The following is a 71,637-nucleotide window of genomic DNA, read 5'->3' on the forward strand; positions in this document are numbered from 1 at the left end:
ACAGAGAGAGAGAGAGAGAGAGAGAGAGATGCTCGAGCCTTCCAGCAGAGATGGCTGCTGCCTCGGAGAAGGGGCTGCGCTACGCTGTTTAAATATGTCCGCTCCAGACCCGCCTGCGTTCCGCACCGACGACTCAGTCACAGCCAATCCGCTGCTGTCCGACCGTTTTCATGTGCACGGGGTGCATGCGACGGAAAAAAGAAAGGTGCGTGTGCAGTGGGGCAGACGCCCCGACGTGCGTGCTATGCTCGTACGATCGCTCGTACCTTCGGCTTACGCGCCCGGCCGGACGACCATGCCACGCGAGTGGTCCGCGGCGCTGGTGGTCCGGCGGCCTCGGTTCTCGATCTCTGCGATCCACCGGACACGGCAGCGGAGGAGGAGAGGGTGCAGGGAGGGGGGGCTGCCAGCAACCGTCCGAGACAAGCGGCACACACGACCGCGCGCCATCTGCCATTCCCCGCTTGCACATGTGACGTCGCGGCGGTGCGCCGTTCTTCCGCGTGGGCGACGATAGCGGCCCACAGTAGTCCGCCATCAAAGACACCCGTGACTCGACAGAGCGATGCTGCTTCACCCACTAATCCACGCACGCGCACACACCTCCCTCCCCCTGGTCCGCTCCGGTGGTGCACGCGACTGAAACGAAGGAGACGCGCCGTGACCCTGCAGGTCACCTCCCCCATTCCTCCTTTCTCCTCCCCTTCCTCGCGCACCCAGGTGTGAGAAACACTATCATGAAAAGTAAGAGCTCTAGCAACTCTGCTCGTGGTAGTGACGGCAGCTTTTTCATGTGGTCGCCACCAGGTGCAGTCTTCCGGCTGCAGTCATCGAGCGCTAGATAAGAAGGCAGCATTTGCATTTGAGAAGGGCGAACTCTTTCAGCGCACAGTATGCCAAGTTATCGGGTCAACTTGTAATTAACCAGTATTAAATAATCCCAGTTAAGCTTCGAGCGCAGCTACTACGCGTTCATTGAAGGCTATCCATCAAACACGGCGGTTCTGATCAAGGGGTGTCTGACGTTCACAGGAAAACGGAAGACCAACTCGGTGTAGCTGCAGTCGGTATGCGAAGTACTTACGTAGTAAAGGCTGAATATTAGAATGACGTCACTCAGTGCATTCGTGGAGTGGGCTATGTCCAGGATTACCCTCATGGCCAAGTGATCTAAAAAAAAACAAAGAAGAGAAAGTTCTTTTGAGAAGAGTCAAATAACTTTCGGAAGCGATGATGAAGGGAGAGGGGGGTGCCTATAGGTGCGTAACTAGAGGCACCGGTTGGGAAACTGACGCTTGGCCCATGTCCTTGGCTGTGCTTGACAGTAATAGCTGCTCCACCTTGGTTTATTTGGCATTTTAGAGTGTGTAATTAATTATTTACTTGCCCGCTCTGGGACATTCTAATTCTTCAAACTGGCTGCATCTTGTTATGATATAATTTCATGGCATCGACGCTATCTTTTTTTATTTACTCCTGGCGTCTGAATATAACTTCTGCTAAATTCTGGTGTGCACGGTAGACTGATCGATTGAACCCAGTCTGCACGCCTAATTGATCTTATACACTGCCATGCGCCTTCCTGATTTGTGTGTGTTACGACCTCTGTGACGACAGGACACGCCCGAATCTTTTTCCACTGTGCTGTTGAAACTCCATACGGCCTTGAGAATTTTTGCATATGGCCGGCCCTCTGCAGAGTAACTTGAGCACGAATGCTGCACAAGGCTTCGATATACAGGAATCACTACGTGGAATTTGCACTACGGGATAAATAACTATTATTTGAAATTTTTTTCTCATGTTGTTTCGGTTTATGTTTGAACAGCCGATGGGTGGCTTACCAAAACGTTGGAATTCTATTCCTGTGAGGGATAAAAACCGCCAGTTAACTGCTGCGTTTTATTTCAATCCTAATCTTAAGTGAATGCCCGGCAAGATACGAAATAACAAATTAGCAAGCTAAAAATATATTTCATTGTTATGAATCCAGTGAACTGAAATTAAAATGTACTTTATAGCCACCAATAGGCTGTTGAAATCGAAACCGAAGCTGTATGAGAAAAGGAATTCAATTACAAAGTATTTACCAGAGGAAAACAAAATCCATGGCAATTCAGGTTAATAATGTCTTGTGCACAATTAGATGACAGAGCACACAACAAAAATGGCTTCTCTGAAAACATCTAGCGCAAGAAGCGGGACGCCAGAAAGAGCTACAGCTCGTGGTGTATCCTTCTTTTTCTGTCATGTCGTTTCTTGCAATGGCTGTTTTCATATAATGACCAACAGGCCCAGATTCACGCCTTAACGAATGGCTCCTCTCTTTGAGCAGAAACAACTTAAGTCACAAAAACACCTTACGTGACATATGTAAGGCAAACCACTGCAGGACCATTCTCTGGGAATAAGAACTCAAACTGTTTCTCTATCTCTCCGAAGGTGGGCATGTACTGGCAGTCACGCATTGATACGGTGAAAAACCATTCAACGAAACTACATTCATGCATTGATGTCAAACTTCACCCGGTAGTGAAAACCCACAAGGTGATGTAGCTCTTCAAATCAGTTCTGCCGCTGCGGTTGCTCGGTGGCTACGGTGTTCGGCAGCTGACCCGAAAGACCCGCGTTCGATTCTGGCCGCGGCGGTCGAATTTCGATGGAGGCGAAATTCTATCGGCCCGTGTACTGTGCGGTGTTAGTGCACGTTCAAAGAACCCCAGGTGCTGGAAATTTCCGGAGCCTTTCACCACGGCGTCCACCATAGCCTGGGTCGCTTTGTGACGTTAAACACCCATAAACTGCAAACTAAACTCATATCTGTTCTGTTGATATTTCATGGCACTAAAAGGATGCAACTGCGGAGTATATGCGCAAACAGCAAAAATCTCGCAGTCTACGCAGCCTTTTTGTTGTTGTTGTTTTTGGACATTGACGACACGCGTCTGTCTGCACTAGGTCCTCTCACTTACGTGACGGTCCTGGAAAGCCTAGGAGCCTCGAAAGCCACGAGTCCGACGACCTTGCAAGCACCGAGGCGCAGTTCCAACCCTGCAAGGAGAGTCAGCGGATCTCGCGTGCGTCGTCCACAGCCAGTACAAAGACGCAGACAAATGGCACTGGCAAGCCGGCAAAAACATTCTCGACATTTGACAAGGCATACGGGGCTAATTACTCATTGGCATCCAAACAAGCATCGCCATACGGCTACAAAGAAAAGCAGAAGCAGGACGAATTTTTCTTTAACTACGAATTTTAACTACGGCTACGAGCTAAGCTGCATTACTTTGCTCTGTAGCCGTACGTCTTTGTCACGCTTCAACCCCGGTAAGTAGGGTCGTAACCAGGTTCATCTGTATAATGTAGCCTTTTCCACGGAGCCCAGTGGACGCATCGCCTGTAATCCGGCTGAACATAATCTCTAAACAGAAAAGATTAAAAAAGGAGTAAAGTTATCCCTTTAAAAAAATGAGTGCTCTAGAGAACATCTAATGCCCTTTTTACTCCCATATAGGTGTATTCGTGTTTGGAGTGCACAGTATTATCGGTGCGGGCCGATGTTAAAGGGGTTAGTTCCACGTAAGATCGAACAAATGTTGGGTGGCCGACCTCTTAAACTTGTTTGAAATTTTCATACATTGCTGCCTTATAGAATAGAATAGATCCGCAATTGGTTTTGCGACAAACTTTTCTCGAAGCATCGGGAATTATAAATTAAGATGTGGAATTACCTGCTAATATGGTCTGCTGTTATGGTCAAATTTGGCTGTGAATTACATAAAGTATATTAATTTCAGGCACATGAAGATTGTTTCAGTAAACATATAGATGCTTTATTTGTGCTCAGTTATTTTCGTCGCTCCGGCAGGTCGCTTTGGGAGTCCTCACACCACCCCTTGCGTAATAGTGCAGCAATTAAGGAATTCGAGACTGCCCAGAGATGGCAAGTGCTGCCGCCGGTCGGGCTTGCGCTACATGGGTTGCTCTTTTCGATAGACCAATCATTAGCTACCGCCTGCCACGGTGGGCAGTTCACTCACTTCCGATGGGCAGGTTTCTCTCGGGACTACCTGCCAGAGCCGTGCTCTTGATTTTGTAGTGAAAGCTACATTGGCCACGAACGAATTGGCCACGAGGAGGGACAGAGACCGACCTAGAGCCACTGCCTAGCAACCGCAGCAGCTGGCGGACGCCGCGCGCTCGCCGCGCCATCTGGCATGACGTCACACCGCGCGTCTCGCCGCGAAGCCGCCGTTTGGTATGACGTCACACCGCTTGCCTCGCCGTTGCGCTCGCTTACGCTGCGTATATCCTGGCATAGCCGAGCTAAGCCCCTGCCAATTTTTTTCGCTCACTGCGCAGACACCGGGAACGGGGCCTTTAACGCTATCGACTTAACAGAATAATTTAGCATACCGGAAACGTACTAGCGGAAAAGTATACAAGTATACCCAGCCACGCCCCTCCACTGCACATGCCCTGCTCCCGTACTAAAACCGGTATACGCCTCCGTCAGTACTTCTCCGGTATGCTAAGCCTATTATTCCGTTCAGCCTAGCTGGACTACAGGAGAAGTGTGCGCGCCCTCTATATCTCGGATAGCTTGGAAACTATACAAGTAGTAAACAGGAGAAAGCAAAACTTTTCGGTTCAAGTATCTAGGGCGCCATAGTCCCGGAAGAAGACCCAAATCAGACGCCATTAATGCCGGTAATCCCTGATTAATCCCCATTAATCCCTCATGGACCTATCGCAGCAAGAAAGAAGCAAGGACTGCAGATTCCGCACTCACGAAGCAGGCTGTGGTCACCAGGGCAACCTTGAGCTGCTCGCGGAAGCGTTCCAGCATCTCACGGCGCCCCTCGTCCGATGGCCGCCTGATGCGGTCGCCGGAACGGCGGCGGTGCCTCCGGGCGACGTCGGTCAACGTCGAGGTCGACTGGTCCGGTCCGGGCATGCGTTGCTGCTGACCAAGCTGCAGACTGCCCAGCTGGTCTCGGTGGCGGCCGGATTTCCACATGATTGAGACGCAGAATTCAAGGTTTTTCGGGGCGTAATCTGCAGGTCGTGTTGTTGTTGTTGTCCTCTAGAAAATGGCGCATACCCACTGCGGGGGATTGGCCAAGACACAGGCGGCAACTGATAGGTGTACAAAATGTTAAACAAGAAAATAATTGTGGGGAAAAATAAAATAATCATGATAATAATAGCAATTAGGAAATAAATGAAAGGATCTCGAATGTGTAATTGAAATAGGTTAAACAAATGCTGTGAGATCGGTGACTGAAATAGAGAACGGGGCTAAATATTCCACGTTTTAGAAAGCTTTCATTCCAGAGAAATATTGATCATGAGAAAGACCAGAGCTTAAGACGGCAGCCGTTTAGTGTCTGTAAGGAAGTTTTGCATGGCGGAGAGCACATTCCAGTTGCTGTGCCCAAGGGTGGAAGCCCCAAGAGACAGAGCAACCCCAGCTGACAGACCAAGCTGTCGTAACGGAAGCTCCAGCAGGCGGCTCCGTAAAGAGGAGAAACGGCGGCAGGTCAACAAGAAATGATCTATCGTTTCGGGTTCTCCGCAGAACGGGCACAATGGGGAGACCGCCAGACCAGATCTATAAAGGTAGAAGTTTAAAAGAGGCACGCGACAACGTAGACGAGTGAAGGAAACCTCAAGCTTGCGTGATCGCCATCCTTTACTGCACCACGGGTAAAGGAGATGCCGGAATTCGGGAGAGGAGGTCAGAGCTGATGCTGCGAATTCTTTCAAGAGCAGATACCTGCGAAACCTGGCCGCGGTAATATATGCGCTGGGTGGAAGCACAGATACGACTGGGCCTTGAAGAGATGCCTTCGCCAGGGTATCAGCAACCTCATTCAAATGGATTCCTCTGTGCCCAGGCACCCAGACCAATCGTAATGAACACACGTGGGGTGGAACCAAGCATTTGAATAACCGAAGTGCCTGAGATGTTGTAGGCGCGGTGAGAGAGGAACACAACGATAATGAATCTGTCATAATTATGACAGAAGACACGGAGCTGTTTAATTTGCGCAACGCTAAGACTACTGCTAGAAATTCGGCCAAATAAATAGGTGTGTAATCGGGAAGGCGGAGTGAGAATGACCAGTCAAGGGAGATGGAGAAAATGCCAACTCCGGCCTTTTCTTCACACTGTGAGGCGTCTGTCGCTATGAGCACATGAGATTTAAAGCACAGCAGGTAATCCTGCAATAAACCGCTGAGCAAATGAAAAGGCATTAACTCTGCATGTTTTGGAAAGATGTCATCGAAGAAAATCTGAATAGATGAGTTGGCGCATACCGGACGGATGTCCGAAATGCGGACGTTTAAGGGGTCCAGGAGGGATTGCACCAAACATATCTGAGGGGTACGGAAACGAGACCAGGTTTCGTTGAAAAATAGCCTAGGCTGACGAAGGAAGATCAAATTGGAGGCATGGAGCGAAGAATCGCACATTCTTACGAACGTTTTCACCGTTAAGAGCCTAAATCTAGAAGTCAATGATGGAGTACGCGCTTCCAGGTACAAAACGGAATTCGCCACAAATTTTGGAAGGCCCAAACAAAGGCGCAACGCCTCCCGCTCCAAGAGAATCAAGGGGCGAAGTTTATACGCTGGTGCACCAGAGAATAAAGCACAGCCGAACTCTAAGACTGGACGGACGTACATTCTATAAATCATAAGAAGTGAGTGCCTTCTCATGCCAGAACGAACACTGCTCAGCCTGCGCAGCATACCGACTGCTCGGACTCCTTTCACGGTGATCTGCTCGATATGGGCCGCCCAGGAAAGAGAAGGATCATAAATTACTCCAAGGTATTTGACACTTTGCACTTGAGGAATTACATGGTTCCGGTAAACAATAGAGATATTAACTGGACGAGAGAGCGGAAAAACCAATAAAGCACATTTATTGACATTAAGGGACAGATTAATGTCTCCTAACCATTGGTCTAGGACATTGAGGTAGGACTGTAAGGACTGGTACAAAGAGGAAATGTCGTTCTCTGAAGCAAAAAAGGCGATGTCATCAGCATACACATAGGTGGCCACCTGAGGACTGCAGGGAATACTGCTGAGTAAGATGTTAAAAAGTACAGGGGAGAGGACCGCCCCTTGGGGCACTCCCTCTGCTGCCGTTCTTCTTCCTCTTCTTCTTCTTATGCTCCGCACGTGGTCCCCGTGGACCAGGATTCTTTTTCTCTTTCGTCGCCTTATTGAAATGGTTTCATGGAAATGGAACAAATATTTGAGTACATAACACAATATTGTTCCTGTTGCTTGTATTGACCCACATTCTTTAGTTAATAGGCAGGACCGTACTTGTTTCCTTCATGAAAGTTGCCTGTATGTAATTTTTTTTAGCCATAACTAGCCAACGGTGGTGGTAGCGGTGATAAAAATTTTATTCTCCTAGAGAATTCTAGGCACGCAGGCCCCCTGGAGTCGCCGCACGACCCCACTCAAGGTCTAAATGTCACGTGGTGTTGGTCCTTGACCTATGCCGCCCGACGGACGGCGATTTTCTGTCAGGCGAGGTCCACTGACCGCAGTGAGGTCTCCCAGTCCTCCTAAGTTTGGAGAGGCACCACCACCGACTACGTTTCAGTGGTGTCCGCGCATTGCACAACGATGACTGCGGGGCACTCCAGTTCGCGTTGGCGCGAGCGCATAAAGGGGCAAGAGTAGCGAAGTTGCGAAGAGGTAGTGGTGGTACAAATATTTACCGCAACGCCAGGTCTTATTAAATGGGTAATTCAGCGCCGTCTTGGGCAAGACTCGTTAAGAGCGGAAGAGTACTAGTCCGTTTTCCCATCCATCTCGTTCGCAACACGATACACAAACTTGACGGCACACTTAAACATCGCATTAAGTGTATTATAAGATATTGTTAAAAGGGTCCCTTCAGTGGCCCGTATCACTTCGCAGAGGCGGACACTGTCCTTTCTTTCCCCATAAAATAATATTAAATCTACCCTTAAGAGTACAGTGCAGTAGCATTGAAGCTCCCTCCCGCGCAAGTACTCTTTCTCTCTCGCCTAGGTTCTGCCTATATGTACAGTCTGCGGCACCCTTAGGTAGAGCTCTGGAGCGGTACAATTACCTCCACAAAACTCGACATCTCATCCTCGTTTCTAGATTTTACAGCCTACAGTTGAGCGCAAGTAGAGCCACATAGGCATGCAAGCAAGATGGGAGGAGCACTTTGCCTGGAAACAATGAGCTGCTTTCTAATTTATTTCATACTGCACACTGCTTGGGCGCTCTACGCAAGGGTGACGTATACTGTACATACATGCGTAATTGACCATTACCTACTTTACATTCATATATCCCAGGAAGTCCTCATACAACTTGGCGCAGTGGTGGGGCGGTTAAACGATGCTCCACTGCCCGGGGAATTGGTTCTTTCAAATACAGCCACAATTGAGGCTTGTGAGCCTCAGGTTGCTCTTCTCAAGCAACCTTTCACGCCCAATCATTAATTTGACTGCTACCTGACACAGTAAGCAGGATGTAATGAAGTGGCAAGATCACGAGACCTAGGTGACAGGTGGGCCATTTACTTTTCTTGAACCGCCGACGACGCCCAGGTTCCCACTGAATGGGACATTTAACGCTATCTCATTAAGCGACAGATCGGGTTCTGCTGGAGGAGATCTCGGAGCCAACCTCGTGTTCTCTAACTCTCAGCTTGTGGCCGGGATTCGGTATGCAGCCACCTCAAGCATGTCGCAGAGTAGGCGAGAACTGAGTCCTCCAGTACAGCGGTCCATCAGACCCGTTTAGATCTTCATCTGTGGATTGAAGATCTGTGGTGTCCGCACAGGCATCACTAACAGACAGCATGAAAATGCAGCTTGGTTCGCACCTAATCTTCGTCATATTAACGATGAGACAAAACATTTCTAGAATCAAGCAGTCAAGACCGATCTCCTGATCGTCTAGCCGGTGACACGAACAGAATAACTTATGATGGTTCCGACGTAATCTTCATGGAACTGGCTCCTTTTTATCTTTCGGTGCGTGAATAAGATGGCCGGGCCGAAACCGAGCAGCTGTTTTAATCAAAATTACCGTGGCCAATTGAGGAACTTACGTGCCAGTAAAGTGAAAGCTTTGAAATTCTTTAACAATTTCTTTTAATTTATATTGCAATTGCATTCCAGTTCTCTTCTAATCACATTCTATTTTTTTGTAGGCAGTCGTGCTGTAAGTACTAGTGCTGACTATTACTGGTCAACATTTCGTGTCTTCCCACCTTTAATGACGTCACATCGATTCTACAATTAGTGAGTTTGTAATGCCGCCAAATTATAGGCGACGCCGGTTTTTAGTGTTGGTGAGCCGCCTAATGCTTCCGCATCAAAAAATGCGCGAGTTTTAACGTATCGAAGCGACACATTGGCTTTGCGAAACGCCGTACAGGACGTATGCAGAACACTTTATTCAATCTACGTTCTTCTATATGCCGTAAGGCTGCGCAGCACATGAATGCCTTTTGCCTTTCGCCTTCATAGAAACGCTGCCACCGCGGTGGGAGTTGAACCCGTGTCTTAAATCTTAACCCTAGCGCGCCAACCACTGCAACAGGGCAGCTTTTTTTTTAAGCGAATAGAGTGTTGATGATTCTGAGAAAACTTCTCAAACCTATTTCCTTCTCCAGGTGAGAATAAGCAACACTGACAGCTACAATGCGTCCTACATCATGCGCATTGTGTCCGCCTCCATTGCCCTACGCTAATGGTCGCCAATAACGCGTCTGGTAATCCTATTACAAATCATTTGAGGCAGTTGGCGACGGTTTCAGCCACTGCAGCGCCACCACTGGCAGCCGTCAGCAGCTTTGAAAGTGCGACCATATGCGCTGAAGACGTGTGGACCCGTAGCATGTGCCCTCCATGGAAAATGCGTATGTTGCGGACCTTTAGCCTTAGCTTGCATTGCCCTTGTCCTTGACATGCTGAGGCACGGCTACTAAGAATTCAAGCAGTGAAGAAGAAGCCCACGTGAGGCGCGTTCTTCTGCGAACGATGCGCACGCGCCTCGCGCTTGCGCAGAAGAAGAAAGACACCGAACTTTGCGGACGTCCGATGGCCTCGAAGAAGGAACGCGGCTCACCCAGCGACACCTCCGGGGCCTCCCTCGCGGAGAACCCCTCCGTCAGCACCGCTGTGACGGCGCCTCCTGCAGCGGAGGTCGACGGCCGTCAGGGCTCCAGGAAAGCACCGGTGGATGCGGCTGATTTGAATCTTGGCGGCAATGCAGTGAACGCCACCGTGCGAGAAGGTCCAGGACCCACTGCTGACAAAGGCCCCGTCCAGGGCGTCGAAGACACCGAAGGGCAGACAACCTCGGACGGGGAGAGTAGCGAGTACAGCCTCCAACAGGATTCGCCGACTGGTGGTCAAGGTAAGTACGGCTCGATTTGAGACTCCTATAGCTTCCTTCAGGCTTGGAGGACTGGCTCTCCGGTTAGCAGGAAGAACAGGACGAACTGCATAAGAAACACTGCTCTCCCTGGTGACGTAAACGCATTTCAAGAGATTTGCACGCAGATGTAACATGGACAAGGAGCTCCAAACGTTTACCTTATCCTAACCTTATATCGCAGGTCCCGTGGCCTATAAAGCCTAGCATGCAGCTTAAAGAGCAGTACGCCATGAGCGGTTAGACGCAGTTTGGCCTAAAATGTCGCGTGTATCAGGATTAAGTGCCGCATCTGAATACGGAGGAAGGTTGGCTCGAATTCTCCTTCCCTACCATTTATCGCATTTTCTCATGCTGTCCGTGGCGAGAAGGCACACTCCACGCACTTCAATTCTGCTCATGGCCTCTATTGACCCGTCGGGAACCGTCAGTGGCTGTTGTAACCTAATGGCGAGTCGAAGTGCACAGAACAAAAACTTGCCCAAGATGACCGCATTTCAACGCCCATGACTGTCATGGAGAGCAATAAAGTTGTGCGCCGGTAGGAACCAGTGCACCTAAGCACGCCATCAAAGGAGTCCATATGTGGGCATAAATGACTTCTTTGGTTGGGATCTCAGTGTTGCCACTCGCCGTAGGTATGTACAGTTAAGACGCCCCTTCCATGTAAAGTGTTGTCATGCTTTGTCTAACGTAGGGCAATGGAAGCATTTCGGGCGCTACATAGTTACGACAGACACGGGTTGAGAAATGACAAAAAAGGACTAGTTACACGGTTAATCACACTCTACCAAATGAAGGTTTATTCCTGATTTGAGAAAAAATGAAAAATAGGGAGGACACTTGATCTACACCTTAAGGGTATGACGGGATAACTTTAATGGGTTAGCGCCCATGTAGGCAGAGTTGGTCATTCGCTACTTCGCTAGCAAGCGTCAGCCTCGGATCTGTCCTTACTTGCAAAGCATCGCACGCGTTCTCGTGCTCCGTTAGCCACTCGTAAAATCAGCTCTCTGACTGCGCGACGTATGAAATTCCGCTTGAAAGGGCCGTCTTGTTAACCGCATCCACCGAGCAGTCCATAAATCTTGTGTCATATCGCACGCCGCACCCTTCATTTGGCTTAATCGTTGCGTTGATCTTCCGGCACAGGCCCTGGCGCTTATTCTGGGCTGACAACATGACATTCTCATTTAATTTGTTGACGATTCTAATGAACATATGTGAGATCCCACCAATGTGAGGCAGCGCAACGAACGGTCGCTTCTTTCCTACCTTGGTCGTTCCCTCGCTCCTTTGAGTACGCAGGCTAATCAGTTTTCGGCTGCACACACTGGAAGGCCCCTTAGGAATCCACATTTGCGCAGATTATCTGTCTGCATGATTGAGGTCTCGAAGTCAGAAGCTCGCACCAGTTTTTCAAGCGCCTGTTTTGTGCACAAATTGTGAAGTGTGCGGCAGCTGGTCTGGGCGCAGACACGAGACATTCCAATGTCATAGAGTCATGTATGAAGTCATCACAATGCGATCAATGTGCTTTTAGTTTCACCGATGTTTGTCTCTCCGAAGCCTCTCTTCGTGACCTTGAGGTTAGCAACCTTGGTCTCACAAGCCCCAGCGGTGGCAGAACCTACCATCGCAGAAATGTTGGGAATCGCCTAACCGCTGCACCACTGCGCCAGACGTGGTATGAGAACTCTCAGCGGTCTATGAATGTGAAGTAGAGGATTACTAATTCCTCATATATGGACATCGTCCCATTGACGCTATCGCTTAAGTCTGATTTCACCGATCTTTGTCTGAACCCTGCTTGGTCTCAAAAACAGAGCCTCGAACTAAAGCCAAAGTGAAAACCGAAGTCAAGCAAATTCGCTTTTGGCCAAACACGCCCAATCGTCCGCCAATATTTGCCTTCCGAATCTACCACTGCTTATGTATGTGCTCTTATACCTTCTTTCTTTCTACTGAAGAATAATTCTCCACTTGGTAGTGTGCGCTTAAACGTGTGATATATGTGTTTTTCCAGTCGCTCCTTAACCTGTGTTTGTCGTAGCTTCGCAGCCCGCTCAAATGCTACCATTCGTGAATAAACCTGCTGCCCGAACACAAGCAATGCTAAGACATATATCAAGTATTGTGGATGCCATGCAAACGCAGGTTCATCAGGAGATGAACGGAAGCGAGTTCAACCCTACAGCGAACTCGACCTCCCGAAGACAGCGACCAATCCTGCCCCGTCAACGACCGAGCGACAACCCGACTCTTCTGAGCGGGCAGTTCCAAGACGATCCGAGAAGGACCACGACAACATCGTCAGCATTCTCGAAAATAATGTTCGCCCGACCGTTCTTGGAACTACGCGCCCTGGGCAGTCGCCACTTCCACCTGGAACTGATGGACGCAGAGTGGACGAAGGGGAAGTCCGGGCCATGCCGCCATCAAAGCGACTCGAATCATACCACACCGCGACGCCGCCTTCGGGGCAAGGCAGGCCTGAATTGAAGGTTGGTGTTCTCTGCTTGGTTGAGCTAGTGCACGATTGCAAAGTAGAGTTACAAAATATAGCACAGTTAGACACAAAGAGCCTTCACACCCCAAGCGGCACAGGAAATCGGCCCAATATTGGAAATGTATCGCTTCACTGTGTTCCTGCGTAGTACCAGCGTTTGCCAATACGTTGCCAATATTAGGCCCATTACCTGTGCTGATTACGACGGTACCTTAGGAGGGGCATTAGCAAAACGAGATTCAATGTCTACTGTAAAAAAAATGTGTTAAATGAGCTTAGAAAAACCGGTTCATGTGAGTAAAATATAGAGCTTAGCGCACCACCACAGACACCTACATGTATGTATCTATTCCTCTACGAAGAACATATCGATAGTTCTGCTTTGTAATCAAGAACGAACTCCCGAAAGAAAGTTCAGTTGGCATATCTTCCTTCAGAAGCAGGCCTTTCTCTTTGTGTTCCAAGTGTTCCTCTGATTAATGGTTAGGCTTTGTCTCTACCTTTCTTATTTGCCCATTGTCCCTCTTTTTTGCGTTTAGGACTAAAGGAACGGCTCAAACTATTCTTCATCTTGTGTAAGAAAAAAAGCTTGCAGAATTTTAATCTATACGTACTATCGCGGACAAAAGTGGTATACCCCACGCGGCGGGAGACGGAGAAACGGAAAACTGCATTGCAACGCCATCTACAGATGGCATCTTTGATCGAGAAAGCCAATGCGTGACCTTTATTATCACCAGGCTTGTAGCTTGGCTCGTTTCAATGTTTCTTGCTTTAGCTCGCCAAAATGCCGCAGTTTTCCGTTGCTCCGGCTCCCGCCGCGTGGTGTATACTACTTCTGTCCCCGATAGTACCTTGCTGGAAAGCGGCGAAAGTATTTGCAAGGACTGCTTTTCTTAGAGCATTTTTTTTCTTGTGCTTTAATATTTTTTGCAGGTTTACAGAATATCGGTACCACGGTTTGCGGGAGAGAGCACATGCCTTGCAGGGATGGAATTCGAGCCAAGCGCAACGCGGATGACAAAACACTGCCGCCCCGCTTCGGGAACGCCGCCAGACACGACTGCTGTTGAGGCTTCGGGTGCATCGAAAAGACCAATAAACTCCGGAGGTGGACTCCAGCCTCAGAGTCGAGCTTCGCCCCGATCGGTCTCAGCGTCTTCGAGTTTGACCTCAATTGCAGGCGGTGGAAATCGGATGCTGTGCATCTCAGAGCGCGGCCAGCAACTGCAAGAACTGCAACAGCCACCCGAACCTCCCGAACGTCTGGCCACCAGCTCTGGAAGGGACGCGCTCAGTACGGATGCGCAACGGTTCCGCTCGTCTCCAACCTCGTCCTCCCCAGAAAGTTCTCACCGTTGCTCCATTGAAGACACTACTCGCGAACGCGATGAGAACAAGAGGACTGGTCGGCCTTACGGCAGTCTGTCAGGCTCGCAGCATTTGTCTCGATCAGGCGTTGGAATTTATGACGAGCCTGCAGTGTCAGAAGATGACAAAGCTTCTCACGTGAAAACGTCCTTATCCGGGAGGTCGTTGTCTTCCTCCTCAATACGGCGCCGTGAGACCCTCGAACCGAGCAGGGCGTCCGAGCTGAGTTACGGGACACACTCGCCTCGACGACCGTCACCGCCCATGTCTGTCGCCTCACCCGAGTGTACAGATTGTCGCCGACAACACCAGTCGCCCAATTTCGGGCCCGCTTGGAAGAATAACCCACGGAAGGTCGTGCCGTCCCGCTCGGTTAGCAGCGAGAGCCACAAGGCATCCTCGCAGGCGTCCCCAATGTGGACCAGACCAGACTCGCCACTTTACCAGGCTGGGCATCGGCAGAGCATCCATCCGGCGTGCGTGGAGGCATCGCGAAACGTGATGAGCGCGCCACAGTTCGCGTCGACCACAACGCAGGGCTTCTCCGCCAACAAAGGCGTCAAGGTCTGGTGATCCGGCTCTCAACGCAAGCGGCGCAGATAACGGCCCAATACTGGAAACGTATTGGCAAGTTCTGGTCCTACAAAGGACCAGAGTGATCGCATCCAATTCCAATATTGGGCCTATTACCTGTGTTGCTTGAGAAATGATTACCGATAACTACCCAACGCACTGTTGGTTGCACTGTTAACGTTACGTGACTTGCATCTTCGCGTGAATTTCATCTTAGTGCTTGTAGAGGTGGCTAGTTTACTTTCGCATGACTTACTGATTTCATTTGTGTATTTGTGTAATTATGGGAGCTGCTTTGAGGCCTTCATCACAGCTTACATGTAAACAACACAGTGGCACCTGTATGCACGATATTCGCACATATAGTGACATGAAGGTGGAGCTGCAATAAATTTTTGGGCATCATGGTGAAATAATATAGAAGTTCGACTTTCTTTCTACTGAGAAGCCCAGTAAGGAACTAGAACGTTCTTGTAGCGCTGAGTGCGCGCAGGGTTTGCTCAAGAGTATTACGACGCTGTAAATATAAGACATTGACGTTCTGTATGAAAGAAAGCTGTTATTGAACCCTGACTGAAGACTGAATAAGCTTCTATTAGGTCCTCGGCCATGTTAAACCGCATTATTTATGCTGGAGTGCATTTAGCGGCTACAATCTCCACTCTTACTGTCCGCTGACTTTTGCTGGTCTGTACGAAGCGATGCAGGTCCTATCTGTAATTTACAATGATAAATTGCTGAGAGGTCACACACCACTCCTGGCCCAGTGTGCAGCATTTATGCGATGCGCCACTGCCCTGCGATGGCAGCAACCAGCGTAGCCAGACAGAGGAGAAATCGCTGAATGAAAGGCAATAGATTGCACAGTACGCTTAAACGCACCCCCGTCGGCTTGCCTTTCATGCTGGAACAAGTGCGGTGGTTCTGATCTCCCTCAGGCTTGACACTTAAGGGGGTCATTTTATTAGATGGGCCTACTTATGGTAGAAAATAGGGCCAGTCATGCATGGGTAGGCATGCATAGGCATGCATATGATAGGCATGCATATAAAAGGCATGCATATAAATATGAGAAAGAAGCCAACAGCCACAGAAACCAACGGACACAGGGGATTTCTTTTTTTATTTTTTTGTGGTGTTGATCAATTTAGAATAACACTGAATATGTTACCGCTTAAAGCCAATGGATAAGAAAAGCAGAAGAAAAAACAACCACATGCCGCCGGTGGGATCCGAACCCATGACCTCCGAATTTCGCGTCCGGTGCTCTACCTCTGAGCTACGGCGACGGCTTCAAGTCTTCTGCTTTCGGGGGTATTTATGTTTTACAAATAACCTAACTTGAGAGTGTTCATCAGCGCCACCCGCGTTCGTAAGCGGCGGACGTAGCACGTCCTGAGGTACCGCTGGTGTGACGTAGAACGTCATATAACGGCGAGAGTGGAAGCTGTGTGAGAACCCTTTTATGCTTCCTATGGCATCATGGCTGCCAGAACCGAGACCCTCGCTACCTACCCTACTTGATCTCTAACCTCTGAGTACGAGTGTGAAAGAGTGTCAACACTTCGTCCGGTTCCGGAAGCCCCTCTCAAAGCGCCAACGACGTCATCGCAGGCCTTCTTCAAGAACCAACCCCCGGCAGCCAGCATCTTGTGCGTGGTGCTCCTGGTAGCCGCGCTCGTCCTGTCCCTCTTCCTGTTGGGGTTCTTCCGCCCCGAGGTCGGAACGCGGCACGGCACCCTTCGCGTGTGCCGCAGCGAGCCGTGCCGGGAGTACGCACGCCGCCTGCGCGCTACGCTGAACACGTCGCTGAACCCGTGCGAGGGCTTCACCCGCTTCGTGTGCGACGGCTGGCGGCGCCGCAGTCAGCTCTCGGTGCGCGAGGAGTCTTTCCTGGGGGTGCTTCGCGAGCTGTCCTCCCTGCTGGGCTCGGTGCCCGTGCCGACCACGGGCCAGACATCGGTGCAGAGGGCGGCCGCCTTCTACCGCAGCTGCGACGACGTGCTTCAGGGCAGGAGCGACGAGCTGCAAAAGGTGGGCTGCACGCGTTGGCTTGGCCACTGGCTGCCATTGCCCGCGATGCGCAGCCAACGGCGAGGTCCGGTCGGCAGCCATCCAACGGCCGGGTCGTTTCCCACAGACGCTTGAATGCCGCGGGTATATCTGAGTAACCAATAACAGAGGACGACACGGACGCGTAAAGGTTATTTTAAAATGGACAGCTTATGCAGTCATTCATATTACAGCGCAAAGACGGCACAGAACAAGAAGGGGACACAACAGCGCTGATGTGTCCCCTTCTTGTTCTGTGCCGTCTTTGCGCTGTAATAATGAATGTAGGTAACCAACTCGCCCAAAATGTTGTATTATGGAGCTTATGCAGTTATGCACTGGCAGACCAGCTGGGTGTAGTACGATGGAGCTCCGCAGAAATACAAGCCATTGGCTGCTCTTCCTTTTCGAGTGGAATACTCCGAATATGTCCTGAAATGTTTAGAAGCGCGCTCCTCTCCCCCGTGATGCTGAGTACACATACCCCTTTTTTGCTTTTATTGTCAGAGTTCTGTGACAGAAATTTGACGCTGCATTTACTACGCCCCAGCAGCACAGCTGACTGGTCAATGTATAGAGGACGGAGTAAACCCATCTGTCCCCAATATTGGGCTAATCATGTGGTTTGGTTTGGTTTATGGGGTTTAACGTCCCAAAGCGACTCAGGCTGAGGGATGCCATAGTGAAGGGCTCCGGAGATTTCAACCACCTTTGGTTCTTTAACATGCACGGACATCGCACACCACACGGACGTCTAGCATATCGCCTCCATCGAAGTTCGGTGGCCACGGCACCGGGAACGAACCCACGTGTTTCGGGTCAGCGCCATAACAACTGAGCCAGCGCCAGTATATGTGCCGCTCGGGAGGACTCCTTCATAGCCTGAGTCAATTCGGGACGTCAAATACCCTATACCATATTCTTGGAAATATTTTACCTTTCCCCGAGGCTTTTAATTTTTCGCTCAAGATTTTGCAGCAATAAAAGTTTGGATATGCGACACCATTCGCGCTTTCCAAAACACACTCCTGCGGGTGATCTCTCCCGCCCTCACGGTGATCACAGGTCAAACGAGCGCTGTTGGACGCGGGCATCGTGTGGCCTCTCCTGCCCAATGACTCCAACAGGGTGGACCTTCTTCGCACGTGGTTTCACGCGTCCATTAGGCTGCACTGGAGCCCCCTTCTCCACGTTGTGCTGCAACGCGCCCCCAACGTCACCACGGTCGTACTTGAGCCGCTGAGTGATTTTGAGCGCATCCTCCGAAAGCAGAAGGTCTTGGAGGGCACTGAACATGAAGCGAAGATCTACTTTGAGGAGCTCAGGTGAGCAATCGGTCGACCGCGCACGCTCTCCTTCGTTTTCGACCGTGGTCATCCCACGCGCCCGACCTGTACGTATGTTAATTTGCAAATAGAATACTTGTATATAGTACCTCTCTACCCCTTATCCTCTCTGGCTGTCCCCTTACCTCTTTCATTTCATCTCTCCAGTCTGCCTGCTATACCTCTATTTCCGTTGCCCCAGCTCAGGTGCTTCCCGTAGCGATGGCAGATGCCGGGGCTAGCAAAAATCTTTTCCTTCGTCTTATTATTATTTTTTTAGTAAACCACCCCCAGGCCGCCGCGGTGGCTCAGTGGTTATGGTGCTCGGCTGCTGAGCCAAAAGACGCGGGTTCGATCCTGGCCGCGGCGGCTGGAATTTCTTTGGAGGAGAAATTCTAGAGGCCCGTGTACTGTGCGACGTCAGTGCACGCTAAAGAGCCCCAGGTGGTCGAAATTTCCGGAGCCCTCCACTACGGCGTCTCTCATAGAGATAGAGAGTCGCTTTGGGACGTTAAACCCCATAAACCAACCAACCAACCAAGCCACCCCCAGCAGCACAGCTTATCTGCCCAATGTTATAAATTTATTGAGAAAGGCGGGTACTGCAAAGGGCCAGAGTGAAACCATCCATTTCCAATATTGGGGCGATTCCATGTGCTGCTTGGTAGTTACTACTACTACCCCAGAAACCGTTGCCAACGGAAGCACTTTTGGCGCGACTGACGGTAGCACATTCACCCCGCAGGCGGGAGTTTGGAGGGAACCGTGAATACGAGGGCGGTGAGAGGGACAACACCATCGTGAGCTTCGCGATCACCAAGCAGCTCACCAGAAGCTTCCTGGCTCCTCTGCGACGTGCCTTCGAGGACGCACGTCATGCTCCCGCCGGCCTCGACGCAGCCTTCATGTTTGGAAAGGTGCCGGGACTGGACCGGCAGCGCTGGCTCCAGGAGCTCGAGCCGTACGTGGGAACCTCGGGCCGCGACGTCGTCTTCGTGTCGGAGAAGCCAGGCTTCGTGCGCGAGTTCCTCGATCTGTGGAGGCGCTACGGAGAGGACCAGATGCACCTCGTCTTCTCCTGGTGCGTCGTGCAGACGGCGGCGCTGTTCGCTAACCAGAAGCTACTATTCAACTTCTACACCCGGTGAGGGGACGCGGAGTGGTCGAGCGCGATTCGATGGTTATCACTAGCGACCGGATTTTACGCAAATGCCTATTTTTTTCAACGCTTCATAGGCGCACCATTTTTACATATGAGCACGAATTAGGTGTTGACAATATGTTTAATACTCTTTTTATAGTGCCTATAAATGCCTATTTTGGGTGTCAGTGCCTATAAATGCCTATTTCCGACATCGGTGCCTAAAAATGTTCTATTTTACAGAAAACGGGCCTGAAATACGCTGTGGTAGTGCTTTCAGATTCTGTTTGCTTTCGAATCCATTTCGGTTTTGAGTAGAACACACACGTAGCAACATTAGATGACCTCGTCAGTTGGCTGTAGTGAACACTGCACCTACGCCGGCTGTGTACACAATACCAACCACGACAGCCGAAAATATCGAAGCAACCTTTTTCCTATTTTCTGCCATTTTATCGTGGCAGCTTGTCGACTGCGCCAGTAAAGATCCACAGGTTCTTTATCTTCCTCGCACCGGAGGTGCCCCGCCAGAGACGGTTGGTTTAACTGGAAGACTGAAGCTTGATCTCTTCGCACCAGGGGTGCCCCGTCAGAGACGGTCTTGCGATGCAGGGATAAAGGGAATACTTGAAGCTTTATGTACACATATTTACAATCATATACAAGTTAAGACACTAGAGACAAATTAAACAGCAAAGAGATACACAACAACAACAAAAAGGTGGAACTGGCTAACACTAGGGGAGGCCCCTACTCGGCGTAGCCGAAGATGCATAGCATCTCACCTTAGCGCAGAATCCCGCTTCCGGCTCCGGGGCCCAGTTTTAAAGCCCTAAAGGCCCGGCCCACATTCCGTAGCACCCAATCATTCTACATTCTTCATATACATACATACATACATACATATACATCTTTATTAACTCTCACAAGGTTACATCAGTAACAGAGGAGAGAGGACGCAAGGCAAAAAGCTGCGTTGGTGCAGCTTGAGGGCCACCCTGCGCCCCCTGCCGGCGGTATCGCCTGGCAGCTAATCACAACAGCAGTGGAAGAGCGCACTCACAAGCACAAAGGAAAATACAGTCACAAAATATATACATCAACATTTGCATGACGTTATGCCTCTGTTATCACTCGACATTATTGGACAAAAGAAACTGCTCAAAATTTTTATGTACAGGGAACGCATTTATAATCAACAGATACAAATCAAGTAGAAAGAAGATACACACAGCTATATATATATATATATATATATATATATATATATATATATATATATATATATATATATATGTTCTAATCATGATGTCAAAATGATGCACATTCAAACAAAGGAACACATTCAAACACATTCAAACAAAGGAATAAGTGTTATTAATTTATGCCGTGAAGTCTTTTCAAGTATGATGTTGTTCTTGTGCAGAATATTGAGGTAGTGTGGTAGACTATATGTCACTGACTGCTTACCGTATGTAGTGCGGCAGAAAGGTACGGACCATGACATTTTGTTCCGTGTGTTATAAGATGTAATCGAACGAATGAGGTTGAAACTTGATAAGAGGAGATCATTCTTAGTTGAAACAGCATTTTTATACATAGAGATTAACTTGAATGGGAATAACTCTGAGAGTTTCATGATACTGAACCTTGCAAAGTAGGAAGCCGTATGAGTACACCATGGCACATTAGCTATTAATCTAATTGCTCGTTTTTGCGCCATTAGAATTTTCATTTGGTTTTGCTTGGTTGTTGTCCCCCAGACCATGAGACAATAAGTTATATGTGGCAATATAAATGCATTGTAAATTAATAATTTAACTCTAGGCGGAAGCGTGTGCCTCTGGCGGCATAGGATGCCATTAATCTTGTTTATTTTAGCACAGATATTCTCAGTATGTTTATCCCAATTAAGTGATTCGGTCCAAACAACACCAAGACATTTCACAGCTGGCACGACATCAATTTTTTTGTTTCCTAACCAAAGGTCAAAATTTGCACGCACCATTCTGTTTTTAGCTCGGAATATTATTGCTTTGGTCTTCGTGATGTTTACCCTTAGGTAGTTCTTAAAGGACCATTGACGCAGGAATTCTAAGAACTTATTGCCGTGTTCTAGCAGGTCTCTTTCTGTGTTACCTGAGGAAAGCATTGTGAGGTCGTCTGCATACGCTATTATGTTGACAGGAAGGGGAGCAGAAAATATATCATTAATGTAAATATTAAATAATAGGGGGCCCAGAATGCTGCCTTGTGGTACACCAGAGAGGATAGCTTGCGAGGTTGATATAGTGTTATTAAGGGAGACCATTTGTTTACGATATTTCAGATATGATTCAATTAAAGATAAGCTGTTACCTCTAATTCCATAGTTATTGAGTTTATGTACCAGTAAAGCATGATTAAGCAGGTCAAATGCTTTGGAAAAATCAACAAATATTCCTAGTACAAGGAGCTTTTCCTCAAATGCATTTATTATTATTTCTTTTTGCTTAATTAGTGCCGTTTCCGTGGACCTTTGTTTTCTGAAACCAAACTGACTCTCTGATAAAACTGAATGTTTGACTAGAAAAGTATTTATTCTCACATAAATAATCTTTTCCAGACCTTTGGATAATATCGGAAGAATGGAAATAGGCCTGTAGTTAGCCATATCTGAGGTAGCACCACCTTTGTGAATGACAGCCACTTTTGCTACCTGCATTTCTTTTGGAAACACGCCAGATTCTATGGCTAGATTATAGATATGCATTAGTATTGGAGCTAGTATGTCAACTGCAAATTTGAAGGGTTTGATCTGAAAGCCATCTTTATCTTCAGCTCTGCTATTTCTTAGATTCCTAAACACTGTCACTATTTCACCTTCATCAGTGGGATACATGAACAGGGATTCCGGAATACATGGTGTATTATACGCGTAACCCACAGGTGTGTCGGAGGGACAGCATAACGTTTTGGTTATGTTAACAAAGTAATTATTAAATTCATTACACAGTTCCTCCCCACCTATTGGTATACCATCTTTCATTATTGTCGTAATAGCTGTTTTTGAGGTGCGATTTAGTAATTTGTTCAGTTGGTCCCACTGGTTGTGAACACTTCTATTGGACCCCACCGAAAATGCATTACTAAAATAGCTTAGCTTAGCAGTTCGCAATTCTCTATTCAGGTGGTTTCGGTATTTCTTATATTTCTCAAGCTTGGAAGGCTCCCGTGATTTCATGAATTGCGCAAACATTTTTTCTTTGGTCCTTATTTTGCGCAGCAGTTCTTGCGTAACCCACGGCTTCTTTGGATTGCGTTTGCGCGGACGGACTAGTGGAAAACATTTATCATAGACAGTTTTAACTTTGAACAAAAATGCATCATACGCCTCATTCACGTCTTTTAAAGACAGCACATCGTCCCAACTAGTGTCATATAACATCGAACGAAAACGGTCAAGTGTGGTGATATCAACGCGTCGAAAATGTGCAGAGGGTGCTGCGGGAACTTGATAAGGGCGTTCGGCTGGGACGAAGGCAAAAACAGGGAGATGGTCACTTAAGTCGGATAGTACTGTGCCAGCTTTTGTTTCGCATTTTTCGGTGTTCGTGATTACAATATCGATACAGGAAGATGTAGAGCACGTGATGCGTGTAGGTACTTCGATAAGATTTAAAAAGCCATATGCATCTAGTAGGCTTATGAATTCTTGTTGTGCTGCTGAATGACATCGCGTATCAACATTCAAATCACCCGATAAAAATAATACTTGCTGGTTTGTTGTTACGCAATCAAACAGGCTTTCGAGAACGTCTAGGCACCCTCTCAAATTTCCATCAGGAGGACGGTACAGAACGGCAAATACATCATTCCCACCTTCAACTGTCAGGATTTCAATATCTGCGGTAGAAACTGTGAATTGTTTGTTTTCTTTTGCAGGTTGTGTGTTCAATATCTGCAACGACACACCGCCACCCCGGCGCCCAGGTCTATTAAGAACAAAATGTGTATAGTTACTTAGAACTAAATAGTTTGCGTCATCTTGATACCAGGTCTCGGTGAACATAATTACATCAAAAGAAAATTTAAAAACAGATAACAAGGCTTCTATTTCTTCAGCTTTGTTATTTATCGAACGGCAGTTCAAGTGCAAAAGTTTTAAGGCGTTTGTGCTAGCTAGCTTATTTAACTGTTCTGGAGCAAGCAAGTGATAGGAATCCATGATGAAAGATAACTTCCTAGGTCATCTTGGCCACGTCACTGCTATTAGTTATCTTTAGCAGCGTGCTGTTCTCAGATTTCCGTGCGTAGATCTGGCCTCCGCGCACCCAGACAAACTTCCAGTGTGACTCACGCTTCTTACTGACAGCAAGCCCCAGCAAGCGCTTGCGATCTGGGCACAAGTGCTCATTCACGTACACAGAGTCCGTCTCCTGGAAACCAAGGTCTGTACATGACAGCCTCGTTTTTCGCGCCTTTTCAAGAAAAGCGTCTCGCTTCCTTCGATGCACAAATTGTGCGACTATGTACTTTTCTGTTTTGCTTCCATGAACAGCTACCCTATGACATACGTCAATGTCGGAAGGCGAAACACTTTCGCCCACTTTTTCACCAAGTTCTCCCAAAATTTCAAGCAAGTTTTCATCTGTGCTCACAGGTATCCCTTTGATTTCTACATTTGCATTCCGCGAGTACTGTTCACAGTGTACCAGCCGTGCTTCACACAATTTGATCTGGGAAGCAAGAGAATCACAGCGATCTCTTAGAATTGCGTTTTGTTCGCGCAATTCTTTATTCTCCTCGACTGTGCTCTTGAGGTCATCCTTCATCTCGTCATATTTCTCACTAATGAATGACATGCTGGTTTTTATTTCTCTGAGCTCATTGCGAACATCGCGTTCAAGGGATTCCCTGAAAGCCTTAAATTCAGCCCTGATTTCTTTCTTCATTTCATCTAGTGCTAGCGCTAGTTCCTTGCTGATTTTGGACATGATACTGCGAGGCAAGCTGCAGCAAAAATCACAATGGTAGCCGTTTACAAATGGCAGCAGCGGCGTGGCAGTTTGCAATCTACAGAAATATGTAAAGCAAAATGACCAACCTGCAGCAAAAGCAAAGAGTTGGGTTAGCCTCTGTGTCGGTCGCGCTGCTCACGCCACTGCCGCCATGTGAAGAGCAGTCCACGTCGCCCCCGAGCTTTTGTAGCCGAAGCCCACCGACGTCACAGCGCCTGGTCCAATCGGCGGCGCGCAGATATCTTCAGGTACGATGCTACGCTTCGGCTTCTTCCAGAAAGATATGGGCGTTTGTCTGCACGTGGACGGTACCGGCGTGGCTGCAGCAAAAGCAGAGAGTTGGGTTAGCCTCTGTGTCGGTCGCGCTGCTCACGCCACTGCCGCCATGTGAAGAGCAGTCCACGTCGCCCCCGAGCTTTTGTAGCCGAAGCCCACCGACGTCACAGCGCCTGGTCCAATCGGCGGCGCGCAGATATCTTCAGGTACGATGCTACGCTTCGGCTTCTTCCAGAAAGATATGGGCGTTTGTCTGCACGTGGACGGTACCGGCGTGGCTGCAGCAAAAGCAGAGTTGGGTTAGCCTCTGTGTCGGTCGCGCTGCTCACGCCACTGCCGCCATATCATTGGCTAATCGAGAGCATGGTCAGCCCTCCAACTACCGTAGGGTAACACCCTTTCCAGAAAAACAAACGCACGGTCGTGCCAGCATGTGCGGAGTAGAACGTTCTCTCCACCACAAAATAAAAATAAAAACAAACACAAATACACATTCGTGCCAGAACGTGCGCGAATCGGTTCCGCGGGGCGGGTGGATACCCGTACTTCCCGGCGCGTTCGCGAGCGGCCGCGTTCCAAGAAAGGAGACGCTCCGCATTGAGTGCCCCCAGCCGCGTTCCAATGACCCCCGCGAACGCTACCGATCCCTTACAATGACTTTGGCTGTTAAAGTGGTAGTTGACCAGATGGCACCACATTTCGGAAAATATACGGAGTAAGTTATAGGTTCGTCCAAATAATTCCTAGTTGGTTCCAACTGAAACCAACTGTAAAATGTTCCACAAACCTGCTGGAAACAGTTTAACTGATTAAAATTTCCACCTGGGTAACCTGCCTTATTTTCGTTCCTTGTGCCCCAGATGGCGCTTGTCTGCTACTGCTTCCATAGCTTTAACAGTGATTTCTAGATGTATGATGTTTATTTTACCATGGATCCTCGTGAATGTACGTAGGCCCGTGCAGAACTATGATTCGCATCAAGCAGCACTGTGTGTAACATTTTCTAGCATCTCTGATTTATGGTTTCCAGACCCTTCTAAAGGCAAGCACCATTTGATAGTCGCGTGGCTCCAGACACGTGAAGCCACAAACTATAAAACTCTGTTTACACAAATGACAACATATTTATTAATGTTGAAGCATCGTGTATATGCCTGCAATAAATAAGTTCAATTTCTGTGCGAGCGAAGACTGAACTCATTTGTCAGATGCTTTGAATTGACAATGTTTCTATCAATTTCTAAATGCATGGCCTCCTGTTAAGGAGTTCATTGTTTCTACTTTTGTACACGACAAGCGAATTGTTTGTTTCGAGGTATACCAAAGTGTTTTAAAAGGGTTGGTAACCGTCCCTTTTGCTCTGCTGAAGCATGTGTATTGTACGAAAAGTTGCGCGGCAGCCTTAAAAAAAAGGCTTCTAATGTTCGCACCTTGCTTAAGGTCCCAAATCATTCCTGCTGTGTTTTTGTTTTATTTTACGGCAGATATTGCGCGCTGAAGTTCGGAACTGTGTGCACTTTTGATAAAGTTTATAGTGCCTATTTTGCTCCATTAGGTGCCTAAAATGCAATTTTAGCCGCCTATTTATAGCGCCTAAAACGTGCTTTTTAGTGCCTAAAAATCCGGCCTCTAGTTATCACTTTCACAGCCACCCGAGCGTCTCTTCCCCGGAGTTCCACTGAACTTCCAGACTCTGCCGAGACTCCTGTACCGGATTTGCTTACGACTTAGGCGTACATCACAGCATATCTGCGCCTCAGTAGGCAGACTTTCCCACCGCCCACCAAAGGCCTGGATCGATATTACTGAGGAAAGACACCTCAGAAGGCTGCAAACGGGGTCATTTTTAAGCCCCGCGATTGTAAAACACGTACATTCGACTTTTTCGGGGTAGTGTAAGTATTGTGAGATGTGGGCAGATGCATATATTGAGGTATAGGCCCACCAGAAAAATCCGGGAGTAAAGAGCATAAATCGGCCAACGAGAGAGGGCTGGGATGCGACCCTGTCCGCCTGCTTGGGCCTGGAGTACCAGAGGGATCTGGTTCGAAGATAGCGGGCAGTAGATATCGCCAATGGTGTCCCGGAATAAGGACTACCACCCAGGCTCTCTGAGATCATGAATGGCAGTTTGCCAATATCCCTCAAGAGAAAAATACACAACAGCTGTATCTTACCGGTACTCAACTATGGGGCAGAAACGTGGAGGCTAACATAAAGGGTCATGCTTAAGTTAAGGACAACGCAGCGAGCTGTAGAAAAAAAATGATAGGTGTAACGTTAAGAGGTCGGAAACGTGTAGAGTGGGTGAGGGAATAAACGCGGGTTTTTGACTTACTAGTCGAATTCAAGAGGAAGAAATGGGCTTGGGTAAGGTATGTAATGCGAAGGCAAGATAGCCGGTGGTCCTTAAGGATAACGGAGTGGATTCCAAGAGAAGGCAAGCATAGCAGGGGGCAGCAGGAAATAAGCTGGGCGGATGAGATTGAGAAGTTTGCGGGGACACGGTGGCCGCAACTGGCAAAGAACAGGGTTAATTCGAGGAACAAGGGAGAGGCCTTTGCCTTGCATTGGGTGTAGTCAGGATGATGAGGGTGATGATGACCCAGGAAAGGGAACGGTGAACCCTCCACTCTCCCCTAAAACACACCCCTGTGCATATAATAAAGTTTTTACCACCACCACGTTCGTTCCGACTAAAACTAAAGCGTGACGGTCAGCTAGCTAAGCTCACGTATGCCCCGCAACCTTTTTACGAAAATAAACAGTGTTATAAAAGGTCATTCTCAATAGGTTGAGCCTGAAGTGATCACCTTCGAATCGTGTCAGACTGTACCGCGCTGTCTGGGGACATATTTGAATTGACATTGCACACTATACTGAAGTGTTACGTGGCCACCAAATGTTACGTGGCAGCCAGCCGAAGAGTTAGGCGTGATCAACAATGGAGAAGAGGTGATTTAATGGCCGCTGGCCTAGCGCGAGCGCTGCGTCCCACGTCACTGCCAGCTTCGTCTTCTTCGTAACAATATGTTTATGTAAGTTTACGAAATGTCATCATCCTTTCGTTCTGCTATTCTGAGCAGTGCAGTGTGCCTTCATGAAATCTTTAAACTTATCACTCGAACTGCTTGGCGCAGAGCGTGTCAGCCCAGATCGATATCGACGCGTCCATGCGAATCTCCCTGGCAGTCAAGACTTTGGTGTCTTCGAACAAAATGACATATCTTAGAAGATGCACAGTAATGACTGTGCAGAGAAAATGAGATTGGTGATGGCACGATATGAACAACCATCACCATCATCAGCCTGACTATGCCCACTGCAAGGCAGAGGCCTCTCCCATGTCTCTCCAATTAACCCTGTCCTTTGCCAGCTGCGGTACCCATATCCCCGCAGACTTCTTAATCTCCTCCGCCCAACTAACCTTCTGCCGCCCCTTGCTAGGCTTGCCTCTTGGAATCCACTCCGTTACCCTTAGGGACCAGCGGTCATCTTGACTTCGCATTACATGTCCTGCCCGAGCCCATCGGAATGGAAACCTTCATGCCGCTAGGTCTGAGGCCTTCCGCTTGGCTCTATTTTCATGTTTTGTTGAGCTTAGTGGACAACCACTACATTTCGGCGTGATCTTCGCGCAGGGAACTGAGAGCCGAACTGTACCACCGCGTCATGTGCCTCAGCAAGGCGTACCTGCTGAGCGGCAGCGAGATCTTCCGCGATTACTACGACCAGGTCCTATCCGGCCAGGCCAAGCACTACGCGCAGGATCTGGTCACCGAGATCCGCGGTGCCTTTGCTTCCCGTCTGGAGCAGTGGCCACACTCGGACGCCCACCGCAAGGTCGTCAAGGACTGGAACAGCACTGACGTCGTCCTTGGGTACTTCGACCCACGCTCCGACCAGCGGTCGCTCAAGGTTGGACGAGAGACAGTTGAAAGGCGTTTATCCTTTAAGCGTTTTCAAGGCTAATGCGATAGGTTCAGTGAATCTCCGAGAGTACGTTGTAAAGACTGACGTTGGATTCTACATAACAGAAGCTGGGAATCCTTATGCAGAGTAGCGATAATTAGCATGTATCCCTTGTGCGGCGGCAATCAGAGCGCCGGATCGGTGGTGGCGGATCTCGATACGTGAACCGCCCCGAGCCGAAACGCATAGCCGCCGCCGTTCGCCACTGCGAAACGCCTGCAAATAGTTTATTCTCTACCAGTTCTTTCTGAGCCATGAGAGAGGCAACCGGTAGAAGTCCTTTGTGAAAACCTCGCGAAATACTTGCATAGACCTAGTCTTTGAGGACCAGGCATTGGTGCAGCAAGTCGAGCATGTATTCATCTATTTCTCCCGACTACAACGCTTTCTTCACTGCAGTCATGAACTGTTAGTGGAGTGTTTCTTCAAGAAGGAATATGTGTGAAAAATAACAAGTTGTCTGTAATTGTACATACATGTCTTGCTTGAATTCTTTGGCTCGATCTATCGAAAAGCTGAAACAGCTGACGAGCTGCGCTGAAATTTCTCATTAGGAAGTGACTTAATCGTCGGCAATTTTTTATCGCCTTCAAGTACTACTTCTGAACAAATACCAGCATGGCGCCCACTCCTTTATCGCCATCCAGCCGAAGCCAACCGAACGCAGCTTTCCTGACATGAACGCTTCGCTCGTGGACAACTGGCAGGCGGTCAACCTGGACCACGTGGACGCTAACGACCGCACGGCCTCGGCGCAAATCGAGTTCGCCGAGTGGTTCGCACTTCTTCCCGGCCGCGACGTGGCACTGTTGCCGTACGCGTTCTCTTTTCCCTGGGTTGACGAGAGCGCCACGCCAGCCATGAATCACGGAGGCCTCGGATACCGTGCCGCCTCGGCGCTCAGCCAACTGTTCACCGACAGGTATCCGTCTTTGAAGCAATGAAACTTCGGTTGGGGATAGTTGGTGCATGCTATCATTACGGTGAACGATGATCGCAAATACCACACCAACCATGAAGAAGCGAGAAACGCAAGGAGAGGCGCTACCTGTCCTTGTGTTTCTCTCTTCTTCGTGGTTTTCGTCCAGTTTTTGCGCTCATCGTTCACTACAAGAATGTCTTTGAAGCAACTATGTAGACATACGTGTTCAATATGTTTCGCGAATTGAAAGCTTGCGCTGTCGTGTGTACCACACCATACCATACAAGTTTCATATGCCTGTCGACCACGACCTTCACATTGTGAGGCTAAAATGTGGCCCTTTCATTACAGCCTGTATTTAGGTGTTCTGTTTAAGTAGCGAGTCCTGTTCGAAGGGCCTGGCCTTAGGGTTACTCTCATCGAAGTGTAAAGAAACAGTCCATGAGAACTCCTTGGACACAGCCCAATATGCCTGCTCTACGCCTGACATGCTATCACTCAGTTTCTTCCCTACATACGCTCCCGACGCATCATTTCTTCGCAGCTACATCGCTTCGCCTGAAGCCTTGGCCCCCATCCAGAGGGCTCTGGAGTGCGCCGCGAACGGGAGCAGTGCACGCGGCGACGACAGCGCCGTGCTGCGGCAGCTTGAGGGCGCTCTGGCCCTCGAGGTGTCGCTGCAAGCGTACAGGCAACGCAGCGCCGCCTTGGAGAGCTACGACGAACTTCTTGAAGGGTTCGAGGGCTACGGCGGCGCCGCCCTGTTGTTCATCGCAGCGTGCTACTCAGCCTGCCTGGGCATAGAGAACATGTTGCCTTCGGCCGGCGGCGACGAATGCGACGACATTTTCCGAAACGTCGAAGGGTTCTCCGACGCCTTCGGCTGCGCTGCCGGCAGCGTAATGAACCCTTCCGTCAAGTGTGGCATCTTGATGTGAAATCATGCGTATCGCTACATATTTCACCTGACTCACTCCGCTTCTTTAAAAAAAGTGACCAATAGGATGAATTTTAAGTGCCCATTTCCTACTTCGGATTCATGATATTTGCGAGTTATACTGCACAAAACTCCGTAACGCATTCTTTGTTTGAAAACTATACAGTCGGCATGAAAGAGCCCAAGAACTGAAGTTTTCTTTACTACGTTGGTACGGTTAATAGTTTTTTTATTTATTGCCTCACATCGCATCTTTTTTGTATCATTGCTTCTACAAACTTCAAGTTCCTATAGTTTATATTTGTTGCGGGAAGCCCATGTTTTAACGGTTGTTGCTTTCCGCAAATCATTACGTGTCTTGTTCACTGCCCAGACGAAACCAAGTGTGTTGCACGAACATTCAACGATCTGCTGAGAAATACGCCTCAACTGTCGCGCTCGGTGCCATATCTATGCGCTCGAGAAAATCGCCGGGAGCGAGAATGTCTAGCGACAACGCGTAAACGTTTTGTTTACACGTTCTTGCTCCTTTACGAAGGGATGAACTATATATTGAATATTGACTAGCGGCTGACTGGCTGTCAAAGCGGGGAACTAATGCGACATACGTTGTGGCTTTTTCTTCATCTCGTATGTACAGTTTTCCTATATTTCTGCGTGTATGCGAGTGGTCATGTGGACGCAGTTACGACAGAATGAGACATCGATACTTTGTAACCTTGGAGCATCATGCAGTGTTGTTATCGCCACGGATGTGACGCGATGACTTTTGTACTGAGTACACATGCAGGGACTGTTCACGACCGATGAATATTAGGAGGAACTCTTTCATTACTGGTTTTATTTCATATTTATGCTGAACGTCGGCATCATTATGTGCACTTTAGCTCTCGGTGTCCAAAAATTAGCCGTGCTCTCGTTATTTCAGCGGCTCTTCTCAGAAAACAGATGTACAGCATCAACATAGACAAGCCTATTGTGTATTTCATCGCGTTACTTGCCTGCACCAAATGAATTTCCCAGTTGTGTTCGCCCTCCCTACACAATACAGCCAACAAACTCGCCCAATAGCGAAAGTGGTCGGGTAGAGTTTTTTTCAGGATCTCAAACTATTTCAGCCAGTGGCAGCACAGTTAACCACTTTTGCCGGTAAAAGGAGGTGAATGCTGCTCCAAAGCGAATTACAATAATGCAATGACACACCAAAACAAGCGCAAGCACACTGCGAATTCATGCATGTGCTAAGCATGCGTAAAGTACTGACTGCTTGCTGCTGTCGCACGGCACTTTTCCGTATATTAAGGCGAAAGCCTTTAATGGCTCACACTGTCGTCCGTTAGCAAAGCGTGTCACACGCGTTTAACTCGGGAACTAAAAAGGATAGAAGGAAACCAATGGCTGCTTCAGATAGACGAGGAAAAAATGAACCTAGAAGTAAAGTTTGATGTCTGTAGATTGATTAATTATATACAAAAATGTCGAAATTGCATCGAAATAGCGCGGACGTCGATATAGCCACGGGAACGGTGTGACGTCACATTCACCGGAAGTAGTCACGGCTTAGTGAAAATTGTCACATTGGTCGGAAAAACGTCGGATTTGTGTCAAATTAGATGGAAAAATTTGTAATTAAGCGTAATTAACACAAGATCCCCGAAAGATGTATAATTTGGGTATCGATGCAGCCACAGGAACGGTGTGACGTCACAACCACCGGAAGTAGTCACGGCATAGTGTCATCGGCTTTCGCCTCTCAACACTTTAGTTGCCAAAGTGTCCTCGCAATTTTCTTTTATATGTAAAGCTGTGGAAGGTGTGGATGTGATCCGGTTGAAAAAATAAAGGGAGGCGTGTTACTCCGTGCTGGTTTTGTGGCCGAGTGGTCTCGGACAGGTTCATTGGGTCAACGCGTCGTCAGCAGTGAGAGTGCATTCAATCAGACTGATGGCAAATTAGCATGCAATACCCCTGTACGCAAAGTATTTTCGCTCACGAGTAACGCTCTACTTTTCGATCGCGGATGGAACCGACAGCGTTATTGAATAGCCTTCGACAGCGTTATTCACAGGGTTATTCAGAGGATTTGTAGGGCATACTGACCACATTGGATGTAGAAGATGGAGTAATCAGTATTTTAAAAAAAATCTATAAAAGGAACAAACTGCTTATAAAATGGGGAAGAAAATGTATCAAAGCCGTTAGAGATACAGCGGGGGCTTACGCAAGGATGTCCTCTGTCACCTTTGTGGTTCATGTTGTACCTACACGTGCTAGAGACCAAACTAGAGAAGAGCGGACTAGGCTTCAACCTTTCTTTTTTCAAGCAAGGCGGATTAATTAAACAGTCATCACCGGGACTTACGTATACGCGGATGATATAGTGCTAACGGCTGACAAGAAGAGAGATTTGCAGAAGTTGATATTTGCGGTACAGAGGGAGACGGATTAGGTTCCAAGTTTAGTCAGGAAAAATCTGCAGTCGTGGCATTTAATGATGAGGGCGGCGAGCATAGAACACGGGAGATAACGCTAGAGGTAGCGGATAAGTATCTTGAGGTGTGGATAAATCGAGGTGCTGAGTATATGACACAGTATGAAAAAAAAATCGGGGGGAGGGGCACTTTGACTGTCTAAAGTGCGCAGAGGCGAAAGCGTTTTCCGCACCACTTTGCCTCTGTGGCACTGGTGACGTCACCACTGGATGACGTCACACATAATTAATGGATAATTACTAAGTAATGATAAATTACTAATGGATAATTACTGATCAATGACTAAATACTAATTAACTGCTAATGAATGACGCTTAAGCTTGGCTTTTAGGAGTGGAACGCGACAGCGTGTTTTAGCGCTGCCATGGAGTCCATGGAACGCCACCATTCGTTCGGCGCGATGCCTTGCCCTTTGAACGCAACGCTTTTTAAGGAAAGGAAATCGCAGTAGTTCCCTGTCATCTCAGTGGACACCTGAACAGCACCTATAGGAAAGCAAGAAATGGGAGTGAAAGACCATAATGAAGAAAATGAAAATTGTATTTGAGGAAAGGAGATTACGCAGCAACTGTCTCACATATCTCGATGGACACCCGTCATCCAGGCGCTGGATGTAACACTGGACGAACGGGAGAATGAGCCATTAAAGCCTTTCGCCTCAGTTGAAGCTAGAAGGAATGCAGCTGTCATGAAAAAAATAAGTTTGACTTGGTTTGGTTCATTTGGGTTTAACGTCCCGAAGCAACTCAGGCTATGAGGGACGCCGTAGTGAAGGACTCCGGAAATTTCGAGCACCTAGGGTTCTTTAGCGTGCACTGACATCGCACAGCACACGGCCTCTAGAATTTCGCCCGCCGCGGCCGGAATCGAACCCGCGTCTTTCGGGTCAGCAGCCGAGCGCCTTACGGCCTGGGACAGTGGATTCCTTAGTCGCGCTTTATGGTGGTGGAAAACGTTTATTTTGCTCTATTTTACAATATTTTTTTGTGGCTTAAGAAAGAGTCTTCCATCTTATCATCAGGGTCGGTTCCCCTAGTCCAGGGCTCCGCTGAGGGTAGCTGCCTTGCGTGCACGCCTTACTAGTCCTTGTTGGACTTTCAGGATGTCGCTGTATAGCATCCTCTCCCACTGTTCCGCACTCGGGTTTTCTATTATGGGTAGCTCGTCTATTTTCTGGCAAGCCCATGTGGTATGGTATAGAGTTGCTTTGTCTCCACGTCCCTGAAACCGATGAAAAGTGGCAGCTTCGAAACCAAAGGAAAGGCGCATAACTGGCCCCTTGGGACAGTGGACAACTCAGCCGTGGTTTAAATTACGTGGCGGTAGTGACAGATGTGCGTTGCATGCGTTGGCATTGAAAACGCTGTGACAGAAACGCGGCACTGAAGCCATAGACCTCCACTACGGCACCTCTTTCTCTCGTTCTTCTTTCACTCCCACCTTTCTCCCTTCCCTTACTGCGCGGTTCAGGTGTCCACCGAGGTATGCGAGACAGATACTGCGGTTTCCTTTCCTCAAAAACCAATTTACTGAAGCCATAGGCTGTCGGATGATGATGATGATGAAAACTTTATTTTGAACAAGGGAGTTTTGGACACGTCGGTCCTTGGGCCCCCGCACGGCCCCACTGCATTCATTCATGTCCCGGAGGCTCATGACGCTGGCAGCCCGGCATGTGGCTGTCGGCTCCTGGCCACCAGGGTCTACGAGGCAATGAGGCCGCTGATGCGGCCGCCCGAGCGCTCACACACCGGGCTCCTCATCCTAGCTCTCATGGCTCAGAAGCTCATAAACCGCTTCTGCGGTTCCGCGAAATCCTAATTTATTATTGCGACAGCCACCGTCTCTACCCGGCACCTGCCAAGGGTCTGAGTAAGGCGGAGGAGCGAACTCTGCGGCGCCTGCAGACAGGAACCCTTCTCTGTCCTGCAATGGCAAAACACTTCGATCCGAACACAGATGGGCGCTGCCCGCACTGTGGAGAGATCTGCGATATCTTTCACATGGTGTGGGCATGTACTCAGCATCCTCACCTTCCCCCCTCCCCCACCCCCACCCGAGAGGCATGGGAGACTGCCCTCCTCAACTGCTCCACACTGGAGTCCCAAAGGGCTCTGGTCAAGCGGGCGCGAGACGGGGCCTCGTCATGCGGTGTCCCGGACTAAGGATACCGACCATGCAGCAGGGTTATTTATTTTTTTTAACCCTCAAGCTCTCTTTGATTAAAGTTTTTCACCACCACCACCATCGGCGTTCATTGTGTTCATTGGCGTTGACAGCGTTTTACACCCCGATGATTTTAAGGAAAGGAAGTCGCATAACTGGCTTCCTTGGTCAGTGGACGCCTGAATCGCGCTTATAGGTACGTGGGGTGATGAAAGATAGAGAGAGAGAGATGTGGGCTCCGGCTCATGCAGACGGCCCCTGGGCGCCGCCTGCTAAACCGCTTACACCTCCAACACGACTGCACTCCAGAGGAGGCGGAGCGTATCCCAGTACTGTGGCGCCATATGCTCTGGGTCTCCCCGCTCCCCCGTAACATGGACACCGACATGCACGAAAACAGACGACAAGCGCGGGCTCGGGCTCTTGAGAGACAACACGGCTCCCGACCCGGTGTATATTATGTAGACGTAGCAGCGCCATCGCCCACGGGATTTTACACGGCCGCTGTCGTTCACCAGGAAATGCACGTTGATGGACTCTCTTTTCGAGCCCCGAATTCAATGCGAGCCAAGGAAGTAGCGATAGCGCTTGCTGCCGCCCACGCCAATTCGGGAATCATCATTACGGACACCCGAAAAGCATGTGATCATTACTTGGCAAGGGAGATCTCCCCCTTAGCTGCTTGCATTCTAAGACGGACTGCCACTGATCCAACACCGAAAAGAATCATTTGGGCTCCTGGCCATCAGGGCTTACGAGGTAATGAGGCCGCTGACGCGGCTGCCCGAGCGCTTATTCACCGTGCTCCTCATCCCAGCTCTTCTGGCTCGGCGACTAACCAGCCGCTGCTGCGATTCAGGGAAATAATAACGCATTATAGCGACAACCACCGCCTTTTCCCGGCCCCTGCAAAGGGGCTAAGTAAGACGGAGGAGCGAACTTTAAGGCGCCTGCAGACAGGTACTCTACTCTGTCCTGCAATCTTAAAGCATTACGATCCTAACACGGATGGGCGATGCCCGCACTGTGGGGAGACCTGTGATATCTTCCACATGGTGTGGGCATGTACTCAAAATCCCCACCTCCCCCCTTCCCCTACCCCTTCCAGAGAGGCATGGGAGACTGCCCTCCTCAACTGCTCCTCGCTTGAGTCCTAAAGGGCTCTGGTGAAACGGGCGAGAGACGGGGCATTGTCATGCGGTGTCCCGGACTAGGGACGCCGACCATGTAGCGGGGCCACTCTGTGGCTCCCAAACTCTATTTCAGCAATTAAAGTTTTCACCACCACCACCGTGCGTTAGCGCTGACAACGTTGTGGCAGACACGCGGCACTGCTGCAATAGGCCGCAGCGTTCATTGGGTGAGCAAACTCGCGATCAACCGTTAACTGCCACCTGCTATAGGGTGGCAGGATGGGTGCGCTGCCTATCCAGTGTATGGAACGCACTCAACCTTACAGACGCTCGATACGCTATAGCTTACGCTCTACAGCCAGGTTCAGCAGTAGTTGAACCGCACCTAATTTTTTTTAGTACGTGGAATTGAGGAGAGACCTGAAGCAGCCGCCGCGGTGGCTCAGTGGTTATGGTGCTCAGCTGCTGACCCGAAAGACGCGGGTTCAATCCCGGCCGCGGCGGTCGAATTTCGATGGAGGCGAAATTCTAGAGGCCCGTGTTCTGTGCGATGTCAGTGCACGTCAAAGAACCCCAGGTGGTCGAAATTTCCGGAGCCCTTCACTACGGCGTCTCTCATAGCTTGAGTCGCTTTGGGACGTTAAACCCCATGGCCCAAACCAAAGCTTTTTTTTTTTTTTGAAGCCAGCTCCCCACTGCTCCCTCCCCCCTCTACTTGGCCGCTGTCGCGGCGCGCTTGCGCATGCGCAGCAGGCATTGCAGCAGACGACGCCGCTGTGCCCGGCGTTGCTATTGGCTGCGCCGTCAGCCAAACACTCCCAGCAGCCCTTGCGAAATCGCGTGTTTTCCGGAACACTTTCTGGCTCCATGTTGGAAAGCAACGTTCTGGCACCGGTCTGCGTCCGCCATTTTTGTTTGCGCTGGTCACTGCGCTAGCTCTGTGTTTATTGCCGCCTCCTGAGTGCACTCCTCGACTCGACGATACCAGTTTTGTTCATCGGTTCCGTAAAGCTGCAAATTCTCGAGAGCTGCTTTGACTTTGGAGGGGCCACCCTGGCGTGACAAAAGCCAGACCGACCAATGTTCGCGGGACTGAAAGAAAAAATCCATCGCTTCTTCTCGCCGTCTCGCAGCGACAGCACGCCAGAGGAGCGTCAGAGCGCATCGAAGAAGCGCAAACGTGACGGCAGCATGGATGGTGAGACCGACGATGACGACGGTGTCATTGTTGTGGCTAGTGAGAAGGACGATGACGACGATGTCACTGTTCAGGCCAGCAACAGCCGGAAACATTTCCGCTACGACGAAGCTCGTATGCCGAGCGTTGGAAGATCGGGAAATCACGACAATTGGTTGTGGTGGGTATTCCGTAAGCCGATGCAGAACTTCTTCGTCAGTCAGGCTGTAAGCTGCCTTAGCCCGACCGCCACTGAACCTTCCTTGAAGCCTGCCTTGCCTCAAGAGCAGTCTTCAGGCCATGCGTCGAGAGAGTCGCTGCAGTCGGTGGAATGCCTGGAACAAGGTGGGCCCGGTGAGAACCAAAACGACCGCGATATGCCGGTGCGAGAAAGTGACCGTGCAGTGAAACCCGAAGAGTCGCCGGTCAAGAGCCCCGGCTCCAACTCTTCGAGCTCGACCGAGGGTAAAAAGGAGCTTTCCGTGCGCAATGGTGATTGGTGCTTCACGTCGAGCTGCATGCGACTTCAAGAAAAGCGCGAGTACCACTTGATGCTGCGTCAGCGATGTACCGCTCCGTACCCACAGCCAAATCCTCGTCCGCAAAATTCCCCGTCCTCTTCTCTTAGTTCCACCGACACTGGCAGCACCGAAGAAAAACCCCAGTGGTCTCCGTCGGAACAGCGGTCTTCAGGCAGTACAGTGGCTTTGGATGTGCCGGCATTATCTTCACTTTTCGCGAACTCCGCTTCTGTGACAAAGCGCTCAGTGGCCTTGAAACAGCCAGCTGCATCGAGAAAGTCCTCGTTATCCACATCTTCATCATCGGCGGCGTCGCCAAAATTGCCGCAACTCCCCTCGAGTCACTTTTTCTCGTCAGTATGGATGGAAGACCTAAAAGAAAGGCTGGCAGAGGCAGACCAATCAGCTCAAGCGCGCATATTCTTCAAGGAGAAGATTCTCAAAGAGAATAAGGCACACGTACCCCAATCCTGGGACAAAAGAGCCCTCTCTTAAGGAAATCCCAATAGAGGTCGCCAAAAAGGAAGTGTTCCCAGAGCTGATACCCGAGATGGAAGCTGCTGCGAATGACGCTCTCGAGAGGGCACCATCTGACGACATACTTGCCAGAGGCTTCACACTGACTGACATGCAAGGACGTGGAGACGCAGGTCTGAACTGGCTTAACGATGAAGTTATCAACTTCTACATGAACATGCTCATGGAGCGCAGCCGCACGCACTCAGCCCTGCCATCGGTCAATGCTTTCAACACCTTCTTTTACCCAAAGCTGCGTGCCAGTGGCTGCAGTGCTCAGCCATTTGCGACTCCGTCGACGCTTGAAGCTGAAACATTTTTTCCGCACCACTCTTCAAACTTTTGACATATGTTACGATGTCAGGTGATGTGGCCTTGCCTTCAGTTTCCATATTTAGTTCTTGTGATAAAATTTTGTGATAAAATTTTATTGTGATATTGTTATAAAATTGTTCTGATATTGTGATAAAATTGTTGTGATAAAATTGCACTGTGTATTCGTGCGCACAGTCCTTTGTTTTCTGTTCTATTCAAGAAAGCTTGCCTCGTCTCACTTCTGACAATGAAAACCTTGCCTGATAATTTTCACTCCCTTTGAGCGTGTAAGAGCTCCATTTTCGGTGAACAGAACTGCTTTGGAATTAAAATGGAGTAATCCATCAAGGTCAACTGCAACAATTTTTCTTCAGTTTTACAGTATGTTGCTGATGTGTGCACCACGGCATTTCAGCTGAGCTTTGAGAAATAAACTCTGCGACGTGCAGCATTAGCATGAGCAGCTTTTTCGATTGCAACTTGCTAGCGTCGGACTTATTTCTTCCTGTTTAAGTATCTTGCTTTGCTGTTGGTTCGTGGCATTTAAATGTGCGCTAAAGAAGTCAACTGTACGAAATGTCAATGCAGTTGAAAATGCTGTTCCTTTGTTACCAGGACAATCCAAGGAACTTGCTTTTTACTGCTGTTTAGTGCCACACTTAATAGAAAATGCATTGCAGTCTCTGTTGTACAACAGAACTGCAGAACACATTAAATGGTACTGAATGGCTCCATACAACCTCTGCACGTAAGAAGAAAAAAAAAACCGACAGATGCACATAGTTGGGCATGCTGGAAGAGTGGTTTGGAATGATTGTGCCCTAAATACAGATTATATAAGCACACCTGATTACAATAGCAATGTATCTGTTAATGGAACAAGCCCCTGATATGCTATTATGCAAGATTGGTAGTTTCTTAGGCTGCTTGTGTTTTAAGTATATTGATTTTTAGCGTTTAGACGTGTAGTCGGATGAAAGTGCTCTGTTACTTATTGTGGCAGGCAGAATCTGAGGTGTGAAGAGTTATCGAGTGACCCGAGGGACGTTGCGATGCTCAAATTTCACTTTTGGAAAAATTTCAACAGGAAAAATCAGCATTTACAGCAGTTGCTCTTGCATCATGCTCTGCAGTAATTTAGACCATAGTGCAGTTTTAGCAAATTTAATAGCTGGTTTAGTGCAACTGTTTAGTAATAAACAGGCAGCTAGCACAGATGGAATCATGCCCGCAGAGGAAGGGAATGGTGTGTAGCGTGGTGTTTTGAATGACTTGTGAGAAAAGCTGAACTATAAGCAGTGACAGCACAGGTGTATGACAGTTCATGAAGCAATGACAAACTGTCAAAAAGGAATGTGTTGTGATTTGTGCAGTATTAGCATGATTTTGTAGATCTTTGTAGAGGTGTTCCATTTCGTAGTGGCATGCTAGGTTACTATATTATTATGTAATCATCATCATCAGCCTGACTACGCTCACTGCAAGGCAAAGGCCTCTCCCATGTCTCTCCAATTAACCCTGTCCTTTGCCAGTTGCAGCCACCATATCCCCGGGAACTTCTTAATCTCATCCGCCCACCGACCTTTCTGCCGCCCACTGCCTGGAACCAGTCAGAAGGTCACAACACATACAGCCTCCTGACTGGTCAGTCAGTCAGTCATGAAAAATCGGCATTTTCAGCTGTTGATCTTGAAACGCCATTTTGTGCAAAAAATGTACGTTGAAGCGGCCAGCTGGTGCGCTCTTCGTACTCAGACATCGACGTGCACCCTCCGTCCACAGAGCCGCCATTTTCCTGTTTTCTTGTGTTTCATGGCACGCATGGCTGTGATACTTCGCAAAACTGCGCGTAGCCACCTAAACTACGCACCTGGTTTGCAGCCTTTTTAAATCCGTTCAAATTTACCATATCTAACTTGTAATTCCGTGTCTGACACTGCCAGACGGAGGACAAACACAGTGAAGGAAAGGAACACACACTACAGTGAATATTGTACGTGCTAATAAACGGCATTCTTAACGCTCACTTCACTTCTGTCAGGATTGAACGCTGTCTGAGCAAGTGTGTCTTTTGTTGCCTTTTTTTCCGCCGATGTAAAGTGCAAATAACCTAGCATCAATCTAACTTGGAGGTAAGTATCAACATCACCATCAGGTCCACCTTGAACCATTGTTTTGAACTCCACAGTTAGTTACAAAACTTTACCACATGTTTAATGCACACTGGATTGAGCCTTGTTTCACAAAATGCTTTCTCATCCTGTGCGGTAATAACTAGGGTAATCATTGCTTTTTGTCTCCACTTTCTTCTAAAGCCCGGCCTGCTGTTTCCACCTCCTTCGACAGTGAACCGGTCGTCGGAAGCGGCTTCAACGCAACAAGCTGCCGGAACTGGCCGCGAGCAGTGTCATCAGTGCACACCCACGACGGCAGGGGCACCGAACCGCGCACGATGATGTTCCTGAGTATGGCAAAGTCTTCGTTACTCTTGAGCAGGTTCCAGGAACCGGGTCCTTTCACGTACTCCAGCGGCGTCAGCGCGAGGAACCGCAGCTTGGGCAGGAACGGCCGCAGAACAGCATCCACCTCCACGGGCGTTTCGCCACTGGACAGAGACTTGCGGCACTTCTCCTCCGCCCACCTCCGGATGGCCAGGAAGACGCAGCTCTCGGGCACTCCGCAAACGACGTTTAGGACGGCCTCCACGGTGGTGTCGTGTGAGTCGACGAACGACTCCGCGTTGAGCACTGCTAGGGCGTCGTTCCTGAGCATGCGCAGTGCGGCGGCGTCAATCCTCTCCGTGTCCGTGGTCGCCAGGCAGTCGATGAGCGGGCACACCCGGTCGGGAGTCAAGTGTTCCGCGATGTACTTGGAGCACACCGTTACCAGCTCCGGCACGAGGTACTTGTCTGCGGCTTCGCGGATGTAAATGGCCTCTTCGAAAGAGTCGGGCAAGCAGGCTCCACAGTAGATGTATCTGCGGGAGAACAGGCGAGGAATAAAGAAAACACCATCTTGTATTAGCAGAAAAATGCATCTTGACAACTGATTTCACATCTGCGTCCTCCTGAGCTTCAAAAGGCAGTAAGCACAATATGAACTGGACGATACGTAAGGTGAAAGCCATAAAAGCATCAAAAGCCAATCCTAATGACATCTATGTATGTATAGCCCCTCTTTCAATGGTGACATAAAGACTACAGCATCAGACAATACGTTGGTATTCTCTATGTTAATGCTGCCAGCACGAGCTCAATGCAGCTTAGTGCAAACGCTGCTCAGACATTCACTAGTTATTCAATATGTCAGGCTGCGAAAAACCATCAGGCCATTGCAGAGAACAGGCATGTAGTTCTAAGCTGCAGCTGCAATGCACTTCAAATTAGGCTGTCTTAATACCCGGCATTACCATCCAGGATTGAGACATACCGTTTTGGGGCAGAAACTATGTTATTACACCGCAATATCACTCTGGAAAGCAGTATTTCAGCTCTTTGGGATAAGAGACAATGCACTACTGCTGCTACACATTGTAGTTTTGTTCAGGTAGGAATTTGGGGTCGATTTTACGTCCACAGCAGAAGCTCATGCAATCTTTGCGACCCTGGCCCAAAGTTACGACCCATGATAGAAAAATTAGCACCACACCCCCCCTGAATGGCAGTAAAGGCATCGAGAAATTTTACTTCAGCCCACATTCTACTTACTTCCAAAGCCATTATTGAAATTATTTATAGACACACATGGACAGATACTCACTTGAGTAGTCCAAAAAAGCCACACGGATGCAGGTCTGTGATATGGACCTTGTCCTTTTCAGGCAGGCTGCCAAAGAACATTGTGCCAAAAACTTCGTTCCTCATGGCCAGAAACTGCTTGTGAGCTCTGAAGCTCCTTGACACCGAGTACTTCTCCGACTGAACCACAAACTCCACATTCGAAAACACAGCACTGTCCGGGTACTTCTCCAGGTTGATCTGCAGATTCAGTTGTGCGCAACAAAAAATGTGTATTTGCCCTGTTAGCAACCTTTGCAACAGAGGAGAGCAGCGAGAAAAGTGAGGCTGCAGCAACTAACCGGGCTGTGATAGTTGAGGGTAAAGCAATAGGGGATATTCAAAATTCCTCAAGTGCGCTTTCCCGCATAACAATGTTGCCCCAAACAAGATGGCCGACTTCGCTATAAAGGAACTACGTGGGCTTCAGGACAGGCGCTAAAGGTGTGGATAGAATGTAAAAAACGTATTTTGGAAGAATCAAACAAAACATCAGTCTTTCTTGCTTTGTTTCAACTGGAAACGCATTGTCAGCCATCTTGTTTGGGGCAACATTGTTATGCGGGAAAGCGCACTTGCGGAATTTTGAATATCCCCTATTCACCTCCCACTTGACACATTAATTCCCTCACTAGAACACAGATTCAGCTCCTACTTCGCTACCCTTGCACTCGCCTTGTCGTTTACATGAAAAGGAGTTACTACATAATGTTAAAGTAGATACTCAAGCATGACAGGTGAAGCAGTGTCATATACAGGGTGTGTCAACTATGAGAACAAATAATAACTGCGCAAAAAGGACAGGACAAAAGAAAAAGAACCACACGGGACAAACGCATGCGTTTGTCCCATGTGGTTGTCTTTCTCTTGTCCTGTCCTTTTTGCGCAGTTATTCTTTGTTCTCATAATGTCGTACCAACTAGCCCCTCACCGCACTCTTCTAGATGTGTCAACTAACTCGTGCAAGCATTCTTGCACACAAAAATAAACCAAAATCCGAAATGCGTGAATAACCATTGAAGTGTCACATGCATTTCACTCACAAATATGATAGCATTTTTATTTATTAATCAACTAATTAGTCCAGATGGCTCATTAAAAATCTTGACTACATCAAAGAGTATACATGGGAAAGCTGCCATCCTGATGCCAACAACATTGATGCATTTGTGCTACTTCGCACCTCCTTAGATAATTCTAGGGCGTAAATCCCTTAACATGTCTTGTGTTACATGCAGGAAACCATTAATGAAAACTACAGCATGCAACAGTGAGGGTACAACTCTGAAAATAAAAAAGAAAACCACGAGCCTTTTTTGTGAGCAACAAGATCCTTTCTTTGCTATCCGTTTCTTCACTATCAAAATTTCTACAGAGACCGCATACTGAGGCCTGCTCAGCGAAGAAATGAATTTTGTACCAGTACACGCACGGTTTGTGCGCAGGGAATTAAAGCTTCTTAGTGGCTATGAACCACTGAAAGACCAATGAAGAAAAGTAGCAAAAGTAGACCGATGTTTTCATCTGTCAGAAAAATTTGCCCTATACTACGTCCATTCTATTCCCGCTGCGATGACAACCATTGTACAACCCAATTATACTCTAATCCTCGTGAAGACTATTCCTGATTCAGGACACAGCTCCCGAACCCTGCAGGTGACTAAATGCATTGTCTACTGTAACCAACAGAAGTAAAGCACAGTAGACCAAGAATTTACAGCATATTTTCTTACCAACTGAGGCATAGGAGGTGGCTTTGGTGGACTGGTACTCTCGGAAGGCGGCGCATTAAACCTGAAAGGCACTTTGGGATCAAGAGATCCTGGGTGAGAAAATGAGAGAGGAAGAACATTGGAAAACTAGAATTTATACTTTAACTCCACAAGTAGGTTGTGCTATTCCTAGACCAATGAGCATCTGAGTAAGCAGTGTGCACTACATTCACCTAAACACAAACTCTTCTCCGGCCGCGGCGGTCGAATTTCTATGGAGGCGAAATTCTAGAGGCCCGTGTACTGTGCGATGTCAGTGCACGTTAAAGAACCCCCGATGGTTTAAATTTCCAGAGCCCTCCACTACGGTGGCTCTCATAGCCTGAGTCGCTTTGGGACGTTAAACCCCATAAACCAAACCGAACCATTTTCCTACTCCACTTCACATGGTAAAAAATAAGGAGGGGGATCCTTGGAACTAAGTCACTCTCAGCAACAATACTGTCCAATAAGAAAAGCAGTAAGTGGGGCAAACTGCCATCATAATGAGAAACGCACAACCAATGAGCATGGAAGACAAGGACACCGCAAGCACAAAGTCACGAATGAGGTTTCAGTGAAATCCAGTCAATCAGTGCTAACAAATATGAATGCACACGCCACGTAAACTTTCTCACTGGGGTGGCAATGATATGCCAAAGTAGTACAGCACTCAGAAATTGAAGGTCTTTTGCGTCAACAGCTAAGGCTGGTGACCTAATAAAAGAGCCATTCACTTCATGAATCTAAAAAGCATCGACAGCTCAGGTTACACTCATGACAACCACTTCATAGTGTGCAGAACTGTACATGATGCGACTCAGTGCGGCTCCGGTTAGCTTAGCTCAACGCATTTGTGTAACACAATAAATGCTGCCGCACACAACCACTGACGTTGCAGGTTCTGGAATGCCCGATGAGCAAAACACCAGCAGGGGCATCAAGCGTGCTTCATTACTTTGCCTGCCAAGCAAGGAGTGGCAGGAGCATGATGCATGGTTAACAAGCATGGGAGAAAGCAGTCTCCATCTTGCACTTTCCCATCATGCCTGCACTGGGCACGAGTCGAAAAACCTGCCAGCCTCCCGGGCAGTCCTGCTCATAAGCTCACAAGTGTGTAGCCATTTGGCTCAGACCCAACAAAGAGCTAATGCTGAATCCTGTGCTTGGGCTTGGCCTCTACAAGAAAACACTGACAAGAAATAACCTACCAGTGCAGCCTGACTACACGTTTCCATTCATGTCCCTTTAAAGGGCCCGTGAAACAGTTTTGAACTAGCTATAAAATGAGTGCATTACGTAGAGTAAAGACCACTGAGTACTAATACACAGGTCCTCAAAAGCACAGCAAGAATTTACAATTAAATTTTGTAAGTTCTAATCCCCGTGCCTTGTGCTGACGTCCGCTGACAATCTTTTGCACAAATCCTGCAATGCGACATCGTGAGAGAGGTGGTCATTGGCTAGCCAAAAAATTTGCTGGTGGTTTAGCTCCGGTTAAACCTAGAGTGTACACAATAGCTTCATACACATACACTTCGCACCCTTTGTTTATAAAGTGGCCAAGCAACGATGTGCACCTGCAGCTACTGCGCATGCGTAATGCGTGCAGCAAGGCTGCACAGTCGGCAGCCGTGCAGCGGAGAAGCCGACGGCAGAAGACCTGTTGTGGGTCGCATGCGCAGTAGTGGCTTCAGCTCGGCCCGGTGATTTTGGCTCTACATGACGCAGTGAAGCTGTCGCTTCAATACTGCGATGATGTTCATAGACGAAGCAGGCAAACGAGGCGTGGAGCAGTAGCTGCTGTAGACAGCAGCCTGTCACTCCTTTCCAGGCTTGTACCGCGACAGGGAAGCGAGTGGCCAGAAAAAGTAAACTACCAAGCCAGGCAACGCTTTCGTGGGCAGAACGTGATCCCCACCCGTTAATTTTTTTTTTCTGGCTTGCTCGGGTATATGAGTTCAGAGGGGAAAAAAAGCAGGGTTATTGTTAATCACTATCGTCCTTAGTCGCCAACATCTCTGGAGCTACATAAGCTAGGCTGAAAAATTTTGCAAGATGATAATGGCCAATCACACATCTATCAGTATTTCGCTTTTCTTGCTCCTGATGCCAAGTGTTTCAAGGGTCATTTAAAACCCACCAGCCTTATTCAGTTTGCACTCTCACACTTCAAAAGGCACAAACTGGTAACATCAATGCACAGTACCTAAAGTAAGCGGCCAAAAAAGGTTCATCAGCATGAACCCCCAACCCTACATGCAGGTTCAACTGTACCCACGATTTCATCTACTTTATGAATCAACCTCATGGCAGACCCCTGTGACAGCTTGTCTTTAATGCCTCGAGCTTCATCAATTTATCACACGCTTTTTGTTTTTCTCTTCCAGTGAAATTTATCGCTTGAAACCTGAAAGCAGGAGAACGGGCTGCTTCCGGAAGAAATGGCAGCTGGCCAAAAGACACCTGTCGTGACAGCCTGGCAAAAAAAACAAGCCCCCATTCCAACCCCACTTCGTCTTACCTGAGGATGCAAAGTGAAAGTTCGCAGATACGAATGAGGGCAATGCAATGATACGGCCACTATCCCTTGCGTTCGGCTTAGTAGGTGGCATTTCAGAAGCAGGATGTCGTGCTTTCAAAACGAAGTGTTCCCGAGTCATTCAAATCTTGCTCTTGTGCTTGGCTGCTAACGCAGATGGACCTGCACATAAAGTATCAACAGAAAATATTAAACTGCATTGTCTCACCTGATAGGATCTGGCATGCGGCTTGGCCCCTTCCGCTTCAGGCTACATCAATTTCCGGCCTCAAACTGGCTTTGCCAGATCCCTCCCAGGCTGACCCATCGACGCCTCGGGGCTCCCAACACCCCACCCGCTTCACTTTGATGCCCTTTTGATGGTTTATGGGGGTTTAACGTCCCAAAGCGACTGAGGCTATGAGGGATGCCGTAGCGGAGGGCTCCGGAAATTTCGATCGCCAGGGGTTCTTTAATGTGCACTGACATCGCACAGTACACGGGCCTCTAGAAATCCGCCTCCATCGAAATTCGACCGCCGCGGTCGGGATCGAAACCACATCTTTCGGGTCAGCAGCCGAGCACCATAACCACCGAGCCACCGCAGCGGGTCTGACGCACTTTTGAGGTTACGTGAGTCTTTCTAAGGCACTGTCACATCTCGGTCTATCCCCTGCTTGTGCAGCGACTCTGCTGCGACTCCCAAGCGAAGTAAGTCGTTTACACGGCTTTGACAAGAGATAAAATTAGCAGACAAGTATGTTTCTCGGTAATGCGATTTTTGAGGGCAGCTACTGAGGTACTCGAACTGTAAGCGAACGCGTACGAAACATGCAGTGCCGAACGAGGGCGGCTCTGGGTTTCAACTTGGTCAGCGCGCACAGCATTTTGCTGCCGATGAGACTCGACTTGGGCGAACGGCCGGCGCGCTTGCAGCGTGCGTTACTCTGGCGCCATCTCTGGCGAAAGATGCATACCTTACCGAATCGGCGAATAGACTACGTCACGCTCTGTTTGGTGCCGCGGGTCGACATCGCATCGCAAAGAGGGCGCATAAATTGCAGTTGCGTCGGAGAGAGCAGCACAAGAAAGAGGCACCAGCACTGTAGAGAAAGGCGGAACGCCTGTGTCCTCTGAGACGACCACAGTAGCGGCAGCAGCACCGGGTATGTCCAAGGGTCCGTCACTGAAGGGCGATAACTCAAGCTGAGCACAGGCGCAGTCAATGACGGCGTGATGTGTGGAGAGGCAAGACATATCGGTCTAACGCTATCAGTTAGGTCGGCTCTTGAGGACCACATAAGATGCTGCGAGGGATTCGTTTTTGTAAGCGCGTCAATCCCCCCCCCCCCCCCCACCACTACCTCCCCCTTCCTCTGACCTCCTCTTGTCCGTCAAGAGCGGCTACCAACGATGGAAAGCGCTCGGGCTTGAAGAAGCACGCGTGCCAAAGTAAATAGCGAGATGGCGGAGCGCCCGCTGTTGGTTGCACGCCCCAGTGACCACGCTGCGGCTCAAGCACATGGCGACAGGAAAAAGTCTCAACCAGGGATGACGTCGTGAGATGAGCGGGCGAGGACGATGAACGTCTGGAACATGTATGGAACGTCCTCGATAAGCGGGCGGGTGGTGCAGGCGGCTAATGGTCGAATGTCCTGAGCGCTGGCGGTGCGAACAGAAACGGCAGGAAGGGGCGTCGTCACTTTTTTGAGTCTGTGACAGAGGGTGTGACTGAGAACGGAAACGGCTAGTATCAACAAGTGCTTCGATGGCGACTCCCTCAACGAACACGGTAATGGCGGGCACGGAAACAGGCAGGTCTTGAGTCGCTGGCGGTGCAGTTCTTGCCTCCGGAACTGCGGCCGTTAGTTTTCCGCGTGGAAGGCGGGTTGGCGGCGGAGCATCGGAGAACGGGAACGGAGGCCAGGAGACGGAGAGCGGTGGAAGCAGAGACGGTAACTAGGAGAAGAGGAATCCGGAGGCGGCCCATGTGACGCAAGCAAGCGGGAATGCTTCCCCCAGACTCGTCCCGTCCGGCCTCAGGAGTTTCTCCCCTGCCCTAGAGTGGGCGAACATTCGCTCGTAACCCTGCTGGTGAGTTGGGTTACGGCTCCCCAGCAGTACCAGCGGCAATAAATGCCTTTTGGTGCCAGCCAGTGTCGCTCCTTTGTTCCCATAGAGCACGGCCCGCCGTGCTCCGCTCCGTAGCACGCGCGATCACGGGGTGGGGTCGGCAATTTGAATGGCCAGCCGCCAATAAGCGGGAAAAACGCATTTATCCCCGTATCGCAATCCTACAGCTTATACAAATTGTTTGGCAAGTCATCAGAACCCCAAGCCTTGGCAACATTCCGATTCTGCAACAAAGACAGTATACTACTGGTGCTTCCATAACGCTAAACTCGGCCTGGAAATCTAAGCTATTCATACATCCTGTAACACTGCAGAGTTTAAAACAGAACTAACAATCATTAAAGAGCCGAGTTTTTTCGGCAACATCATCAACAAAACTAATGCAAGACACAAGGGGTGGTATAGCTACTGTTTTTGGTGTAGCTACTTCTGTTTTACATGCTTCCAGAATTCCTTTAGATCATCTTTTAACCTCTACTTCACTGAAACACTGCATGACTGTTTCACTGCTGTCACAGATACTTTCATTTTGTCTGATTTCTTAAAGCTCCAACTAATTTTCCTTTCTCCGTCTGTTTTCATTTAAATGCACCTTAAACTCAGTGCCTTTTGCACGGAAGACTACAAGCTCCCGAGTAAACTAAGGTTTGCTTTTACTTCTCCTTTTTGTCAATATCCATGACAGAGCAAGGTGTCGCTTCAGTTCAAACATCTTTTCCTCGAATATAAAGTTGCTCTGGGCATATGTTTCAAAAACCATTAGGTACTCACTCATTCAACTCCTCATTTATCAAGCCCACAGGTGCTCTCTTGCAGTTATATACTTATCTGCTTATGGTTCTGATGCTTCTCAAGTGTTCAACCTTCATTTCAGAAAGTACTGCATTGTGATCGCTTATTCCAGGGAGCACAAGTGAAGCGGACGAATTCAGGTTGATCAGTGAAAAACAAATCTGAAATCCAATTTCCACGTGTCAGCTCCAAGGAGGTTTGACACAACGCAAAAAGTTCAGCCAAGCTGATCAATTCTTGGCTTTACTGGCCCATGGTAGAAAAAAACGAAGTCCAATCAATACGAGGCAGACTGAAGTCCCCTCCAATCACCATGACGTCTGTTTCGCATTGCGTCAACTGTCACTGCCAACTGCATCAGCACATCAACAGATGAATCAGTTGTACAACATGAACTGGTGGGCGAGTTGGTCTGACATACCTAGTGAAGCAGCGCAATGGCACAGGGCCAAGAGTTATTATTCAGCATCGGTCTACGTCATACAACTTCACACTGGCTGGCGTCAGCATTTATCTTTTAAGAAGAAATCCTAGTATTCTCAAGAGTGAATATACCTCCAGGCAAGTATCTATTCTTACTGCAACTTTTAAAGTGGTCTCAGAATACCTCACCACTGACAACATCATTAGCTAAGTATGGTAAGGTACCAAGAATAATGGACAGCTTACCATTATCAACTAGCGCTCCAAACTCATCAACCTTGTTTGTGATGCTACATCAACTCCAGACAGCCCCTGCAGCAGATACATTAGAGTTTTCTATTCTTCAACAAATCGGGAGATACCCTCTTGGAAGTACGGCCGCACAGATCTTGTGTCCGGATCACAACGGAAACTGACCATGCAGGACCACCATAAACAGTGGAGGCCGGTCAGCATAATAAAGTCAAATGGAAGCCTATAGTCATTTCAATCACTAAGTCCTGTCCTGTTATTTGTTACTGCCTTTGAATATAAGGGGCTTTACTTGAAAATTAATTATAGTGCCACTTGGCACGACACTGCAAAATCAAAAAGGTGCGGCGACTACTGCGTTTGGCACAGTGGGGCGCTGCTTGCACCGAAGCACAGCACACTGTCAACTGCGTTCGCCTGTTGCAATCGTAGACGCTCCTCTAATGGTGGTTCGTACTTTATCATCATGACACTTTAGTGCGTTTCAACCAGGTTTCAAGGAACATCCAGAGAGAGGTTTCAAGGAACAGCCAGATAAAACTAACTAACAAAGCGGCAAACATCCATCAAAGGAGGCCCTTCAGCCAGTGGTGTCGATTGGTTGTTAGTTAGTTAGTTATATTGATTTTAATGGCGCAAAAGCAACTGAGGCTATGATGCGCCAAACACAAGGTTAGAGTTTTTGTTAAAGGTGAAGCTTTCTATACTTAGAGTTTGTTTAAAATGCTTGCTTCCTTGAGAAACCTAAAAATACATGAGATGTCAACCAGTGCTCGATCACCTAAAAGTAACATGGGGTGTAATGGGGTGGTTTCCCTGTAAAATGTTGTAAAATATTTCTTTCTTAGTTCTTCTAGCTTTACACATGAAATTAAAATGTGGTTCACTGTGAGTTCAGCACCACACATGTCACAGAGAGGTTTGTTTTGTTTGGTTAGCAGAAAGTTGTGCGTGAGGTGGGTGTGTCCAATGCGGAGCCGACATAAAATAACTTCGGTAAAACGTTCTTGATGCCTACACGATTGCCATTCCCCTAAAATGGGCTTAACAGAATGTAATTTGTTGTTTACGTGCTCTTCCCATGCTGCCTGCCACTTATTTCTGAGTTTACTGTAGATAAACTTTAAACAATCCCTGTGCGGTATGTTCACTTGCTTTATTTGGCCATTCCGGGCTTGTGCAGCACATACATCTGCTTTCTCATTACCTACAATTCCAACATGGCTAGGAACCCAGCAGAATTTAATGTTGTGCTTTTGTTTTGTGATTTTAACTATGCTATGTATGATGTTTCCTATTATGGGTTCAGTAGCATTCCTGGAGTGCAGTGCTTTGAGCATACTGAGGGAATCGGTGTAAATGATGCTATTTTTGATGTTCTCTCTTACTATTTTTTCTACAGCTATGAAGATGGCATAACACTCAGCAGTAAAAACTGATGCGCATTCTGGTAGTCGCATTATCTGTTTATTTTTTTCTTGGATTACTGCACTTCCAACATGACTTTCTGTTTTTGAGCCATCGGTATAAAATTCAATGTAGGTGTCATACGTTTCTTGTAGTGCAAAGAATTCCTGTAATATGTACTCGTTTGGCGTTTGCTTTTTGTCTAAATGTGTCATTGTGAAGTCACATACTGAAGGCAGGCTGTACCATGGTGGCAAATATTCATTCCTTTGTGCAATATTCGGTAGGGCATCTAGTACTGTTAGCTCTTCACATTTATCTTCAAAGCGCAGTAGTAATGGCCTGATAGAATGTGGTTTGTTGATGAATAATCTTTTAGATGGGCACTTGGTGACAACTGGATGGCAGAGATGTTTCGGAAGAGAACGGATTTTTAAGACGTATGTGCATGTTAGTGCGATTCTTCGGTCCTCAAGAGCGGGCTCATTAGTTTCAACGTATAGGCTGGCTACTGGTGATGTTCTGTATGCTCCAGATGATAGGCGGAGACCAAGATTATGAATGGGGTCTAATCTCTTCAAGTAGGATGCTCTTGCCGAGCCATATACTATGCACCCGTAGTCCAGCTTGGAGCGCACCAGAGAGCGATATATTTGTAAAAGGCTTGCTCTATCGGACCCCCACCGCTTCCGTGAGAGCACTTTTAAGACATTGAGGGCTTGAGAAGCTTTCTTTTTAAGGTTGTTAATGTGTGGTAGAAATGTGAGTTTCTTGTCGAAAGTTAGGCCTAAAAATTTGTGTTCTTGTTTAATTGGTAGCGCAGTGTGATTCAGGTATAGACTGGGATCGACCTGTAGGCCTCGTCGCAATGAGAAAAGAACAGCTACTGTTTTTTGAGGGGAAAATTTAAATCAATTTTTGTCTGCCCAAGAACCTAGTTTATTTAGTGTGATTTGTATTTGTCTCTCACAGGTTGATATGCTGGAGGACGTGCATGCTATTTGTAGGTCATCTACATAAACTGAATACATTATGGACTTGGGTATTTCTTTAGCTAAGGAATTCATTTTTATTATGAAGAGTGTCGTGCTTAGAATGCACCCCTGGGGTACGCCGTTCTCTTGGGTGAAAGTCATGGAGAGAGTTGCTCCTAGGCGGACTCGGAATGTGCGGTTAGCCAGGAAGTCGTTCAAGCAGTTCAACATCCTGCCGCGGATACCTAGCTCTGCTAGGTCACGGAGGATGCCGAACTTCCACGTAGTATCGTAGGCCTTCTCCAGGTCGAAGAAGACCCCAATACAGTGCTGCTTGTGGATGAACGCCTCCCGGATGGTGTTTTCTAGGCGGACAAGGTGATCTGTGGTGGAGCATGTTTTCTTAAACCCACATTGGTGTTTATCTAGTAGTTGCCGAGATTCAAGTACGAAGGTCAGTCTAATGTTTATTACACTTTCGAAAGATTTAGCAATGCAGCTGGTGAGGGCTATTGGTCTGTAACTGCTAGGACTTGTTGGTGGTTTTCCGGGTTTGAGAAAGGGTATTATGACTGCTTTTTTCCACTCGTCAGGTATATTTCCAGTTATCCAGATTTTATTAAAGAATTTTAACAGTGCCTCTACAGCAGCCTCGGAGAGATGTGCAAGCATAGCGTAATGCACGTTGTCTGGTCCTGGTGCTGTCTTTTTTCCAGAAGATAATACCTTATTTATTTCTTGTAGTGTGAGAGGCTGGTTGTAATCCTCATGAACACCTGCTCCAGATGGAAATTTTTGTTTTTCAGCTATTGCTTTGTGTTTTTGAAATGTGCTTGTGTAGTTGGATGAGCTTGAGATCTCAGCAAAATGCTCGCCCAGTATGTTGGCCTGTTCTTCTAAAGATGTTTGTGTCCCGGGTGCTGTCAAGAGAGGAAGTGTGAAAGGGGTATGGTCACCAGTAAATTTACGCACTTTTTCCCACATTTTCTTTGATGTTGTTGAGCTGTTTATTGAGGAGACATATTTCTGCCAAGAGGTTTTTTCTGCATTTCTTCGGACATACCGCGCTCTGGCTTTTGCCTTCTTAAAGGTAAGTAAGTTCTCTGCAGTGGGATATCGACGCAGAGCGCTCCAGGCTTTGTTTTGTTGTTTTTTTGCTAATGTGCATTCTTTTGTCCACCACACTTTGTGTTTCTTTTGTGCAAGTCCTGTTGTTTGTGGTATAGCGAGTGTTGCGGCCGATATTATTCATTCAGTAAACTTCTGATTAATTTCATCTGTGCTAAGGTCGTCACAAAATTCCTTTTCCAGAGTGGCACTTTTTGTAAAGAGTGACCAGTCGGCAAGCTGAATTTTCCAGCGCCGTGGCCTTGTGGGGATGATTGGAGTGGATGATGAGAGCCTGATGACGGTAGGTAAGTGATCGCTGCCCATGGGGTCATTTAAAACATCCCATTTAAAATCGTTAAAAAGTAATGGTGATGCGAAGGCTAAATCGAGAGAGCTCATTTTTGCTGAGCTTGGGCAGCAATATGTGGCTTTTCCCGTATTTAAAAGACAGACATTATTCGAAAGTATAAAATCTTCGATTGTTTGGCCTCTAGAGTCGCAGCGTTCGCTTCCCCAAAACGGAGAGTGAGCGTTAAAATCGCCAACTACCAGAAATGGCTCCGGCAGTTCATCGATCAGGCCTTCTAGATCTTGGCATGTTAATGTGATGTGTGGGGGAAGATATACAGAACATATTGTTATGGTTTTGTAGCTGATGACGCTAACCGCAACCGCCTCAAGTTTTGTTTTCAGTTTGATTTCTTGAGCCGGGACGCCGCTTTGGATGATGATTGCGACGCCTCCCGAGAGTCTACTTGCATGTTCGCGATCACGCCTAAAAGTTGTATAATGCTTTAAGATATTTGAATGTTGTGGACCAAGATTGGTCTCCTGGAGACATAGAGCTAGAGGCATCACGGACCCTAGAATATGTGTTATATCACTGTAGTTCCTTAACATTCCTCTACAGTTCCATTGAATCGCAAATATCATGTTTGTTTTTTTTGGGTGTGAATGGAACTGAAGGGATTTACTGTTCTGGGCCCGTTACCGGGGTTTTATCTTTTCTTCGCTCGTGAGAGCCGGTCCGCCGCCGCAAAGCGGGCGGAGTGGTAGTTGTATCCATCACCTCACCAGAGGTGCTGGAGGACCGCGAAGCCGCGGATGTGTTGGTGTCAGGCCTCCCCCGACGGGGGGAAGTCCTGCGGGATGCTGGCCCATGGGCCGGCACTCCCTGGCTTGGAGTTGGCAGAGCAGCCTTGGCTGTCTCTGCCTGGGGCGTTGATGGCACTACCACAGGCGCGGTGGGAGTGGCCGCGGCAGATGCCGGAGTGCTGCGTGGTGCACCGCCCCTGCGCGCCACGTCAGCATAGTTTGGTTTGGCTGTGAAAGAGAATGTATTTGTCAGTGCAAAACGCCTTCTGGCTTCTTTGAATGAAATGTTTTCCTTGGTCTTAATGGTGATGATTTCCTTTTCCTTCTTCCAGGACGGACACGCCCTGGAGTACGCAGCATGTTCTCCTTCACAATTAGCGCAGCATAGAGCTGCGTCGCATTCCTCAGAATGGTGTTCCTTCGACGCGCATTTCGCGCAAGTTTTGTGGCCGCGGCAACTCTGCGATCCGTGGCCAAACCGTTGACAATTAAAGCACCTTCGGGGGTTAGGGATGTAGTGTCTTACATTTACTTTGAGGTATCCAACGTCGATGGTTTCGGGCAATGTGCATGTGTTAAAAGTCAGGACTAGGTGTTTGGTATCTATTTCTTTGTTGTCCTTGCGGATCTTGATTCGATATACATCAATGACATTTTGCTCGGAAAGCCCTTCCAGCATTTCTTTCTCGGTAAGGTATAGAAAATCATTTTCTGAGATGACGCCACGGACAGTGTTGAGGGATCGGTGTGCAGTGATGGAGACAGGTGTGTCCCCAATAGACACTATGTTACAGAGTTTGGTGGTTTGGACATTTTCTCGGAGTTCCAGCAATAAATCGCGACTGGTCATTTTGGATACTTTGTAGCCGGGGCCCAAAGCTTCTGTTAAGCACTTCGATACCATGAAGGGGGATAGAATTCTGGCCTGTTTATCTTGAACTTCACTGTGGATGACATGGAATTTGGCAAATGTTGGTTTCTTTTTGGAAAAAAAGTTCTCTGCTTCGTTCCGCACTCTTTTAAGAGAGCGATCAGGTTTGGAAAGGGGGGGAGCCATAAAAAATTGATGTTTTTCGGTCATGGTGCCAGCCACCCACCATGGAGTCCAACAAGGGGACGCGACAGGAACTTGAAAGAAAGTCCTGCCCACGCCAGCTGTACACCTTAACTATAACCTAATATGACTCAACACAGGGTAGTTGGTCACACACGGTTAACCCTCGCCGCCAGGAAAAAGAGGAAAAAACCAAGAAGGGAGGAGGATACAGGAGAGTTGTAAGAAAGGAGATAGGAAAGTGAAAGATGGAGAGGAGAACAGGAAAAGGCGACTGCCGATTTCCCCCGGTCGGGTCAGGCCGGAGGTGCCGTCTACAGGAAGCTGGGGCCAAAGTGGTGTGTTGCCTCCGCCGAGGGGCCTTAAGGGTCCAAACGCTCGGCATCAGCTCAACCACCAGGATCCCCTTTTCCCCGGACACGGCGATGCCACGCACGGCTAAGCGCGGATGCTCGGGTCCGTGGTGACGCATTGTTCACCATCATCCCCCTGCGGGGATGTCCCTGCGGATGCTCGGGTTAACCCCGTGGTGTCGCCACTCACCAACGTCTGCATGCTGCAGACGCCTCCCTGCGGGGATCGATTGGTTGTCATGACTCATGACAAAGCAGTTAGTCCTATTTCACGAAGGCGCCTGCCATTCACCTGCGATGTGCTAGCAGATTAACTGCGATGTCATGACAAACTGTCATGACAGGCAGTTCACTGCTTTGTTCTTGAGCTGTATCTAACTACTGCTAACAGAGAGTTAGCCTAGCAAGCTCATTTATTAAGGTGAATTGCCATTACACCTATATGTTACATGGAGTTCACAAATACACATGCTTCAATGGAGGGCAACATTTGAAACTGGTTTGGTTTGGTTTGGTTTATGGGGTTTAACGTCCCAAAGCGACTAAGGCTATGAGAGACACCGTAGTGGAGTGCTCCGGAAATTTCGACCACCTGGGGTTCTTTAACGTGCACTGACATCGCACAGTACACGGGCCTCTAGAATTTCTCCTCCAAAGAAATTCTAGAGGCCCGTGTACTGTGCGATGTCAGTGCACGTTAAAGAACCCCAGTGAACTCCATAATATCACAGAATTGCACTTTAGAAAGTCTTGTAAGTTGCATTAGTCTCGAATCAACACACGTCTTCAAAACTGCAACTGCAACATGCAGTATAAAGTGAATAATTAACAAATTTTGGTTAATTAGTCACATTACCCCAACCATTATCTCGTTTTCTTGTGTCCACCGAGCCCAAAACATACTCAGTGAAGGCAGCTGCATCCATACGACAATAAACATAATTTTATAAAGCTGTAAAGATTTTAAAAAATCACCCTGTATATACTAAAGAGCCCCTCATCAAAGCTTGTCAAAGCGATGTTGCCCAGCATAGAAATCTTGTCAACTTCCACCTCAAAATAAAATAACGAATTAAAATTTAAAATCACTGCGCTCATCAAGTACTGTGTCCACAAATGTGTAGTACATTAAGTTGGCACTCACAATTCATGTGCTGACATTCCGGAAACACTTCACATGCACTGACCACATTTACAGATGCCACTTATGAAACCTGTGGTCCACTCTCTATGTGGTCCACGGTGAATAATCCTAAAAAATGCGCATAAGATATAGTGTTTGCCAAAAATACACAGCCCACAGGATTTGCTTCTGAGCAGAGTAGCGGGCCTCTCTCGCACATTTGGCACTCCTCAGCTTTGGAGGTGTGAAGATGAGTTCCCCTCACAATGCAAAAGGAGAAACACAACAAAGCTCCGAAGCAAACATGGTGGGCTGTGTATTTTGGGCAAAGATTGTATGTGTCGATGTTTTATGGAGCGGCCAATTACTTTTGTCATTCTCTGTGAACAATGCTATGCAGGTTTCTACAATGCATGTATTTGTCTGCATTCGGCGTTCAACACCCTGCAAGCACTGCAGTGGATTTCAATGTCCTTGCTAGCACAAAAGCATATTACTGAGGCATGCCAATTCCTGCATTGCATAAGGTGTGAAATTGAGTTCATTGCTTGATTCCTGAAAAAAAATAAAATAAACAAAACAGCCCGCTTTCTCTCTTGGGGGGGGGGGGGGGGGGAATGACTCGCGAGGATACACCGGCACTGGCGTCGTGCACTTTCTCGGGGCCACGTACGTTTGTTACCGCATTTTGGGGCAAGCTTTTAGAGCGAACTTCCACTCACCACTTTTCCCAGCTGTGAAGCAGCATGTAAGGTAACAATGAAGACGCCCAAGGACTCTGGTTACGAGTTGCAAACAGCGGTGTTTCACACGTGGGCTTCTTATGACGTTGAATCCAACAACTTCGGTGCGGAAACGCAGTAAGTAGAGAACTTTTATTCCCTCTTTAGGGTCAAATAACTTCACAGTAGTCATGTTGATTTCTGACAGTAACATCGTCCACCCACAGCGACAGCTCTACAAGTTGAAAGCGTACCATTTTGAAAGCCTTTGCATAATTGGTCAGTCAACAAGTACAGTTCATATGTTAAACAAGCCCGTGTTTGGTTTGGTTTATTAGGGTTTAACGTCCCAAACGACTCAGGCTATGAGGGGCGCCGTAGTGAAGGGCTCCGGAAATTTCGACCACCTGGGGTTCTTCAACGTGCATTGACATCGCACAGCACACGGACCTCTAGAATTTCACCTTCATCGAAATTCAGCCACCGCGGCCGGGATCGAACCCGCGTCTTTCGAGTCAGCAGCCCAGCGCCGTAACCACTGAGCCACCGCGGCGGGGCTAAACAAGCCCGTGTGAACGATTGCTACACAGTACAAAGGCAGGCCTAATGCAAGGAGGATAAAGAAGTTTTGAACTAGTTGATAATCCATTTCTATTTCTAAAAGATCAAGACCACAAAACACGGTAAAATCGCAAGAAAGTTGGCAGACAAACGAAATATCCGCAGCGTTTGCATTCGTCTGCATTCTCGCGTTTCCGACCTTGTTTAGCGCAGTATACCGTTCGTAAAAAAAAAAAAAAAAAAAAACGAGAAAAAAAAAGCTGACATTTCGTAGTTTGACAACAACAAACCTAGCGCCTAGACTTATTTTGGAGCGCCCTCATGGAAGGCAGTTTTCCTTATTTTGTGCGAGTTGCTAGGAGCAGCGCTTTCGAAAGATAGCGGAGCCTCTATTTTAACTCCGGTAAAAGGCACTAAACTCTTACCAGTTGCTGACAGCGTCTGGACCTTCAGGACCTCGTGCACGAGAATTCCCTTTGAACGAAACACGGCCTATGTCAACAACAACGCGCGCTTCTATCGGATTTGGCTTTTTCAAGTTTTGGCTACCGGCGACTTCGTGCATTCTACTGATGTCTACACCGATCAATTTTCTTGCTCTACAATGACGGTTAACTTTCGGTTTCGGCATTAACCACACCGTTATATTCGCAAGAATTTGTTTTGCACAAGTAGGCGAAGCGAACGTATTCACCACAACAGATACGATTACTTGCAAAGGCAAGCACCACAAAAAGACGTTTTAGAGTTTTTCATGTTTCTTTCGCTCCGTAGCCGCAACGTTTTTACAGCTGCACATGTGAACTTTCTATTCATCCGACAAACAAATGTGAAACTCTACACGGCTTTAGCAAGGAAATGTGCTATAATTATTTCAAGATACGTCTGTAAGAGCGCCAGCCATATTTCGCTCATAATAGTGATGCGGGTAGACGACGACGACAAAGAGCGATGGCACGAGTGCGCAGAGTAGAAGACGACAACGAAGTTCGGACTGTGTTCTCGGTGGTGCCGCTCGCAGCTGTTCTTGTCTATTTGTAAATATCTGTAAATATATTCTTTTCCGCAACACATTTGGTGGAGGTGCGGATTTCCCCTACGTCTACCGACGACGGAGCTCCGCAGCGGCCGCCAGTTGCCTTCACTCATCATGACCCAAGACGCCGCCCAGCAAACGTCAGCCCCGGCCATGACATCACTCGTTCTTTCTCCCCCTCGTGATCCTGGGACATTTTCTGGTACCGACAACACTGACATCGACGACTGGATCAACATGTACGAGCGAGTGAGTACCTACAACCGCTGGGATCCGACCCTTATGCTCGCAAATGTAATATTCTATCTAAAAGACACCGCCCGGGTCTGGTATGAGACGCACGAAGACCATCTGACCAGCTGGGACGTGTGCAAAGAGAAACTCCGCGAATTGTTTGGACGGCCGCTCGGCCGAACGCTTGCCGCTAAGAAGGACCTCGCCTCCCGAGCCCAAACATCTACGGAGTCCTATGTGTCGTACATTCAAGATGTGCTGGCCCTCTGTCACAAAGTCGACGCCACCATGCCCGAGTCTGACAAAGTCGGCCACGTGTTGAAGGGAATCGCCGACGATGCCTTCAACTTGCTCGTATACAAGAACTGCACTACAGTCGACGGAATTATTAAGGAATGTCGACGCTTCGAGGAAGCCAAAAGCAGGCGTATTAGCCAGCCGTACACACGCCTCCCTAACACGGCTGCGACTTCTTCATGTGAAGACCTGCGACACCGGGAAACTCCAGCGCCCTCAGAAAATGTGACCCGCATCATCCGACGCGAGCTCGAAGCTATGTCCCCTGCCCCCCAGCATCTACGTGATGGCGACACCCGCTTACCTACCATCTCTCTGGTACAAGCTGTCGTCCGCCAAGAGCTTGCCAACCTTGGTTTCCAGCCCGTCAGCCCTGTACGGTCTTCACCACCACCCGAAATCACTGCGATTGCTCCTGGACGACCTTCGTACTTCACTCCACGTCGCCGAAACCCTAACGACTGGCGGACAACCGACGACAGGCCCATTTGTTTCCATTGCCACCGCATTGGCCACATCTCCCGCCACTGTCGAAATTATTGGTCCCGTCGCAGCACATACCGTCCTCTCAGCTCCCACCGCGACGACGAACAGCCCAGCCACTACACGCCCCCTCCAGCCCAGCACAGTGCTACAGTTGACGGCCAGATTCCCCGCTCCAGCCGCTCCCCGTCCCCCCTGCGTCGCCAGTCTCGTTCGCCCCAACGCCGTCGCTCCTCTCCTGGCCCCTACGGACGCTCGCAAGCGGAAAACTGGACGCTGCAGTGTCTGGAGGTGATGCTGCAGTACAGCCCCAGTCCCAAAATCCTCGATTAGCCCTTCGCGCACACCATAATTTGCTCGCCATTCATGTCGATGGAGTGCCTGTGAGAGCCCTGATCGATACAGGCGCGCACGTATCCGTCATGAGTTCAGCCCTACGACGCCGCCTCCGAAAAGTACTGACCCCTGCACCCAAAGCCGTTCTCCGCGTTGCCGACGGCGGAACTGCTCATGTTGTTGGACTATGCACAGCCCGTGTGACCATATCCGGCCGCCATACGTCCGTTCTGTTCTCTGTTCTGGACCAGTGCCCTCATGAAGTCATTCTTGGCCTCGACTTCCTGTCTGAGCATTCAGCCCTCATTGACTGCGCCACTAATGTCGTTCAGCTTGACCTTCCTCTTTCTGCTGAGTCGCCGTCCCCAGTTATACACCGTCTTTGTGCTGTCGACTTTGTCCGTCTACCGCCTCAAGCCGCAACTTACATTTCTTACTCATCTGTTCCCCCTGTACCTGATGGTCACTACGTAGTCACTCCGGAACTTGACGTCGCCCTGACGCGCAGCATTGCGCTTCCACACATTGTATTTACAATGTCGGCCAACCGAGCGTGCCTTCCGGTCCTGAACTTCGGTTCATCCATCCAACCGCTCCCGCAAGGTATCTCACTCGCCACGCTGTGCCCTGCTGCCGAATGTGTGATATCAGTGGTGGACAGCTGCTTGCCTTCCACTCAGCAATGCCGGTTGCCTGCGGCCCCATCAACAGCGAACCCAACGGACGACTACGCCGACATGATCGCTTCTGACCTACCGCCGATGCAAGCTCGCGATCTTAGGTGCCTCTTATCATCTTTCCGCGACATATTCGACTTTGATAGCCGTGTTTTGGCTCGGACCTCTGTGGTGACGCATCACATCAACACCGGTGATTCCGCTCCTCTCCGCAGACGTCCGTACCGAGTGTCCAGCGCCGAACGCACCGTCATAAATCAAGAGGTGGACAAGATGCTCGCAAAAGACATCATCGAGCCCTCGTCAAGTCCTTGGGCTTCACCAGTAGTCCTGGTGAAAAAGAAGGATGGCAGCTGGCGCTTCTGCGTTGATTATCGGCACCTCAACCGCATCACAAAAAAAAGACGTATATCCACTCCCAAGGATCGATGATGCCTTAGATTGCCTCCACGGCGCCAAATATTTCTCTTCAATTGATCTTCGATCGGGGTACTGGCAAATTGCCGTTGATGAAAAGGACCGCGAGAAGACCGCCTTCGTGACGCCTGATGGCTTATACCAGTTTAAAGTCATGCCGTTCGGCCTCTGTAACGCCCCGGCTACCTTCGAACGAATGATGGACTCCCTTCTTCGTGGCTTTAAATGGTCCACCTGCCTCTGTTACCTAGACGATGTTGTGGTTTTCTCGCCTACTTTTGCCACGCACCTCGAGCGCCTCTCTAATATTCTGACAGTGTTTCGTAACGCCGGACTTCAGCTGAACTCATCGAAATGCAAGTTCGGTCGTCGCCAACTCACTATTCTCGGACACCTCGTTGACGCTTCTGGTGTACGCCCAGATCCCATCAAAATTCAAGCTGTGAAGGACTTTCCTCTTCCAAGGTCGTCGAAAGATGTACGCAGCTTTGTCGGCTTGTGCTCATATTTTCGCCGTTTTATCAAAGATTTCGCCGGCATCGCTCGTCCCCTCACCGATCTTCTGAAGAACGACACCCCCTTTACCTGGGGCCCTGCTCAAGAGAACTCATTTTCATCTCTCGTCCATTTGCTGACCACTCCGCCCATCTTAGCACATTTTGACCCGTCGTCTCCCACAGAGGTTCGCACCGACGCCTCCGGATATGGCATCGGCGCCGTCCTAGCCCAACGTCAACAGGGTCAAGATCGAGTCATCGCTTATGCCAGCCGCCTACTTTCAGCCGCAGAGCAAAATTACACCATTACTGAGCGCGAGTGTCTTGCCCTTGTCTGGGCAGTAGCTAAATTCAGACCCTACCTGTTCGGCCGTTCATTCGCTGTTGTCACTGATCACCACGCTCTCTGTTGGTTGTCTTCACTAAAAGATCCCACCGGTCGCCTTGGTCGCTGGGCATTGCGCCTCCAAGAATACTCGTCGTGTACAAGTCAGGGCGCCATCACCAGGACGCTGACTGCTTATCCCGATACCCTGTGGAACCACCTGACCTAGAGGACGCAGAGACCCTGCCCTGCCTCTTAGCTATCTCCGATCTTGCTGATATTGCTAACGAACAGCGTCACGACTCATCTTTACGACCTATCTTTGATGGCATCCGTTCTGCAAACCGATCTCCGTCTCTGAACCTTTGTGCTCCAGAACGGCATTTTGTATCGCCGAAACCTACGCTCCGATGGCCCTCCGCTCCTGCTCGTGATACCCCAACGTCTACGCTCTTCTGTCCTTGCAGAACTGCACGATCTGCCGACAGCCGGTCACCTTGGCGTGTCCCGCACGTACGCTCGGGTGCGGCATCGCTTCTTTTGGCCTGGTCTCTATCGTTCCGTCAAGCGTTACGTGGCCGCTTGCGACCTGTGTCAACGTCGGAAACGGCCCTCCACTCTGCCTGCCGGTCTTCTGCAACCCATCGACATACCTCCTGAACCTTTTCACCGTGTTGGCCTCGACCTTCTTGGCCCTTTTCCGACGTCCCTCTCCGGCAACAAGTGGATCGCTGTCGCAACTGATTATACGACTCGGTACGCCATCACGCGTGCTTTGCCGTCCAGCTGCGCTACCGATGTTGCCGATTTTCTTCTGCAAGACGTCATCCTTCACCACGGCGCCCCTCGTCAACTGCTCACCGACCGCGGTCGTTATTTTCTATCCAGAGTAGTTCACGACATTCTTCGTTCGTGTGACACACAGCACCAGCTCGCGACAGCTTACCACCCACAAACCAATGGGCTTACGGAAAGGTTCAACCACACGCTCACCGACATGTTAGCCATGTACGTATCGCCAGACCACCGAGATTGGGACGCAGCCTTGCCTTATGTGACATTTGCATATAACTCTTCCCTTCATGACAGAACAGGCTATTCTCCTTTCTACCTTTTGTTTGGTAGGCATCCCACCTTGCCTTTGGACACACTCATGCCGCCTTCTTCAGCCCCCACCACTGCTTACGCTCGGGACGCCATCTCCCAGGCCACGCTGGCGCGCCAAATAGCACGTAGTAGGCTCCAAGCCTCTCAAGTTTCCCAGAAGTCAGCCTACGACCGCCGTCACCAGGCCGTCGAATATACCCCAGGATCACTCGTCCTTCTCTGGACGCCCTCTCGCAGCGTCGGTCTATCCGAGAAGCTCCTTTCGCACTACCGTGGCCCTTACCGTGTCGTGCGCCGTGTTACCGACGTGAACTATGAAATTGCTCCCCTTGAAACCTCGCCCTCGTCATCTGGCGCCACCACCGACATCGTCCACGTCTGTCGCCTTAAACCTTACCACGACGCTCATACGTCGCCGCCCTAACGCCGAGACGGCGTTTCAGCAGCCGGGGGTCCTGATGCGGGTAGACGACGACGACAAAGAGCGATGGCACGAGTGCGCAGAGTAGAAGACGACAACGAAGTTCGGACTGTGTTCTCGGTGGTGCCGCTCGCAGCTGTTCTTGTCTATTTGTAAATATCTGTAAATATATTCTTTTCCGCAACAATAGTTTATATATTAAAAACCTGTGCGTTTAAAACACGGATCATGATCTATTTCACTCATTTGTTGACACACGTTTACACTGGTAGCACCAAAACGATATAATAATGCCACTTTTTGTTTTGGTAAAACGTTAATGCATTGTTATTTGACGTTGAATTAACGTGATCGTAACTTTATTTAGAGGTTTAATAATGCAACTTTCGATAACTCTGCAGGACTGCGCCCGTCAGTTGTCAGAGCACAGAACTTCACTCAACGCATCGCAAGGAGCAAGTGCTGCAATACAGCACGACACATGCAACTCTTGCACTCACCTTCGACAGGGTACCACGGTCTCAAGCTCATATATACCCAGTCGTGAAGTGTATTCCGTAATTAATGATTACGGTGAATGGGTAATAATTATAAGAAAAGTTTTCAACTAAATTTTGCAGCTGTGCAAGCAAGCTGCGGCAGGCACCGTCTAAGATAATTAAAGAAAACCGTCATAACTGTACGAACAGTGGGAAAAGTTCCTGGACCCAATGCTTTCATTTGAATGTAACATAACACTTGAATATTGCATATCCTCTCACAACTGGTAGCTCTTGCTTTGTACTACAGTAACGTCACTTCAACATTGAAATATTTAATAGTTTCTTGAATGTTCCAGTAATGTTAGCAAACCGCTGCATAAACATTTATGTGCAACATTTCATAAATGCTAAAAACGACATTAAGAATGTTGTACTAATACGTCCCAAACAAAAGTTAGACTGCTTCGGTGCTAGCTGGGAAACAAATGGACCGCAACAGAACTTGCATATTCCGACACATGTCTAATTTTTGTTGTTCTTAAAATTGTGCATATGATGCCGATGTTAAATTAAAAAAAAAACTGGCGGGGGCTTGGCTTTGGTTAAGCCTGGTAGGTTGCGAAAGCAAAAGCGCAGCGCCTCCAACTGAAGGAACGCAGTGCGCCGCGTCTACAAGTCACGCGTGGCTACCAGCCGCCGCTGCGCGACGACTCAAAGCGTGTTCAGTAATTTTTGTTATATATGTTGTTTTTGATGTTGTTGCGACTGAAAGAAAACAATCTACAGCTGGTATGACGTCACAGCGCCAGTAGCGCCACCGGTGCGCAGCGCGGCAAACACACACCGTAACTGCAGCCGGGCTCTCTGAAGGAGCGACTTGGTCGCCCATAATCTACAGCCATAATCTACAGCAGTAGCGCCACAGGTGCGCGGCGTAACTGCAGCCGGGCTATCTGAAGGAGCGAGTTGGTCGCCCATATTCACTCCGCTAAAGGTCAAACGTAACTGCGGCCGGGTCACGCGAAGGCTTGAAAGTGCTAGTAGTATTGCTTTCGCAATAAAAAAATTATGGGGGCACTTTGGCAGCCTAAAGTGCCTTTCGTCGGCGCTACTTCGACTGCCTGTTTGTTACGGCTGCACCGCTCGGGAGCCATCCTCCTCCACTAGCTGCCGCACACCGACTGACGACGGAGCAGCGCTCGACGCCGCCGCGCCGACAGCTCCACCTGTCGACGAAGATGACGTCATCTTTTGGCAGCTGCGCTCACCGATGAGTCACCCCAGGCGCTGGATGTAACGCCGGACGGACGGATGGCAGAATGAGCCATTAAAGGGTTTCGCCTTAAAACTGCCATAGCTATTGAGCTGAAGGTTGCGGGTTCAACCTCCACCAGGCAGCAGCACTTCGATGGAAGTGACATGAAAAAATACCAGAGTTCTGATATTTTTGTGCACATTAAGAAATCCCAGCAATCAAAGTTACTGCAAAGCCCTACCTGCAGCCTAGACAGAAAGGACTAAAAAGGGAATAAGCTGTCTCTAGCAGAGTGCGCTAGAAGATAGCTTACTCCCATGTGGGCATATTAGTGTTTAGAGAGTATGTTATGGCTTAAAGTGCCGCTTTGGCATACAAGATTGTTCAATATAGTACAACAGCTGCCCAGTAAAAGCTTGGCCACCAGTATAGCCAAGTTTATTCATAGTTTTGATGCTTTACTCTGATCACTGTGATTTATTTATTTATTTATTTATTTCAAATACCCTCATGGCCCTGAGGACATTATTGAGGGGAGTGGAACAAGCACAGATAACAAAAATGAATACGATCACGGGTTACAGGGCTACATATTGTTCACTGCACTGAGTTATTACAAATTTCAACAATTCATGGAAGCCTAGACGAAGAAGGAAAAAAAAACGAGAAAAGAGAACAAAACCCAACAAAAACAAAACTACAAATCAAGAACACAGAGTTCATGTCGCACTACTAACCTAAGGGCACACATGTCATGAGCAAGAAAAGCAGGCAATCAACTTTTTCTTAAAATGCTCGAGATCGTCGGTGAGTGCCACATCTGCTGGCAAGTGATTCCACTCGGATGATGTAGTTGGAATGAAAGAATTTTGGCGAGCAGTAGTGTGACAAGGTGGAACGCCCACTTTGCGTGGATGGTCAAGGCGCGATGAAACATACGTGGGTGGAATGAGCAAAGCGTTTTTCAAAACATGATTGAAATTGTAGGTCTTAAAAAAAAGACAGAGTCGTGAAATTTTTCGGCGCAGTGAAAGTAATGGTAGTAACAATGTGCTTTTCATTTGTGTGACACTTGATGTACGGCCATAGTCGTGAAGAATAAAACGAGCGGCACGGTTCTGAACAGCTTCCAAAACAGATATAAGTGACTTAGTATGAGGATCCCATATCGACGCGGCGTATTCAAGCTTCGAACGAACCAGTGTTTTATACAGAAGGAGTTTGACTGAAGTGGGTGCATTAGAAAAGTTTCTTTTTATGTAACCAAGCATGCGGTTAGCGTTTCCAGTAATGTAGGTGATATGCTGGTTCCAGGATAAGTTTGATGTCAGATGTACACCGAGGTATTTATACGAGGTAACCGGGGCTAAAGAAGCACTGTTGATACTGTAAGAGGCTGGTGGCGAGACGCCTTGACGTGAAAAGCGCATGGTTTTGCATTTTGATGTGTTTAAAACCATTTTCCATTTAATGCACCAGTCTGTAATACAGTTAAGATCAGCTTGCAATAAGTTGACATCATTAGTGTTTTTAATTTCACGGTACAGTATGCAATCATCTGCAAAAAGTTTGATCGAGGATTTTATATTGTTAGGCAGATCATTGATGTACACAAGGAATAACAAGGGTCCGAGTACCGATCCTTGTGGTACCCCAGACGTAACCGGCATAGAAGAGGATTGAAGACCGTTAACGTAGACAAACTGCGAGCGATTAGTTAAAAAACAACGAATCCATGCTAGAACATTTGGGTCGATATGAAGATGAGCAAGCTTCACTGGCTAAGCATGGAGGGGATCTTGTGACAAAAGAACCAGTAGAAGCTGTGGACTGCATTTGTGACCTTTATTCGGATATTCAGTTCACATATCACAACACTATGGATGTTTTTTTTTTTTTTGCTTTAAGTCTAGTACACCGTTCTCAAGACGTGTCACTTTCAATTGTTCCATTTTTCACGTTTTCCTTTTTGCTCTTTTTTTTTACCTGCAGGTTTGAAAAAACCTGATCGCAACAAAGAAACGTGTGGTGAGAGATTTCTCTTCTGGTAAAAAAAAAACAAACACGAAGTACAAAAGTAAAACAAAGATGGTTTACACAAGAAATAAAGCACATAAATCAGAGGCAGTTTTTGTTTACTAACACTATCATCGTTCGTCAAACGAAGATGACACACCATGCGCACCAGTTTTCCCAAGTCCCAGCCAAGTCCTGTTTTTGGATGACTAGCATTGCAATGGGTTTGCAGAGACAAGCCCAACTTGATACAAGAAAAAGCCTTTTCGTGCCTGTTTTCTTTCTTACTTGTTTTCAGGGAAAAAAAAGAACCTAGCAACACACATGCATACAAAACACGGAGACACTGTTAAAAGTGAGAAAAAAAAACAAGATCACAGTTGGAAAATGTGCAGGTCATGAAAAATGCTGTGAAGGTTTCGGAGGACAACAACGCACAAGACTCAGAGATGACTGTTCAGTTTTGTTGTTTTTTCCCCTCTTTTGCTTGATTTATGTTCGACGAGACAGACAGTTTTGTTGCCCAAGGGGGAACACGCGTGATAAAAAAAAATGAGGTATTGGTAACAGGGTACCAGCTTTCTCAACCGTTTGCAGCAACATCTCAATCTCAACAACAAATGCCTCGTTATACACAGCTGCCCACTTGCTCAGATTAAAAACGAAAACTAGCTGCACCACTGAGATTTGATAGAAACAATGGCACCAAATGCCTTTGCATGAGCTGGCAACTGGGGCTGGCTACTCTGTTGGCTTGACCAATGTGAGCGTCACATGGGCTTGGCCAATGTGACGCTCACAATGGCCAAGCCAATGTCACATGACAGCTTTCCCGTGCTTCACGCAATCAAGAGAACAGGCTTTCACAAAGCTTTACCGACAGTCTTCATGGCAAAGATGGAGCCAGTGTTTCCAAACAGACCCCAGTGACAATCCACACAGTGCCCCCAGAAAGCTTTTAGTGGGAAACATGACTCACGGTGCTACAATGTGCTGCCCATCATTAGGCATTTGCTGCAGTCATAATTCCTGCACTCCTTGAGAAACAATGTCCCGCAGGAGGACTCCATTATCGAACGTACAGGAAAGCAACCAACCTTGATGGGTCAGAGTGATGGCCACAGCCGAGGCATGAGACCAACGTGGGTGTCAGCACAAGTTTGTTTGGTTAACACACCTTCCACAGTTGCTTTATATGGACAGCTGATTGGCCACGCATTTAGAGCATCCCAGCTAAGTCGCCACTTTTGCTCACAAGCTCAGCTTCACACTGGAATTAGAAGCTAAAAAACAGTTGCCCAAAATCCAGAACATTTCCTCGGCATCAACACAACTGCGCAGCCCATTACGAATCATGCAACCTACTGGCAAGACAACCCTTAACAACCTGCTTTCAGAACAAGACAAGCCGGTGGCTCTTTTTAAAACTCTGATGCCACATTCATTATTACAGCGCAAAGACGGCACAGAACAAGAAGGGGACACAACAGCGCTGCTACCACTTGAAAAAGGTTAGGAACACATGTAAAAGAGCCCTTTGTACTAGAAATAAAGTTCCATAATACAACATTTTGGGCGAGTTGGTTACCTACATTCATTATTACAGCGCAAAGACGGCACAGAACAAGAACTATGAATTATGGAACTTTATTTCTAGTACAAAGGGCTCTTTTACATGCATGTGTTCCTAACCTTTTTCAAGTGGTACCAGAAAAAATCAGCACTGTTGTGTCCCCTTCTTGTTCTGTGCCGTCTTTGCGCTGTAATAATGAATGTAGGTAACCAACTCGCCCAAAATGTTGTATTATTCTGATGCCACCTTTTCTTGCAATTTTATGAACGGTAAGCGGGTGCTCTTGGCCTGCGCCACCCACATAATTCATGATTAATTCCGATACGAAAAAACAGCACACACTCTTGCTGGTCACATGCCTCACCTATGAAACAAGTCCTCCGCACGCATCCGCGTCAATGCGAGCACGCCGGAGACCTCACCCACAATGTTAGTCCCCACGCGACAACACCATGTCGAGTGCTGGTCACGGTGATGGATAAAAAGAACTACCAAAAAAGGAAACGGAGGGGTGAGCCAATAGATGGGAAGGGGGGTACTGCCATTGGGACGGTTGTCAGAGTCTCTGCTCTCAAAAACAGGTAAGGATGCTCACGAAATATCTTACTCGAAACACGAGGAGTGAACGCACGAGAACAGAAAAACCGGGTGGACACAAAAAGCACGACAGGACTGACAAATAATAATAATAATAACCATAAGAAACAAAGGGAGAGAACAAAACTCCACCCCTTTTTCCCATCTGCTCGCATATATACATATATATACATATGGCTGTGTACAGTCTTTGTCAAAAGTTTAGAGCCCAGGGGGTTTGCTTCTAAGCCTTGTAGTGGGACTCCTGAAGTATTCGTGGCAGCCCTACCCATTGGAGGGGGCAGGACCAGAAATGTTCTTACCTTCAGGAAACTTGGAGCGCTGGAGATGCATTACGAACCACAGAGTGTGGCTCAGAAGCAAACCCCCTGGGCTCCAAACTTTTGACAAAGTCTGTACATATATATATGTATATATACAGAGAATGACCCCCCTGCAAAAGGGAGGGGTCACAGATAGCTTGCCGGGACGGACGTTTTGAAACAAAATGCTGTCTAAAAATGAGAACAAAGCGACTACAGAGAGTGTCAGCGGAAAAGAAACAGCCAAGACGGATCAAAAGACGAAAAGCGAAGGCTCTGCCACCACCCACCCACAGGACCGGGCGAGACAGAATGGGACGTCGTCCGGCGAGCATGCACCAGAAGCATGAATTGGTTATGGAATGTGCTTTCCCCCTGTCTTGCCCCGTCAGGCTGTGGCGGTGGTGAAGGAAGGGTATGTTGCACTGCCAACAGACCCTAGAACGGACTGCAGAAGGCATGGTGGAATACTAACCTCACAAAGAGAGCAGAATTCATGAAGAGTCATGAATCACGTTACCAACGCAACAGAAAGGGAAAGGAACGAGACAGCAGGAGGCTACACACAACGCTTTTCGGTGTGTATACCGCACCCTGAGAGAACGACCTCTCTCCAAGAGGGTGCCACCAGCAAGAACCAATACGAGGTGGGGGGTAACGTCGGGTAGGGCAGTGGAGGGTA

At 48.3% G+C, this 71,637-nt stretch overlaps 2 protein-coding genes and 1 pseudogene across 3 annotated transcripts; 2 read left to right on the plus strand and 1 right to left on the minus strand.

Annotated features, from left to right (window-relative positions):
• The first annotated feature begins 10,058 nt into the window (after positions 1–10,058).
• Positions 10,059–30,534, plus strand: LOC149366480 (uncharacterized). The gene is made up of 9 exons (XM_089571018.1): positions 10,059–10,437; positions 12,613–12,959; positions 13,901–14,899; positions 16,523–16,942; positions 18,026–18,285; positions 19,031–19,429; positions 28,344–28,620; positions 29,322–29,596; positions 30,141–30,534. The coding sequence occupies exons 1-9, from the start codon at positions 10,059–10,061 to the stop codon at positions 30,532–30,534; spliced, it is 3,750 nt and encodes a 1,249-aa protein (XP_089427144.1).
• Positions 30,535–37,169: 6,635 nt separating this feature from the next.
• LOC149366481 (uncharacterized) lies at positions 37,170–38,884 on the plus strand (annotated as a pseudogene).
• A 2,157-nt stretch (positions 38,885–41,041) lies between these two features.
• Positions 41,042–59,379, minus strand: LOC149366482 (BTB/POZ domain-containing protein 6-like). 2 transcript variants are annotated; one of them, XM_089550924.1, is made up of 5 exons: positions 59,326–59,379; positions 46,905–47,084; positions 44,363–44,451; positions 42,613–42,830; positions 41,042–41,830 (listed from the first exon to the last, which is right to left on the minus strand). In XM_089550924.1, the coding sequence occupies exons 2-5, from the start codon at positions 47,041–47,043 to the stop codon at positions 41,137–41,139; spliced, it is 1,140 nt and encodes a 379-aa protein (XP_089407050.1). In that variant the 5' UTR covers positions 47,044–47,084; positions 59,326–59,379; the 3' UTR covers positions 41,042–41,136. The 2 variants fall into 2 exon arrangements, with proteins under 2 accessions (XP_089407050.1, XP_089407057.1); XM_089550931.1 differs by lacking the exon at positions 46,905–47,084 and having other exon boundaries at positions 59,326–59,371.
• Positions 59,380–71,637: the final 12,258 nt, after the last annotated feature.

This window comes from Amblyomma mixtum, chromosome 1, assembly GCF_055824585.1.
Source record: "Amblyomma mixtum isolate Tamu chromosome 1, ASM5582458v1, whole genome shotgun sequence".
NCBI classification, from domain to species: Eukaryota; Metazoa; Arthropoda; class Arachnida; order Ixodida; family Ixodidae; genus Amblyomma; species Amblyomma mixtum.

Bases quoted from the DNA above. Each gene is read 5' to 3' on its own strand.
- LOC149366480 (XM_089571018.1), top strand. From the start codon at position 10,059: ATGCGCACGCGCCTCGCGCTTGCGCAGAAGAAGAAAGACACCGAACTT. The intron at 14,900-16,522 runs GTCTGGTGATCC...ACGTCATCGCAG, and splicing joins CCGCCAACAAAGGCGTCAAG to GCCTTCTTCAAGAACCAACC. The intron at 16,943-18,025 runs GTGGGCTGCACG...CGGTGATCACAG, and splicing joins GGAGCGACGAGCTGCAAAAG to GTCAAACGAGCGCTGTTGGA.
- LOC149366482 (XM_089550924.1), bottom strand. From the start codon at position 47,043: ATGACTCGGGAACACTTCGTTTTGAAAGCACGACATCCTGCTTCTGAA. The intron at 42,831-44,362 runs GTAAGAAAATAT...CTGAATCTGCAG, and splicing joins CACCTCCTATGCCTCAGTTG to ATCAACCTGGAGAAGTACCC. The intron at 41,831-42,612 runs GTGAGTATCTGT...GTTCTCCCGCAG, and splicing joins GGCTTTTTTGGACTACTCAA to ATACATCTACTGTGGAGCCT.